The following is a 72,089-nucleotide window of genomic DNA, read 5'->3' as shown; positions in this document are numbered from 1 at the left end:
TTATTGTATACCCAATAACTCAGTTTGCAACAATGGAATATTAAAGCCTCTAACTCTAATAGCTTCTGGAGATTCCAGTCCAACCCTGGGTAGCCACATGGCTCTGACCCCTAGTGTGTGTGTGTGTGTGTGTGTGTGTGTGTGTGTGTGTGTGTATATATATGTATATATATATATATATATATATATATATATATATATAAAATGAGAATTACACAACATAACAACATAAATGGAGTCTTGTTTTTATAATTTCTCTATAGTATTTTTTAATTGTTATGATTAGATCATTGATATATTAATATCTACCAAATATGTTGTTATTTTCTATAGTGTGTCTTTCATCTTTTCTTAAATTTTTGTCTTTCCTCTTGGGGTTTTGTTTTTGGGACTGGGGTCTCTGATAACTTCATGATTGTGGCATGTGTGGTGGCTAGGAAGTTTCTGTGCAAACACAGAGAATGCTTGTCTTCTAGGAATTTTCTGTGTAAAGACACAGAATGCCTGACTGCTGGGAAACATCTTGCAAAGACACAGGATGCCTGGCTGCTGTAGTAATGTCCTTCATGAGGAGGCTCTGTGTTAAGAGTCTTATCAGTCTCAACCTTGATCTTAGTCACACATCTCCTGGAAAAAAGGAGCCCTCTTGTTAGAAAACCACAGTGTTTCCTGAACCTAAACCTGTGCACATAACAGTAACTTTAAACAAAGGGCTTTCTTGAGAGCAACACAAAGCTCCTAACATTGCACATTGCAACTTAATTTGTAACTGAGGAATAAGCTGCATAATGTTGCTAAGTCTGTAACCTGCCTAATGATACAATAAACAATAGGTATTCATAATGTCAATGACCTAAGTAACTTATTGATATAAATAAAAGTGGCAGCATAGCCATTCTGCCATTCTGCCATCTTTCCTGCCTCTGAATCTTTTCTCTGTGTCTCTTTTTATTTTCCTTACACTTCCATATTTTTTCTCCTTTTTGAAAATTTATCAGAGCATTTTATGATTTACTTTTTATCTTCCCCATCTATTCATGAGGCTGAGGTAGGACAGTGCAAATTTGAAGCCAGTCTGGACCACTTAGAAATATTCTGTCCCAAAATAAAATAAAACAGGCTGGAGATATTCACTTCCCAGAGTACCCTTGGGCTCAATCTCCAGGAACACACACACACACACACACACACACACACACACACACACAAATACACACACACAGAGAGAGCAACAAAGAGACTAATAATATATAGAGTAGTAAATGTAAATATTATTTTTGTTTAAATTATAGTCCATTTCAGTTTACTTCAAAAGGATTTTAAAAATGGAACTGAAGAGTAATAGGAAAATGGTAGAATTTGCCAATAGTCTCTATATTGTATTATTTGAAGTAATTGCTAATGATCAAAAAATGGTTTTCACTATGATATTATTTGAATATTATTATGTTGGACATGAAATAACTGGTACAATTAACTTTTTTGAAAAGAAAATGTTATGTTAATGCTTTTGGAGATTCCAGTCCAACACTGGGTGGCCACATGACTCTAACCCCTACTAAGGGTCCAGGATAAAAGTGGTGGGGAGCATGTGGCAGAATAAACATTAAAAGACAAAAAAATGTGACTAGGGTCCCCAAATCTCCTTCAAAGGTATCTATTTCCATGAACTAATAACCTACAATTAGGCTTCACCTTTTAAAAATCCACATCACCTCTTAATAACACCATCCTGAAGACCGAATCTGGTGATGTGTTACATATATTTGGGGGACACTTAAGAAATATTCAATACCCAGATCATAGCAGTTTGAGTTCTGCACAAAATTTAAGACTAAATGAGACTCATCTATCCAACATGAAGTAACACATAATTGGATACAAATTTAGCCTTGATTTCATTGTACAATATATAGCTACTAATTTATATTAATATAACTAATGGTTTCACCATACATTTATAGTGTTAAATATTTCAACCTAAGATTTCAAGTGCCATGTAGATAAAGCTACTAGAGACCATTTTTATCCTGAGGTAAGCTGGAATTTCAAATAATATATTAACATTAGAATATTTCAAACTGTAAGTATTAAAATGTCATATAATGAATTTTGTGGTTAAATATAATTTGATATATTTTAATCTATTCAATTGCAATAATTCTTGTACTTTGTTTCAACTCGTTAAAAAGTGAATTTTTCACAATGGTCTCTTAAGGAATTACCTATCAACACAATTAGAAATTAATATAGATTATTAATGGCTACATCAAAAGGACTATAAATTTATGTGGAACTTCACTGTTTTTAATCAGTGATATTTCATTTACCATTGTTTCACTCATCCCTTCTTACATTAAATATAGAGTGATATAAGAAGTTCATGTGAATTAGGACTGGTTCAAGAAGAATTTTATTTTTTTAAAATTTTTATTTCTGGTCTTTTTTTTTTTTCCTTTCAAGAAGAATTTTAACTATATGTGATTGATAAAGTAACAAATAGTAAAGGCATAGAAAGAAATCCTTACTGCATTATACCACAGAAGTTTTACAGGCCAGTCGAATCTTACTCTTTCAAACAAATATTAGACCATGTTTTTACTATTTCTATGCAAAGGATGCTACATATGTGTGTATGTATGTGTGTGTGTAGTCCAGAATATGCCAATGAGGAAAACATAGAAGTTGCTTCACAACAATCTCTTCAAATTCTTAATGTTGCTCTTAATTGCTTCCTGTTAATACTATGATTTGGATTATTTAGGAATGTTCTTATTAACCACATTTATTTTAATATTCGAATGAAAAGAAATTATATTCTCCTATTAAATTTTAATATATATTTTGATATATTATGCTTTTATTAGGGAATTTCATAAATATAAGTCATTCATCAGAAATAACAGAATAAAATGTTTTAAATTAAAACTATGTATTAATGCAGTAACAACGGAAGTTCATCATATTTCCTATGTATTTCAAAACCCTTCCCATTGATGATCTTATCAAAAGGATTTCAAATTTGAAGAGCTTTCTGTAAATAGTTGATCTTTTAGTAATATTTTGTTGGAAAAGTAATGGTGAAGTTTTGTTTTTTTTTTGTAGTAAATACCTTCTGTTATCTCAGACTTCTGGAGGTATATATTAAGACATCACCATAGTAACTATCAGGGAATTTATTAAATAGAAGCTAAGTTTTAAGTTTGCCCATGAATTTATAAATTCACCTTCCATCTTATTTATAGAGGCTTAAGCAGATTAGCTTTTAAAGGATAAAGGCCAAATCTCATGTTAGCTGTATTCTCTTTGAATATCAACCTGAACCATGGAAATATGTGAAACTAGTCTTTACTTTAAATTACTGAACTAAATGACAGTTTTCTGTCATTGAAAAATGGAATAAAATTGATACTTCCCTGTCTTTTCCAAATACACACAAATTCTCTCATCACCATGCCCACAACATCATGATTCTGTAGTGAGAGAAAAAGCTCATCAGCATATCCTAACACAAACATTTTACATAACTGGCATGTAATACCAAAGTCATCTGGAAGACTCATATGTAAACAAGATTCATGTGGAATGAATGAAAAGGGAGTGGCATCTAAGACATTTTATAATTAGATATATTTTATAGACACAGTTTTACTTTTTCAGAGATGTGTGTAAAATATTTATTTCTACCATGTAAATTGGGGAATAATTTTATAATTTATATATATATGTATGTATATAAATATACATATACACATATACATACAGGTACATATATAGTTTATGTGTATACATATACATATATGTATACACACATAGTGACACCTTCAGTCCCTACCTATAATTTAGTAATAATAATAGATGCTGAGCACAGTGACACACAACTACAATTCCAGTTACTAGCAAGGCTGAGGCAGGAGTATCACAAGCTGGGGGCCAGGCTCCACAACTTAACAAGATCCTCCACTAATTAGTGAGAATTTGTTTCAAAAATAGAAGAAAAAAGACTGAGGATATAGCTAAGTGGTATGGCATGCCTTATTCCAATACCCAATACCAAAAATGAATAATATCTTATATATTAATATGTAAGATATTATGATATTGCTAAATTACTATACTACTTCATTTGAATATAATTACAATCAGAGAACTTTATTTTTGATTCTCATGCTACAATTTTAAAAGTTCATGTTTAATTTTAATTACATGTGCATAAATAATTGAAAAAAAAGTAGTTGAATCTAAAGTCTCTAACCTAATAGTAATGCCTTTGTTATGCCATACTGCCTTAATTTTTTTTGCACTACATTTTCCCATCCTCTCTGGATGAAAACCAAGATTAAAATATTCCAGATATAAAATAGAATCTCAAGTTTGTTTTATTTTAGCATTATTTTTTCTTATTTGATCTAATTTGTCAGAAAAACAATTCTATGAAGGAATATTAAAAATGAAATGACTGGTGTAATTTACATTAATGACATATTTAAGTTATATTTTCAGTGAGAAAGTAATCATATTTTTCTTTCCAAATAAATGATTCTATTTTAATAGACAGTTTGGCTATAGTGTTGCATTTATTTAAAAAATGAAAAAATCAATAAATTAAGTCTGAATCAGTGTTTGCCTGAAAAGAACTTTAATTCTGTGGTTGTCATTTGCTTGAGTACTTCAGAGTCCCATTTACTCTAATCTCTTCATATTTTAAAATGAGTAACTATGCAGGAAAATAGAAAACTACAACTGCTGACAAATCAACAATTAATATATTCATGATATGAACCCAGAGCTATAATGACTTTAAGCTGTTAGTATGTTCATAAAGCAACTAATGCAATTGAACTTCACAAATATTCTTGTCTTTAAATAATCAAGCTAATTATTTAAAAAATACAAGTGGGGTTCTACTTACAGAAAACTACATAAGTGGACAATATTATATTTAATTTTGTTTTTCCCAAGGAGATTTTGACAGATTGTTAATGTCTTATGAACATATTACATAGAATAAAAATATAATTTCAGATTGCAGAAAGTGGAAATAGGGACAGAAATCTTATTAACCTTGGATAAATACTAAAGGTGAATAGGAGGTTTATTTCAGCAAGCTGTGCTAAATAGAGAAACAAACGTGGGTAAGAAATCCCAGCCATCTTTCCTTAATATTGTGCCTTTAATTAGCTATGGGAATTTAATAACTCATTGAATATCTTTGCATTACACTCCTAGCACCTGGGAAATAAAAGAGTCATATTGAATGTATGGTTCTCCACAGGGACAACTTTGCTTCCCTAGGGGACATTTGAAAGTGACTAAAGACATTTTTTGGTATCACAACTGTGGGAAGGAGGTTGTGGTTGGTGACACTAATATTTAGTAGCAAAATGTTACTAAATGTGATAGAAGACCTTTAATGCACAGAACCACCTCACACATTTTGGAATTATCAGGTAAAAAGGCAATGGTTTAAAAAATGAGAGGCCCTGGAGTGGGCAGATTTCATGGTTAGCAGATCTGTCATTTTCAGCTGGGTTCTTTAGAGAAAACTGCAAAACATAAGATACAATAAAGGGCTGTTTATCTCTCTATTGATAAGTTTTTTCAAACAAAAATTTAAAGACTTATTAACTTTGAGTTCAGTGTTACCAGAATTGTCTATAAAAGAGCTTCAAATGAATAGCTTCCTTTATGAAATTACTATGTGAAAACTAATTTTCCATTTTTCAGTACAAAGCATTGTCTATTTCTCAATATTTATGACATTTATCTATCTAGTCTTACTATAATAAACATAACTTGCTTTGCTATGGAATTATAATATGGCCATTATAAACAGTACACACACACACACACACACACACACACACAAACACACACACATCTAACAAATATTTGTAGGGATATATGAACGCATCATTAGTCCTTTTAGTAATAACATGTTACATATTTTATTTCACTCTTTTATTTCTTTCTTCTCCACAAACACAAGGATTTGTACTCTTCAGTTTTATTCAAATTATGTTTGAATAGTTTTATTCAAATTATATTTGTGTGTTTTTAGACCTCCTGCTGAATATTTTTACTAGGTGGAAGTATGGATGACTGCTATTTAAATTAATAAAACTCTAAATTTTAAATAGTGTTAAGACCAATGGGGAAAACATCTAGTTTTGTAATACATGTTCAGAATAAAGCATTATTTTTATAAATGAAGAATGCCGTGAGTACATGAAATGGCTCACATGAGAAAATAAATGTACAAACACTCACATAAATTATTACATTTGGTATTGTCAGTATTTATCAAAGCCCTGAGTGATCATTACTAATTTATTTATCTCCAACAAAGCACAATTTTTTATTTAAATGAATGAACAAGAGAAATAACCACCCTGGATCATTTTCAAGGGTGACTGACTAAAGGAGTTTAGGACTTGCTTTAATAATCTTTGATTCCAAATCCATATTTTATAAAAGACAAATTGAGAATTTATACAATAAGAAAATAATCAGCTATGCATATTAAAATATTTACAAATAGGCAAAATTATAGTTCATAAAAAGAATGTGAAGTGGTATAAAGTAGTGGTAAATATAGAAAAAAATAAATAATATAATGCAGTTCATTATTATTATTATTTTAATGAAGGTTGTTAATGTACTCTTCAAAAAAGAAACATTATAGTATTGTTTCTGGTAATGAGAAGGCAAATTTAAACATCTTTTCAGAATATTAAATTTTTCTGGCATATGAAACTGCATTCACATGATCATATATCACAATGATTAATATTACCTACAAAAACTTTATTAAAAGGAGATTTGAATGACACTAAACTACATGAAGTCCTACTTTAACTAGTGTTCTAGGAGCTAAAATATAAACTTATTTTTATTTGGTGCTTAATTTTCAGGGAAATGGTAAAAAATTTAATACCCCATCCTATTAATAACTAATCAATGTGAACATTCCTCTTTCTAAAATACTCTTCCAGAAGGAAAAAAAAAATGTTTAACCAAAATGCAGCACAAAGTTTTGAATCCATTATTTGGTGATTTTGCAAACTATGTTGGGAAGTCCCTTGGTGAGTCTTCTGGGAGGTATCATTGGGGCACTCAGAAGAGAGGATGTTTGGCCTTAAGTTTTCCATACTACTGTAATCAAGATTGTATCTCTTGTAACTATGCATACTAAATTTTTCAAGAATATTTAAACTAATCAGAGGTATTTGTAGCACAAAGCAAGGACAGAAGTGGTAGAAATTGGAGAATTATCATGCTAAGTGAAGTAAGCCAATACCCCCAAAAAACAAAGGCCAAATGTTCTCTCTGATGGGTGGATACTGATCCATAATGGGAGGTCATGGGAGAAATGGAGAAACTTTGATGGGGCAGAGGGGAAGAAAGAGTAGGGAGGGGTGATTGGGGTAGGAAAGATGGTGGAATGAGATGGACATCATTATCCTGAATAATTGTGTGATGTTATATCATATATAACCCTAGAAATGTAAAGTTGTGCTGCAGTTGTGTACAATGAATCAAAATGCATTCTGCAGTCATATATAGCTAATTAAAATAAATTTTAAAAAAAGAATACCAGAGTTTTGCAGCTCTACAGAGAATTTCACTTAATTTAAAATACAAAGTGATGTGATGGTAATGTAGTTCAGTGGCTTGATTAAAACACACACAAAACCAGAATTGGATCTCCAGCACCACAAGAAGTAAAACAAAACACAATCACAAAAATAAATTGATAGTAAAAGAAGCATTTTAGTATATGTTTTAGTTAAAATTCTTACCAAATAAACTAAAATTTTAAATATATTCATCATTTTTTGTTGTTGTTAACAAAACCACACACAAAAAAGAAATTGACCAGTTGAGAATTTTGTTTATTTATTTATTTATTGTACTGGGGATTGAGCCCAGACACACTTTACCACTGAACCACATCCCCAGTCCTTTTTATTATTCTGAGACAGTGTCTCACTAAGTTCATGAGGCTGGTCTTAAAGATGAAATCCTCCTGCCTCAGCCTCCTAGTTGCTGGAATTACAGGCATATACCACTGTCCCTGGCCCTCTTGGTAAATAAAAACAAGAATTAAAAGCTAAAATTGAAATGTAAGTCATTAAATTATATGAATAATTTCAGAATCAAAAGGAGCATTTGAAATACTAATGAAGTGTTTCTTTCTTAAGCAACATGGCCAAGGTGGAATTAAGAGAACACTTTAATGTAGAACATACCTGAATCTATTTATTTGACATGTTTTCCACTAGATGTACAGCTTGTTTGTCAGTGTGGTACAGTTAAGTAACAAAATACAAGGATAGTTAAGACAGTTGAAGAACTGATACTCAAAGAAACCTGTTTATTCTCTTCACTGGATAGCCATTGAATTTAGAAAGTTAAGGGTATGTAATATTGACAGGAAAACATTTGTTATAAAGGGAACATAGAAGTAAAACCAAAGTAAGCCAAATGATATACAGAACAGTGTTGTGCACATTCCCCGTCAAATTCTATTATGGTCATTCCCCAAATGAAAGGCATTATAATTTCTAATATATGCAAGTTTAAGTAAAATATTATCTTTTTTCTTTTTAAAAAGCCTTGGCAATTTTAATACAAACTTTTTTTTTCTTTTCTGGGATATTAAACTTCTGTGAAAATTCACATTCTATGTTATTTAATTTTAAAAACATTTTCTTCTTTTATTTTCAAAGTATATGAGACAAAGATTATTAAATACTAGTGTTCAAATATAAAATAACTTGAAGTTGGATTAAGTATTTTATACTGTAGACTTCTAATGAGAGAATGTTTCTGAGAGCAATGTTGGATAAGACCCAACACTGCTATCTGTTGACTTATGGCACAATTCTGGCTACCACAGGCCTCACTGTTGCCATCAATTCTCTTAGAATGATCTTTGGGCTGACTTCATCCTTTAGTGGGTATTCCTGAAGAATTTTAGTACTCTTGTGGTGGTTTTTAAGGACATAATAAGTCCGTTTCTAGCAAGGCACAGTGGCACACGCCTGTAATCTCAGTGACTGGAGAAACTAAGCAGTAAAGTTTTATATTTGAGGCCAGTCTCAACAATTTAGGAAAACTCTCAGGCCAATGTAATGAGAATTTGTATCAAAATTAAAAAGTCTAGGGATGTAGCTTGGTGGTAGAACACTCCTGGGTTCAGTTCCCAGTATAATAAATAAACAAATAGTGATCTTTTTATTAAGACAGCCCTCTTGGAATTAAGTGGAAAAAAAGAAAGAAAGAAAAAAAAAAGACAATCTTCATTAACTTTCATTAGAACAAGGCACCAAGATGATTGCCTGTAATTCCAGTGACTCAGGAGGCTGAGGCAGGAGTATCGCAAGTTTGGGGCCATTTTTATACAACTTACAATTGTTTCAAAATAAAAAATAGAAAGTGCTGAGAATGTAGCTCAGTGGTAGAATGATCCTGGTTCCCATTCCCAGTCCAGGAAAAAAAAAATAGCATTCATCCACAGGTAAAATTGATCATAATATTTTTAACTCACACAAACAATTGTATTTTTTTAAAATTACCCTGTTTAGTGCAAGCTTGTGTCAGAGCTAAAGACCTCATTAAAGTTGCAGTTTTGTAAATGAAAAGATGAGGATAAAATTTCAAGGTTTGAAAACACTCAGCTTGCATTTTCAAAGTTGAAGATGGCAGAGTGATGACTTAATAATTATCTTTGGTTTGAAGCATAAATCATTCAGGGATTGGTGCCCAGCTGTTTGTTTACTTCCCCCTCGAGAAAAGGCTGAAAAAATGGTGTTAAAATCACTATTAAAAAGATGTTTGGAGAAACAATTTTGTGACAATGATTAAATTCTGAAATCTCTGATCCAGAAGGGAATTAAAGGTATGAAATTAGATAATGAAATTTCCTGCTGTGCATCACATGCCATCTACCGAATAAATTCACTTGCCACTGTTTTTTTTTTTTTTTTTTTTTTTTTTTTGCGGGGGGCGGGGAGTTGCTTTCTTTTCCTTTATGCCATAAACCTCTACCTACTTCATTTAATATTTTCTCTGAATTTTGTTGTTTTTGTTCTACAAGTCATGATTCTTACTGTGCCAAATGCAAAAAAAAATCAAGGAGTCTAAAACGAAGAAAGAGATGTCACTTCATTCTTGGAGGTAGGTCCAGATTAGGGCCTGTTGCACGGTTGGGGGAGCATCTGTTGAGTCTCTCAAGGAAGGTGGCTTGTAGAAGCAGTTTTGTGCTTCCAGGGTTTGAACAAATTGGCGTGAGTTACACACCTGTCTGTTTCCTTCATTGATTTCTTTTAAGCTATTTTGAATTATCCTTCCTGTTCACATTGGGGCTTGACATTCAAAATATAATATTACTAGACATAGGGTTTTATTTTAAAAAATACCAACTAACAGGAAAACAATGATATTCCACTTCTCAAAGAAAGATCATTTCTATATTTCTGTCAAAGAGCCACTCCAATAAAATGGAAAGTTATAGTGGCAAAATTTTATAAAAACAAATGAAACTAGATATATAAGAGTTACATACCTTCAGGATTCCACAACCCTTAATATCTGATAAATTGAAGAGGAATCTTAAATAACTTGATGGCAAGAAAATGATGTTTCAATTTTAAATCTCCTAAATTAACTTTTTTCAAATGTGTGGATGATAGTCGTCATTCTATACAAGTATCTGCTTTCATATCTTCATATCCTGATGAGTTATTTTCCATTTTTCATATCTTCATATCCTGATAAGTTATTGTCCCCTTTATCACAACACTTGAATTTCTTGTAACCTCCTAATAGCCAAATGGAAAACCTCTCCTCCTCCTCTTTTTTAATATCCTTTGATTTCCCTGCTAAATTTGCTTACACTTACTACTCTTGCATGGAAATAACTTTTCTCTGATACCCAGTATGTAAGTAGGGTTTCCTAGGAATATGCTCTATTTTCAAATAAAACTTGAGCACACCCAGCCTTCTCCCACCCTGTATTCTGGCTAGAGGATACTGCTTCTTTTCCTTCTTGTTATTCTCTTAATATCCTTTCCCCACAGGAAGATGGCGGTGAATGGAGTACATCACCCCCGTGTACTGCGTCAGTGTGAGGGTGAATGACGAGTTAGAACGGCCAAAAGCTATCTTGTTAGGAATTTCCAGCAAAATTGGGGTGCACCAAAACCTAGAGGAAGGATTTCCATCGCCCGAGGATCAGTTACTGGGGCTCAACCATGAGCGATTTGTCCGCACAGAGAGTCAAGCTGCTTTTTCAGCGACTTGCCCTGCTGCTAGAGACTGCGGCGCGCACCTGAAACGGCGAGCTAGCAACGCAAAGATACGGCACTGCTGACTCTGCAGGCTCCTGCTGGCTGTGCCCTCACTGTGCTCAGTGCTAATTCTGGGTTTGAGATGGGGAAAGGAAGTCGTCCAGTTCGGTTCTCCACACCGGTCAGACCACCGAGGAAGCCAGCGGCCACCATCTTGGAGAGCTGACGTCACAATCGCCAGTTTTCGACTGATCATAGCTCATTCAGCTATAGAACAGGTCTGTGACATTTAGTCCATCTCCCATACAGCGGGGAAATCACATAAAATCTCTCCCCGCCTTCCCCGGGGGCATATTAACAGAGTGAGAGTGAGTAGAGGCGTGGGGGAAAGGCAAAGGCACCTGACCCCCAACTCCTCCCTCCCACCAGAGGCAAAAATAAAAACTGTTTTGCCAGCTCTAGGAGGAGGGGCTAGCGGAGGGAGTCAAAACAATAAAGTGCCGGTTCCCAAAAGCCGCGGCTCGTCCAGGAAACTGCAGGCACAGAATGTAGTTTGAACTGCCAAGAGGTATCACATGGGGATAGACCTGGATGACAGGAGAAGCCAGGGGACTAGAAACCAGGAATTAACCTCAGCTAACAGGTTTTGAGAGACACCAGTGGGGGGAGGAGGGAGCAGCCTCACACAGACTGTTTCCTACAAGCGGAGGGCAAAATCTTGGCCCGGAAGGCACAGCACCACCTACTGGAAGCGAAGAAAATAGAAAACTAACAGTGTCCCCTTTTTCTTTTAATTTTTAATTTTTTTAATTTTATTTTTTTTCTTTTCTACAGTTATATTATTTTTTAAATGTAATTTCTATTTTACTGCATTTTATTATTTTTTTTATTATCATATCCTTTTCTTTTCTATTCTTTTCTCTTTCTTTCCTCTCTCCCTCTCTCTTTCTTGGTTTGCTTCCTTACCTTTTCCCCATCTTTCCTCTTAAGCATGACCACCCAGATTACGTACAACTTACTAAATGCAAATAGATGAATACTACGAATCTGTCTATAGTCCGCCTAAGCCCTTAACTACCCCCAAGTACTCCTGTCTATTCTCTTATTAATATCCGCCTGCATTTGAGCAACCCCCCAAAGAAGCTAACATATACTAACCTCCATACCATCAAAGCACCCGACCTCAACATAAAATCCTAAGTTCAAACCTCAATTCTATACATGCCATCAAATTCTGTAGGCCTCTAATGAAACTAATGAATTTACCTTAAATCACAATTAAATCCAACATCTCTAAACATTGTCTCCCAACACAAAGGAGAGATATTGGAACTATAAAAACCAAAACAAATTTAAAGAAGAAAACAGAAACATAGCAGTCAAACAGAGTTGGAAAGCAACATGAGCACCATGAAAAAACAAGGGAAAAAAGGATTGCAAACAATGCAGGACAACTTAAATTCACAGGAGAACCTAGAGGCTTCAGAAAAATGGTCAGAGAAAGAACTCAAGGCATACCTAACTCAGATGAAACAGAATCTTAGAGAAGACTTTAGACAGCAAGTCCAAACAATGAAAGTATACTTTGAAAATGAATTAAATAGGCAAATTCAAATGGCAAAGAATGAGCCATATCAGGAGAGAGAGATTTAAAAAAAAAAATCAGACAGTAATCCTAGAAATGTAGTAAACTATAAATCAAATTAAAAACTCAAACGAGAATATTACAAATAGACTAGATCAAATAGAAGTCAGAACATCAGATAATGAACACAAAGTGTATCAACTTGAAAAGAATATAGTCAACACAGAAAGGATGCTAAAAAATCACCAGCAATCTATCCAAGAGATATGGGATGTTATAAAAAAAACAAACTTGAGTCATCGGGATAGAAGAAGGCCTAGAGGTTCAAACCAAAGGAATGAACAACCTATTGAATGAAATAATCCTAGAAAACTTCCCAGATATGAAAGATGGAATTGATTGCCAAATCCTGGAAGCCTACAGGACCCCAAACATACAAAACCGTAATAGATCAACTCCAAGATACATAATTATAAAGATATCCAACATACAGAACAAGGAGAGAATATTAAAAGCTACGAGAGAAAGAAGGCAGATTATATTCAGGGGTAAACCAATTAGATTAACGGCTGATTTTTCATCACAGAAGTTAAAAGCAAGAAGATCCTGGAACAACGTATTTCAAACACTGAAAAATAATGGATTCCAACCAAGAATACTGTATCCAGCAAATTTAAGCTTCATATTTGACAATGAAATTAAAATATTTCACGATAAACAAAAATTAAAAGAATTCACAGCCAGAAAACCAGCAGTGCAAGGCATTCTGAGCAAAACACTACAAGAAGAGGAATTGAAAAACAGCACCCAAAACTAACATTGGGAGGTAACTCAGTAAAGGGAAGAACAAAAAATATAACCAAAAAGGAAAAACGAGCCAAACTAAAATAAATAAATAAATAAACATGACTGGAAGTACAAACCATATTTCAAAAGTAACCTTAAATGTTAATGGATTAAATTCACCAATCAAGAGACATAGGCTAGTAACCTGGATTAAAAAAACAGATCCAACAATATGCTGCCTTCAGGAGACTCATATAATAGGAAAAGACATACACAGGTTGAAAGTGAAAGGCTGGGAAAAATCATACGATTCACATGGTCCTCGGAAGCAAGCAGGGGTGGCCATACTCATATCGAATAAAATCAACTTCAAACCTAAGTTAATCAAAAGGGATAAAGAAGGCCACTACATACTGTTAAAAGGAACCATCCACCAACTAGACATAACAATTATCAATATGTATGCACCAAACAATGGTGCTGCAATTTTCATAAAACAAACTCTCCTGAAGTTCAAGAGTCAAATAGACCACAACACAATAATTATCAGTGACTTCAACACACCACTCTCTCCATTGGACGGATCCACCAGACAAAAGCTGAATAAAGAAACTATAGAACTCAATAACACAATTAGTAACCTAGACTTAACCGACATATATAGAATATATCAACCATCATCAAGTGGATACACGTTCTTCTCAGCAGCACATGGATCCTTCTCAAAGATAGACCATATATTATGCCATAGGGCAACTCTTAGTAAATATAAAGGTGTGGAGATAATACCATGCATCTTATCTGATCATAATGGAATGAAACTGGAAATCAATGATAAAAGAAGGAAGAAAAAATCCTGCATCACCTGGAAAATAAACAATATGTTACTGAATGATTAATGGGTTACAGAAGACATAAAGGAAGAAATCAAAAATTTCTTAGAGATAAATGGAAATACAGACACAATATATCGGAATCTATGGGACAGAATGAAAGCAGTTTTAAGAGGGAAACACATTTCCTGGAGTTCATTCCTCAAAAAAAGAAAAAAACAACAAATAAATGAACTCACACTTCATCTCAAAACCCTAGAAAAGGAAGAGCAAAACAACAGCAAATGTAGTAGAAGGCAAGAAATAATTAAAATCAGAGCGGAAATCAACGAAATTGAAACAAACAAAAAAAAACATTGAAAAAATTGATAAAACTAAAAGTTGGTTCTTTGAAAAAATAAATAAGATTGACAGACCCTTAGCCATGCTAATGAAGAGAAGAAGAGAGAGAACTCAAATTACCAACATATGGGATTAAAAAGGCAATATCACAATGGACACTACAGAAATACAGAAGATAATTGAAACCCTATATTCCAATAAAACACAAGATAGTGAAAATATTAATAAATTTCTTAAGTCATATGATTTGCCCAGATTGAGTCAGGAAGATACACACAATTTAAACAGACCAATAACAAAGGAGTAAATAGAAGAAGCCATCAAAAGACTACCAACCAAGAAAAGCCCTGGGTTGGATGGACATACAGCGGAATTTTACAAAACCTTCAAAGAAGTATTAATACCAATACTTTTCAAGTTATTTCAAGAAATAGAAAAAGAAGGAGATCTTCCAAATTCATTCTATGAGGCCAACATCACCCTGATCCCAAAACCGGACAAAGACACTTTAAAGAAAGAAAACTCCAGACCAATATCTCTAATGAACATAGATGCAAAAATCCTCAATAAAATCCTGGCGAATCAAATACAAAATCATATCAAAAAAATAGTGCACCATGATCAAGTAGGATTCGTCCCTGGGATGCAAGGCTGGTTCAATATACGGAAATCAATAAGTGTTATTCACCACATCAATAGACTTAAAGATAAGAACCACATGATCATCTCCATAGATACAGAAAAAGCATTCGACAAAGTACAACACCCCTTTATGTTCAAAATACTAGAAACACTAGGGATAACAGGATCTTACCTCAACATCGTAAAACCTATCTATGCTAAGCCTCAGGCTAGGATTATTCTGAATGGAGAAAAACTGAAGGCATTCCCTCTAGAATCTGGAACAAGACAGGGATGCCCTGTATTACCACTTCTATTCAATATAGTTCTCAAAACACTGGCCAGAGCAATTAGACAGATGAAAGAAATTAAAGGCATAAAAATAGGAAAAGAAGAACTTAAATTATCACTATTTGCAGGTGACATGATTCTATACCTAGCAGACCCAAAAGGGTCTGCAAAGAAACTACTAGAGTTAATAAATGAATTCAGGAAAGTGGTAGGATTTAAAATCAACACACATAAATCAAAGGCATTCCTGTATATCAGCAACAAATCTTCTGAAATGGAAATGAGGACAACCACCCCATTCACAATATCCTCAAAAAAAAAAAAATTAATAAAATACTTGGGAATCAACCTAACAAAAGAGGTGAAAGATTTATACAATGAAAACTACAGAACCCTAAAGAGAGAAATAGAAGAAGACCTTAGAAGATGGAAAAATATACCCTATTCATGGAGAGGAAGAACTAACATCATCAAAATGGCAATATTACCCAAAGTTCTCTATAGGTTCAATGCATTGCCAATCAAAATCCCAAGGGCATTTCTTGTAGAAATAGATAAAGCAATTATGAAATTCATATGAAAAAACAAAAGACCCAGAATAGCAAAAGCAATTCTAAGCAGGAAGTGTGAGTCAGGCAGTATAGCGATACCAGAATTCGAACTATACTACAGAGCAATAGTAATAAAAACAGCATGGTACTGGTACCAAAACAGGCGGGTAGACCAATGGTACAGAATAGAGGACACAGAGACCAATCCACAAAATTACAACTATCTTATATATGATAAAGGGGCTAAAAGCATGCAATGGAGGAAGGATAGCATCTTCAACAAATGGTTCTTGGAAAACTGGAAACCCATATGCAACAAAATGAAACTGAATCCCTTTCTCTCGCCATGCACAAAAGTTAACTCAAAATGGATCAAAGAGCTTGATATAAAATCAGAGACTCTGCGCCTGATAGAAGAAAAAGTTGGCTCCGATCTACACATTGTTGGGTCGGGCTCCAAATTCCTTAATAGGACACCCATAGCACAAGAGTTAATAACTAGAATCAACAAATGGGACTTACTCAAACTAAAAAGTTTTTTCTCAGCAAGAGAAACAATAAGAGAGGTAAATAGGGAGCCTACATCCTGGGAACAAATTTTTACCCCTCACACTTCAGATAGAGCCCTAATATCCAGAGTATACAAAGAACTCAAAAAATTAAACAATAAGAAAACAAATAACCCAATCAACAAATGGGCTAAAGACCTGAACAGACATTTCTCAGAGGAGGACCTACAATCAATCAACAAGTTCATGAGAAAAAGCTCACCATCTCTAGCAGTCAGAGAAATGCAAATCAAAACCACCCTAAGATACCATCTCACTTCAGTAAGATTGGCAGCCATTTTGAAGTCAAACAACAACAAGTGCTGGCGAGGATGTGGGGAAAAGGGTACTCTTGTACATTGTTGGTGAAACTGCAAATTGGTGCGGCCAATTTGGAAAGTAGTATGGAGATTCCTGGGAAAGCTGGGAATGGAACCACCATTTGACCCAGCTATTGCCCTTCTCAGACTATTCCCTAAAGAACTTAAAAGAGCATACTACAGGGATACTGCCACATTGATGTTCATAGGAGCACAATTCACAATAGCTAGACTGTGGAACCAACCCAGATGCCCTTCAATAGATGAATGGATAAAAAATAATGTGACATTTATAAACACTGGAGTATTATGCAACACTAAAAAATGACAAAATCATGGAATTTGCAGGGAAATGGATGGCATTAGAGCAGATTATGCTAAGTGAAGCTAGCCAATCCCTAAAAAACAAATGCCAAATGTCTTCTTTGATATAAAGAGAGCAACTAATAACAGAGCAGGGAGGAAGAGCAGGAGGAAAAGACTAACATTAAACAGAGACATGAAGTGGGAGGGAATGGGAGAGAAAAGGGAAATTGCATGGAAATGGAAGGAGACCCTCATTGTTATACAAAATTACATATAAGAGGTTGTGAGGGAAATGGGGGAAAAAACAAGGAGAGAAATAAATTGTAGTAGATGGGGTAGAGAGAGAAGATGGGAGGGGAGGGGAGGGGGGATAGTAGAGGATAGGAAAAGTAGCAGACCACAATAGTCACTAATATGGCATCATGTAAAAATGTGGATGTGTAACCGATGTGATTCTGCAATCTGTAATTGGGGTAAAAATGGGAGTCCATAACCCACTTGAATCTAATCTTTGAAATATGATATGTCAAGAGCTTTGTAATGTTTTGAACAACCAATAAAAAAAATATCCTTTCCCTATGCTCTATCTCAGCCTATTTCCTGTCTTCAGTTCTTCTTTCCTTCTTTACCTCCAGTTGAATCTCATTTATATTTCAGTTTCCACATTAAATATGTTATTTTTCTTGGGTTACTTTTTTTACACACACTACTTTTGGGGGGTAAATAGCTGATTCTTTATTTAAATTCTGCTTGTATTCTTACTTAGTAATTGATGTTTTTACAATATCTGTATGCATGCATGTATGTATACATGTGTGTGTGTATATATGTGTGTGTGTGTGTGTTATACGTTTATGTATGGTATAAGAATGAATATTTATGCATGTATTATAGTAAGCTATGCAGAATCTACTTCTGCCACACAATGACTATTTCCTAAAGGACAGGAAATATGTCTTAACATCTTATAAAAAGTTTATATCTACTGCAGGCATATTTTTTAATTAGTACTTAAATCAGAAAAATTATATAACGTGGAAAAGCTTAATAGAAGTAACCTATTTTAGTCTGTAATATGTAAGTAGTTCTGCTTGCTTCCAACAAAAAGTCACAAACTTTGGTGTTCAGATTAGAAACAGGAGGTGAGAACTTCAGCGAGGAGTGACTCTGACTCTGGATTTATTTCATCACTGCAAATGGCTCACTGTATGTATGTTTGTGTGTCTGCCTGTCTCTGCCTCTATCCCTATCTTTTTTCTCTCTTGATCCCTCTCTGTTTCTTTCTCTTTCTCATACCGAGTGCTAGTAATCATTTTCTTATAGATAAGGATATTCTAACCATGTCTACTATGGTATACTAATTTTGAGTCTTAGACTCTATTAACAATAAAGCCATAATACTTGCCTAAAAGTTCTTCAGGGTAAGATTAAACAGTTTATGGGGCTTCATTTCCCTCCCAGTTGTCATGAAATTTCCCCTCTCAGAGGTTTGCTCATTACCAAGGAACCAAGGAGTTTTTCTATTTACGTGCCCTGTACTATTCTGTCTCCCTGTGTTCTCTAGCTGAATGCCTGAGTGCTTGTTCATCATTGCTGTGCTTTAAAAAAAAAAAAAAAAAAAATGCCATTTGAGCTGAACACATGAGAAAACAAAGTTCTAATTCCTGACTGGGGAATGAAAATCCATTCACCCAGTAAGTAAAAGCAAACACCATGACATATTCTGAGCAGAATTATGAATTATCCCCATGCCTAGCAGCATGGAGGGCTTTTCTTATGTGGTGATTTCCTTCTTCGTCTTGATCACTGAGGCAGCACTTATGTATCAAGAGTAATTTGAATATGAGTTCCACTCCCACAACTGCCTTCTGTTATTTGTGCATCTGACTGTTTCTTCCAAACCAACTGCCATCTATTCCTTGAGCTGAAGCTAGCAATGTTCTTGCCTGTGTTTTTATATGTCAAAACAATGGAAAAACTTTTTTTTTTTTTAACTCCTAAGCAAACCAGTTAACCTGTAATCTGTGGTTTTACTCTGGTGCCATCTGATCAAGAGTTTAAATGTTGTCAATAGTGTTTTTATCATCACCAATAATATTTTAAGTTAACATCTGTAATGATTTGGGGGAATTATACAAATTATAAAATAACAAACATGTCCTTTCTCAACATAATTACTAAAATATAAAGTGAAAATGTTAAGCTCAACAACAATTGTTTTACTCTGAAAATTTTTGCTCTTTTTTTTTTTCTCCCCAGTCATCTGGTTGATTTTATTCTATTGTTCACTTGTCTTAATGTAGACATGCAAATCAAGAATTTGACTGATTTATGAAAAATGTGCAAAATTCATCTGAATGTCCAATATACAAAATACATGGATTTATTATCAAGTCAAAGATCTAGATTCTTTTCAGAAATTTACTACCATCTGTAATGCCTAAGGAACTAAGATAAATGGTATATGTTTTATAATTTAATAAAGCTTTACAGATGTGTAATATTAATATTTCTAATATTTTAAAAGCAAGAAAAACATTTTTAAGATAATTTTTTATCATTTTCCACCATATAAATTTGCTAATGTATTAGAAATAGCAAATTTTTGTTGCATGATAATTGCCTATTTTTAAACTTCAGTTTGATAATTATTATTTTGGGTTACTTATGGTATCAATTATTTCTAAATCATCAGAAAAATGTAAAATCATATGGTTGAACACAAATTACTTTGTAATGTGAAATTATAATTTTGTTGGAAATTTTATAGTGTATCTCTAAGAAAAAAAATATAGCATCATATTACAGATCTTGTGTGTAATAAGTATTTTGTCTATTCTCCCACATTTCCACTTTAATGTCAAGAAAAACATTCTGACCAAAGGGCCATAGGCAAACAAGATGAGTGTCAATTCTAGGCAAAGTATAGCAGAGACAGCATGAAATCTAGCAATTTCTTGTACTAGGATAGTGAGCAAGGAAGTAAAATGTTGCAGATGGAAGAACCTCTATCAACCTGAAGCAGAATCCCCTCCTGCCAGAAACAGATATAAACATGTCAGCCAGGAGGGCTGTATTGTATTTTTACCCAAGTAAACTTTGCCCACCTTGATTTATTTACAAATCATGGAGCAATCTTTTTTCTCCCCTCATTCTTGTCAGGTGTTGTCCTTATTTATACAGCTACGAATCATGAAATGCTTTTTTTTCTCCCTTCAGTCCTGTCAAGCATATTTTCTAAATCTATTCTGAACCTGTCATTTTCTCTTAACCTATGCCATGGTCACCATAGTCTAAACCGTCATAATTTCTCACCTGTTTTCTGCGATAGTTAATTATCTCAATCCACATACCTATTTTCAAACATATACTATAGCCATAGTTTAACCTAAAGAATGAAAATCTGATGTTTGTCTGCTGTTTAAAATATTCACTATTTGACTATTTTAATTAAAATAATACAAAGTCATGAACATGGAAGATTCTTCATGAACTTGCCTTTGCCTTTCTCTCCAGTTTTATCTTCCTTAAACCTCCTGACTTCTTACTTTAGTCAACAACTATTTATTGATATTATTATTCCTTGAATATAGCCAGACCCTTCTTCAATCAAGAGATGTTATCTTCCAAATTGATTTTTCCTGGTGGATGTTCAACACTCTGATACCCAGAGTGCTCTCAATGTTATACAATATAGAATAAAATAAATACCCATAATATTTTTTTTAATGTAAATACTTATTTCTAATCTTCCTTTTCAGATGGCAACAAGAGAAACAAAATGTGGCTTGGTACCAATGTAACTTGTTTCCATTGAATTGAACAAGAGTGATAGCAAGTATTGAAGTCACTCTTTATGCATATGTCAAAATCCCTTTCCTGGTGTCATTCTTTGCTATTTCACAGTTTTCAACCTTTCCCTCCCTAGATTTCTCCACTAAAGTGAAATAACATGACCCATGGAGTCCTGCTCCTAATTATAATGTATTCATCTCACTGTGTGTTTTCTCACTCTTATGCATTACATAAAGTGGGGGATCATGTTGAGAGTGCCACTGGAATTAGAGTGAGTCCAAGACAGTTTGATCAAGGTCTTTACCTGAGCTTCAGGTTTATTATGCATTCCTGAGTACTCCAACTCCTATAGTTAAAAGAATGTAAATCATTCCTTATTCTAGACACTCTTTGGTCCTCTCTCATTCCCCTTTCTTTTCTTTTGTTTCTTTCATTTTTTTTTAAATTTTTGTCTTTCTTTCTCCAACTCTTATTTTTGTTTTATATTCTTGCCTCTTTAGTTTAAATCACTGGAGTGCTTTTCTGGAACTCTGGATAAAGAAAAAAAGGGCCTCCTGAATTTACTAGTTTAGCTTCTTTGATCATATCATCCCACACATGAGATGTATGTAAAATTCTCTTTTTCTGGAGTAAACTTTATCCTGAAACTCTTTCAACCTAGTTTTGTACTACTCATTCTTCTGTTCTAACCTGAAGTGTCCCTTTGTGTTGAAAAATTCTGAATGCTGTCTAGGTTAGGTCCAGCAATTACATGCTCTCTCCTACTTCATATTATTATAAATTTGAATTCTTAAGACTACTGAAAATGCAATTATGTGTATATTTTTTGAGAAATTCCTGTATCCACTAGTAAACCAACAGGTACATAAAGGCCAGAATTATGTTTTCTCATTGGTGAAATACCTCCAGTTATAAGCAAAACCAGTGCTCTGATGAGCACATGATAGGTACATAAAACACATGATAAATCACTGCATTACTTCATATTTAAATATTTTTAAAATGACAAATCCATAATAACACCCAGAATAATTTCATCAATTTTTAATCATCATAACATTAGCTAATTTTGCTCATTATATATCATAATATGTGAAAAATGTTTTTTATAGTAATGTGGTTTACATATTCTCCTCATTTTGCTCATTATAGAAAGTATATTTAGAAATTATAGCTTTCACTTTTCAGAATTAATTGAAACATTTTCTAAACTTTTCACATTTTCCTAAGTTAATAAAAGTGTTAAAATTTATTGTGGTAACATTCAAGGATTCAGGTGAAAGATACTCAATTTAATTGATTAATATGGGTTTTAGTTAAGTTGTAAGTTCAGATTATAGCATAGTACAACATAATTTTATGTATTTATAATTATTAACAAATTATCCAGTGAATAATGTGAGAAATATGCAAATTTACTATAATCTAATGATTTTGAGTTTTACATCAAATAACTTTACATCAAATAACTCTTAGGAAAGTAGACATTTTAATACCAAGCTTTAAAGTTTCTTGTTTTTTAAATTTGTTTTTGTAATTGTAGATAGACAGCATGCTTTTATTTTACTTGTGTATTTTTTTATGTGCTGCTGAGGATCAAACCCAGTGCCTCCCACATCCAAGGCAAGCACTCTGCCACTGAGCTACAGCCCCAGCCCCTAAAATTTCTTGTTTAGTGCATATTATTTATTGTAAATAAAAGATTAAAGTAATAGTAACAATCACAACACTTTTATCAGGAGGCAAAGAAAAAATGATTGACATGCTATTTCATGTAATTCTCACGATCATCTAAAGAGGTAAAATGCTACCATCCTCATTTAGATGAGGGAACTATAGTTGTAATCAGGAATCCAGTTCTCAAAAAGTGGTTTGACTAAAATACCTGAGGTCTTTCCATGATGCACTAGCAATTCATTGCATTAAACACAATGAAAAATTGAAACATGTATGTGTGTATACACACACACACACACACACACACACACATATATATATATATATATATATATATACATATGTATATAATTATTCTTGAGATTTTTCTATGGAGTTGAAACTCCTTCCCAGTTGTCATTAAACAGTTTTTCCATGATTATAGTTAAAATTTGTGAATGTAACATTAGTTTTACCCTCTGTGACTCATAGGTAGCACCCTTGTCTACTACAAAAAAACAACATTATGTTCAACAGCATTAAAACTGAGTCTTAATTCTGCCTCCTGTTGCGATTAACTCCAGAAAATAGTTAACATTGCAGATATTACATAAATATATTACAATGAAACAGTACCCCAATGTGTGCTAGAAGAGATCATGAGTTATTTTAACAGTCCAGGGAATCCTTTGTTTCTGATCTTGATTTTTAATACACAATCACTAAATTTGTACCTTTTAAAGAAATCCACATGTAAAATGGTTCAAGATCAACGTCATCTTTGCTTTCATGCACCATTTTTAAATAGCAAACTACTATTTTCTTCACCTATTAAAGTACTATAGGATATTTGTTAAACACAAATAGAAAAATGATCCATATTCTTCAGAAACAAAAATATTTCTTATGAATTTTTCTCTGAAATGTATTACTATTTGAATCTGATACTAAGTTCAAATCCAGCTCCTTAAGAATATGATTTTCAATGCTGCTATATATTAAAATCACGTAAGTGCTAATGAATACACAAAGGCTGAAGCCTCACCTCAAATACTTAAATTGTAATCAAATGAAGCTATGGGTTATTCTAGTTTGAAAAATTATCCATGTGCTTCTAATTTGCATGCTCTTTTCACAATAACTAACATGATTTGAATAATCACATTTTTTTGAGTTTTCCCCAAAAGGATATGATTTAAGTCATTCATTTTCAAACTTAGCAGATATCAAAATCACCTCATGGGCTTGTAAAAGCACAAATTTCTGACCCCCACGAATCTAGTTTCTGGTTTGGAAGGTTGATATGGGAACCTGAGAACTTGCATTTCTAACATATTCCTGGGAGATGCTGATGCTGCTTTTCCCCACAATGTGTTCTGAGGATATGTTTTAGGACATATAATACTCTGGATAGACTAAATTCAGCTCAGGGAGACACATAGGCCAGTCTCACCTTATGAACATAGTCTGAAAAAGGATCTTTCCGTAGATGGAAAATTAAGTGCTCTATTAAAGGAAGAAGGGAATAGATGGCAGAAAGCAAGACTAATATCTGCTAAAATTGCATCTGGAAAATCTGATTCTGTTTCCTCTCACTAAGCACAATGTTAGAATTCATGCTTGAGAGCTTTATCCTTCTGAGAAGAACATGCCCAAGTTTTCTGTCTTAAAAATTCAAACTTTGTGCCATAATATACTTCTGAATTATGCTATTAAAATTCCATTTATCTGTTGGCTACGATATGGAGCAATAGGAACTTTCTTTCATTCATTGATGGCAAGGCAAAATGGCATTGCTATTTGGGAAGGCAGTTTAGCAGGTTCTTATAAAACTAAACATACTTTTACCATATGATCCAGCAAATGTGATCCTTGTTATTTGACCAAAGTAGTAGAAAATTTATGTTCACAAAAAACCCTACTATTTATACATGTAATCATAATTGCCAAAACAGAAGCCAACAAGATTCATTCAATAGGTGATTCTAGAAATATACTGTGTTTCATTCACAAAATGAAATATTATTCATTAATGAAAAATGAGCAGCCAAGACATAAAAAAGATGTAGAGGAACTTTAATTCCGTATGATTGACTTAAATATGCTGACTTACAAAGGCTACATACTGTAAGGTTTCAACCACATGACATTCTGAAAATTGGAAACTGTATAGAAACAGTAAGAAATCAGCAGTTTGTGTCAAGAAAAATTTCCTATAGAAATTCCATATATTTACCAATACATCCTTCCTTAATTCTACATACAGATATCAGATAGAGCTATGTTCACCTTTATTATGTATATTTTATTAATGAGAAATTCATTTTAAAACACTCCTAAATTCAAACTAACCTTTTAAGACTAGTCACTCAGAAAATAGTAATAAAGTAATTTCAACTATACAGCATTGTTTCATTGTTCCATATTATTACCTTTTGCTTCTTTTTCAAGGAGAAAAGATGAAAATTTATTTAAAATGATAAAAAAAGAGAAACTGATAAATACCATAAAAGGATACAATTCAAAAAGAGCATGATATTTGCAATTAATTACCTGTCCTATATCTGTAATATATTTCTGTACATTTTTATCTCAAATACCAAAAATTATATAATGTTACATTCTAATGAAAATATGGAAAAAATATTGATCTTTCCTCAATTCTGAGTAATAAAAATTTTTATTTTTTATTAATGGTAATCTAGAAATCTTTTCTTCCTCTTTACAATTTAGTGATAATTTTATGAAAACTAATTATTAGAGTTGTTTTACAATTTAAGATAACTTCCATGAAACTTCTTACATATATGACCTGTAAGGTTTGGAAGAATTTTGTGGTCACTGATGTTGGGTTCTGTGCAATTCTAACCTTGCTTTATCTCCAGTACTGATAAACTTCAAATGTTATGCAGATTGTGACACCTCTACATATCGTGACCTCACTTCTAACCTCGCACTGTTGTATCCTAAGTTCAGGTTAGTTTTGTAGAGTGGGTACACTCATTGCTGGAAGCTACATTATGTGGCATATTAGTAAATACATATAACATAATTTGATCAGTTTCACTCCCCAATAACAATGGAATCACCATTAATTGTTCATCAAAAGATGTATGGATATAGAAAATGTGATATATATATATATATCACACACATACATACACAATGGAGTTATATTTGGCCATAAAAAAGAATGAAGATCCAACTGGAAAGCATCAGGTTAAACAAAATAAGCCAGACACATATTTAGGCACAGGGGTGTATGCCTGTAATCTCAATGACTGGGCAGGCTGAGTCAGAAAGACTGCAAAGTTGAGGTCAGCATCAGCAACTTAGTGATATCCTCAGCAACTTAGCAAGACCATCTCTCAAGATGAAATATTTAAAAAACTGGGTGTGCACTCAATGGCAAAGTACCCCTGTATACAAGCCTAAGTATCAAACAAACAAAAAAATCTAGACTCATACAAGAGTCGCATGTTTTCTCTTATATTTGGAAACCCTGATTATGTGTTAGCCATCTCTTTGACAAGTGTTCTGTCTCATATTATGAGTATTTTTATGATTATATTAAAATAACATTTTACATAAAAAACAATTAATACTTAAAATATACCAGGTAGTGTTCCATGAACTTTTATGAATTTGACTCTTTATAGCAAGATTGTTGTTCTCGTTTTACAAATGAGGAATTTGTTCATAGAGAAAATAAAATGTTTCAGTCAACTTTTTCACTGCTATAATTAAAAGACCTAACCAGGGCAATTATAGAAGAGGAAAAGTTAATTTAGGGGTTTACAGTTTATAATTCTCAATCCATAGACAGCAGGCCCCATTCCTTGGTGCTTGAGGTGAGGCAGAACATCATGGCAGGAAAGTGTGATGGAGGGAAGTGGCTCACATGCTGACCAGAGAGCAGAGAGAGACTGCACTTGCAAAATACAAAATATAAACCCCAAAGGTATGCATCTAATTACCCATCTCCTCCAACCACATCTTACCTGCCTTCAGTTTCCACTCAGTTAATCCAATCATGGGACTAACTTGTTGATTGGGTTAATGATCTCACAACCCAATCATTTCTTGCATTGTCTCACACATGAGCTTTAAAGGAACGCTAATATCTAAACCAAGACATCAAATAACTTGACTGTAATGACCTAACTATTAAACAACATACCCCTGGTATAAAACCAGCACATTATACACCTTGACTAATAATAATTGAGAGCTAATAGTCACAGAGGACTTATAACAGCTCCTGACAAGGGTTAGATTATTGCTAAGTACTATCATTATGTTCACCATTATTACTTTTGGTATTTATCATGGGATTTTCCACGTGCTAAGCATTGTGCTAAAAACTTTTCATGCTGTACGGTCAAATGTACTTTATCTTCACACCAGTTTATTCTCACAAAGCCCTTAAGATGGGATACTTGTTTGAGTTACACAACCAAAAAGCAGAGGAACCTGAAGTTGATCCTATACTTAGCATCATGGGTTGTTTCTTATTTTGCATCATGCTCAGAATGTAGTAAAGATTTTCTTGAACCATGATTCCTTATTATATATTAAATAAAATTTTATATGTTGATGTCTTAAATTTGATTGTATCACTTGACTTATAGGAATTTGCCTTTTCTTTGTGAAATTATTTAATCTCTCTTTATTTGAAGTTCTGAAAACAAATATATATATACCTGTATCATAGCAGTTTGTCTATTTAGAAAATAAGAAAGAAAAAATATTAATCTAAAATTGAAATACAATTTTATTTTCACAAAATGCAGAAAGAATATACGTGCAGTAGACAGTTTCTAAAGTGGCCTGCAATTGTTGCTGCCTCTTGGTATTCCCAACATGGAGTATTTTCCTCCTGTTGAATATGGGTGGATAAAGACACCTGCTTTTAATAGATGGGATGCATAAGAAGTAATGGGATATTTATTTTGAGAACAGGATATAAGAAGATTGTGGCTTCATTCATAGGGGCTCAGTCTTGCCTTCTCTTTCTATAACCTCTCTCAAAACCACATTGAAAGCAGTTCTGTGAGGAGGGAGAAACTGACATATCTTCTCAAAAGTCAGGGAAACCTGAGGGCTCAATACAACTACTTTTGTGGGTTTGGAAGAGGATCTTTCAAAGCCTGCATAGTCAGCACTGTTAGGGTAGATAATCTCATAGTTAAACCTTGTTGCCTAGAGCCAACAGATTGACTCCAACTTCATGAGAGACCTTGAGCCAGAGGAATGTAATTCAACTATGGCCAGAAGCTGTATAATAAAAAGATTTTAATGTAATTAATCATTGATATGCTCTGCTATGTGATATAAGTAAAACTTATATGGGGAACCACAGCATAAACTTCATTAGATAGATATGTATGCAGCTAGAACTGAAGAATGGTAAAGGTCTGTTTCACTGACTTTTGGGCAAGAGTTGATTTTATGTAATATTCCATACACATAGATAATAAAATGTGTTGAACAACATACATCCTCCAAAAATGAAAGAGAGGAGTAGACATTATAAATTTTAGGTTTTGATGTTCAGTGCTGCTTTTCTCACAAGGCCATTTCCTGATAGTGTATTCCAAGATTAAGTAACAAGAAGATAGTTAACATGCTGCTTGATAATTTTCCCAAGAAGTGTTAAATATATCAGCTGGTTTATAATAAGAATACAGAATGCACAACATTTTCTTCCTTTTTATTTACCAATCTAGAAATATGTATTAAAGTAATCTTGCCATTAAATTAATATGAATGAAAGTGCATTGTTAACTAACCAGTAACTATGTAGTAGGCTGATAAGATTTTAGTTTCAGTGGTTCAAATAGGACACAGTCACTAATTAGAAAAATTATAGTTTTTCTAGAAAATCATTAGAGAGAGAGAGAGAATCATGAGAACAGAAGCAACTTAAATTTGGTGCAGATTCACAAAGACCTAGAAGTTCAAAATGCAATAACATATATAAAAATTATTTTAGAGGGCTAGGGTTGTGGCTCAGCAGTGCAGTGCTTGTCTAGCAAGTGCAAGGCGCTGTGTTTGATTCTCAGCACCACATAAAAATAAATAAATAAAATAAAAATATTAAAAAACACGTTAAAGATCACTGTAACCCTAACTGGTATTTTGTATACTAAGATATAAGTTGACATAACATATTCGAAAGTGATTCTTGCTCAAATAAGTTTGATAAAAACAGTGAGACAGGTTAGATAATTGCAGAGCTCCTTTTTGTTTTGAGCAACTAATACATGCAGCTAATATCAAAGATGAAGAAAATAAAAAGCATTTTCTACCTTCATGTGAACATTGAGAATTTTTTGTAAAAGGTTAAATAGTTACATTTTTTTCCAGAGTAATGTTCTATGGAACAAAATGCTTTGAAGACTCTCAAGTGTCATAATTGAAGGATCTCACAGAGAGTTCCAAGAGGGATGGGGAATCTTTAGCTATTCCTAGTGCATCTCAGCACTAAGCATGCATCTGACTGAGCTGGTTTTTACTAGCAAATTACTGACTCATAGATAGATGGACTTCAAAAAATGTAAGTCAGAAAAATTATGAGCATGCATACATTGCTGTCAAGTGTAATCTTGCTTCAAAGAATGATTGTTTTCACTAAAAGCTATTTTAACTTTGTAGTTAATAGTAAAGAGTGAATTTGTATGAATTAATTAAAATCTATATACACTTTGGCACTTTTAATATTTCAAAAAATTTCCATATGAAGAACAAACCAATAGTTTTAAATGCCAAGAAAATAAGTAAAATGCCATGTAAATTGCTCTATTTTGAATCAAAGAGAGGAGTCTTTGAAACTCAGAGAAAATCTAAGTGACTACATTTAAATGCCAAAGTGCTATAGTAAATTTTAAGGAACAATCTGGTCAAAAATTATGTACATTTTATTCATGTTTGACTAGAATTAAATTTGATCTTCATTATATATTACATAATTATTTCAATGTCAAAGGTGATATGAAAGGTCTTCCACCTTATGGTTAGGATGTAGAAAAACGGAAAGATCAGCACTCCTAGTGTAAAAAGAAAATTAAAAACTTAATAATCTGGACAACCAAAACTTTAATTGAACCCACCAGAGTGCTGAGGTCATAGGTCCAGCAGCACAGCAAAATCAGATGAATATAGGTGCCTATAAAAAGAGATGTGACACAGTCTCCGATTTCCTCTCGTGGGTGGAACATAAGAGAAAAACAAGGACAGCACACAAAGTGTCAAGGCACTTCAGCCAACATTTTTAATGGATTGCTAAAGGTTGAGTGTGAGCTAGCATAAAAATTTAAAAAATCCCTGGGAACTCAGTCAGAAGGAGAGTTTGCTGTCACTTGCAGGTTCATTTCTATGGACCTAGAAAATATGCTCATCAGGCAAGAACATTGATAACACAATAAGGCCTCTTTCCCTCAGTTCCTAAGCCTCAAAAATCAGTGACTTCTTATGTCCATTGATCCTAACATAATCCTAACTCCTTACCTCCACCTCACTCCTTCTTCTGTCTTTTTCTTTTCTTTTTTCTTTAATATATACCAGGGATTGAACTCAGGGGCACTCAACCACTGAGCCACATCCCCAGCCCTATTTTGTATTTTATTTAGAGACAGGGTCTCACTGAGTTGAGCTGAGTTGAGACAGCATCTCACTCAGCTCCTCACCATTGCTGAAGCTGGCTTTGAACTCGAGATCCTCCCATTTCAGCTTCTAGCAGCTCTGGGTGTGTGCCACTTTGGCCCTTCTTCTTCAATCTTAGTGGCAACTGGGGCTTCTCATATTCTTTCTACCTACATTTCAATCCTTAGAAATCTGGGAGCTGAGATATTAAAAAACATGTTAAAGATCACTGTAACCCAAACTTGGAGGAGCTGACACCAACATTATCTAAGAACTTCTTTAGAGCACTGAAGGCTAGTGTTTATACGCTTTTGTTCCAAGTGCAAGCTACTGAAATAATCATAAAGCTTGGCAAACCAAGTGTCTATGGTCCTACTGAGAAGTGTGAAACACTTTTGCTCTAACCATTCCTTTTTCATTTTCATTTTTAAAATTTTCTCTGTAGTGCAGAAGGTTGAGCCCATGGTTTCACTCATGCTAGACAAAGATTCTGCTACTGAGCTGCATCCCCAGCCCAATACCTTTTTTGGTCAGAGCATCATGGTCTTAGATTTCTCCTATACAGGAGACCCACCAAAACACCTATTCTTTCTTGGTATTTAAAAAATTACTTCTAGTCTCTTCTAAAGAACACTGACATTCTATCTCAAGTGAGTTTAGAATTACAAAATGGGGGGATAGAAAATAATTTTAGGTTAATTCTGGAAATTAAAGTTCAATGTTGTAAACATTACTTTTAACTATCCATCATTCCCTGAATTAGAGCCAATCAGAATATATGAACCAATGTAATTTTTGCATTGATCTGATGCTTACATACAACAGACAGATCAAAATCACTCATCAACACATAATTTATCTATACCTTATTACTCAAGTAAGCAGTGCTGGGAGCCATCAGCCAAGTAGGTATGACAATTTCCTTGCCAGCGTACCCCCATGTTTCTTTAGTGGAAGGACTCATGGAAATAGGACATTTTGCAGGACATTGCATGTAAGGTGACCTTGCTCAAGGACCAGGGCGGATCCGTGTTTAGGGTGTTCCTGGTTTAGCATAATAGGAGATTAGGGTGTTCCCCCTTTAGAATAGGGCGTATCCTGCTGCTGAGTTCCTCTTGAGTTCTTAGGGTCAGACAGTATATTTGGGAGACAGAAGCCCAGGAGTGGTGGATTTGGGCAGAGAACGTGGATTTCCCCAGAACGTGTTTGTAGACGGCCGGTGTGAGCTCGGGAATAAAGAATTGCTGTTTGAATCTACAAGCTGTGTGGAGACTCGTGATTTGTGCCTAGCCAGAGACTGCGGCAAAGCAGTAGACTTTGTTTCAGAGACTCTTTTTTATGTTTAAATTTCATTTACTTATTTCCATCATCTTTTTCTTATGTCTAATACTTCAAACATAGAAATGAACATCTGCCCTACCACCAGTGTAATTCGTGTAGAGGTATTCATTTGTTTTTGTATATACACCTAGGAATTGAGTTGCTGGGTCATATGGTGAATTTAACTATTTTAATAAAATAATATTTTCCCCTCAATTATTTGTTTTGTTTTGTTTTGTTTTGTTGTGCTGGGAATTGAATCCAAGGTTTGTGCACGCAAGGGAAGTACTCTGCGAGATGAACTATTATCCCCAGCCCTTTTCCCAAAAATTTTAACCTATCTTTATAAAGTTTTTGCTGATACATAAAAATGTGTATATAATGAATAGAAAGTTGCAAGCTGATAAGAGGAAGAAGCCCTTGAGTTCTATTGTTCTATAGCTCAAAAAGGCGACTACAGTAACAGTACATTGTAGGAGAGAAAGATGGTGGGCCAGAGGGAGGCAGCATTCTGTGTAGCTCTGTGATCCAGATCTCATCTAGTTGGAATATTGCATCTCTGAGAGTGTTAGAGGACACCTATGCAGCTAATTTCCACAGAAATCACCAGCACTGCGACCCCCACGCAGGGCTCCAAGCCTCGGTGTTTTTTGAGTAGGACTCTGGACTCCTGTCTTCCAAAACCCAAAGCCTGTAGTTCTAGCCCACACAGGGCTCATGAGCACCTTAGCAGAATCACCTATCAGCACCTCTGCAGAACTCTCGGACTTCACTCTGCTGCCATGCAGGTCACTTGGCTGCTACCTACCCGCAGCACAATGCCATCGCCCAGCTCCCCCCACCTCACCAGACACTCAGCACTGGAAGCAGACTGCCTCTATCTTGGATAAGCTTTCTTGCCATCTTTTGTGGGAGAAGCTCCCAGATCTGATCTCCATCAGGCCAGGTACCAGGTTTCCAACTCCCCCTCTCCCCAATAGTGATAAGACAACACAGTAACTATCCAATACAAAAACTGCTCTCAGTTGGACAGGTGTGCAGTGTGACCAGGGCGCCACCCACCTGGTGTGAGCTTAGATGTAAGAGGTCCCGCAATTGGGAACTGCTAAGGGAGAGGGAGACGGGGCTAAAGTTTGGAGCCTAACAGAGAGACCAGGAACTGGGAAATCTCCAGGCAAGATAAGGAAATAGTACTGGGCGCTCAAGTCATATGAGCTGTCCCCAAAACAGACCCTGTGAGTTGCAGTCTCCCTGCAGGGATTGGCGGGTGGCACTCCCGGATTCCAGGAGCTCTACCCCAGGACCAGTCTTCCTATCCTGGCTACCTTATCATCCTGAGGTCAGAGACACCAGCTTATAACAGACAACTCCTCCTATTGGATGAGAAGAGAAACAGGAAACAAATGGATCTGTAAAACTAGGAAAAACCCTGGTTTCTCCTTTGAATATTTTTTTTCTCTTTCTCTTCTACCCCTCTATCCTCCTGCCCTCACATCCCCAACATATGTGAAATCAATAACTTTGTATAAAATAGGATTTTGAGGACTGACTCATTTGAATAATATAATATAGAGGTGTTGTATATGCTCTTTTTTTTCTTTTCTTTTTTTTCTTTCGTATTTCTTTCCCCCTTCAAATGTTTACTATTTTAATATACTGTATTTTTCTAAATACATATGTGTGTTTGTTTTATGTAATCTACTGTCTTCCAGCATACTTGACTACCCTAAAATACTTCTTGTCTATTCTCTTGTTACTAACACTCTCCATTAGATTTCTTTCACACATCCTAAGATTTATTACCCTATACAATCTCATCCTACCTCCTCAGCATCTAGTCCTGTGCCCCATCCCCATTTCATTGTCCAACATCAGAAACTGTAAACCTTTTCACAAAACAACTGATTATATTTTAGATAATAATTGAATCCAACATTTCTGCACATTGACTAAACTTTAAATGTCTTAATAACAACAAATTGTTTATAGGTGGTATATTGTTGATATTGGGATCTGTTAACATTATTCTTCCCCACAAAGGAGAGATCTTGGAACCATACAAGAGCACTACAAACCTATGGGGTAAAAACAACAACACCCCAGACCCACGGAGCTGGAAAAGAAGACAAACAAGCAACATGAAAAGACAAGGGAAGAAAATATCACAAACAAATCAAATAACCACATCTTTAGAAACATTGTCAGCCACAGCAGAAGAAATTAGAGAGATGGAGTTCAACATGTACACGGTTAAAATGTTCTGTGAACTCAAGGAAGACATAAAAGTGCAAATATAGGCACTGAAAGATTACTTTGACAAGGAGCTACATAAACAAATACAGAAAGCAAAACATCACCTCAACAGGGATAGAGGTTCAAAAAAAAATTAAAAGCTCAAATGAAAGCCTCGCCAACAGAGTAGACCACTTGGAAGATAGGATATCAGACAATGAAGATAAAATATATAATTTTGAAAAGAACAAAGACCACACAATGATAATTGTAAAAAACCATGAGCAGAACATTCAAGAAATATGAGATAACATAAAAAGACCAAATTTAAAAATTATTGGGATAGAGAAAGGCATAGAGGTTCAAACTAAAGGAATGGACAATCTGTTCAATGAAATAATATCAGAAAACTTTCCAAACATAAAGAATGAATTGGAAATTCAGATTCAAGAAGCCCACAGGACAGCAAATTTACAAAATCACAACAGATCCACACCAAGGCAAATTATAATGAAAATGTCTAACATACAGTACAAGGAGAGAATTTTAAAAGCTACGAGAGAAAGGAATCAGATTACATGTAAGGGAAAAACAATTACGATAACGGCAGATTTTTTAACACAGACCCTGTAAGCTAGAAGATCCTAGAACAACATATATCAAGCTCTGAAAGAAAATGGGTGTGAATCAAGAATCTTGTATTCAGCAAAATTAAGCTTTATATTTGAAGATGAAATAAAAATCTTCCATGATAAACAAAAGTTAAAAGAACTGACACTACAAAACATCCTTGGCAAAATATTACATGAAGAAGAAACAAGAAACAACAGTGAAAATCAGTAGAGGTAGGTAGTACCCTAAAGGAAAAACTAATCAAAGAAGAAAATCAAGTCAAGTTAAATAACAAAAATAAACAAATATGGCTGGGGATACAAACCATATCTCAATAATAACCCTGAATGTTAACTGCTTAAAATCACCAATCAAAAGACATAGACTAGCAGATTGGAATTTTTTTTTTTTTTTAAAGACCCAGCAATATGCTGCCTCCAGGAGACTCATCTAATAGGAAAAGACATACACAGACTTAAGGTAAAAGGTTGGGAAAAATCATACTACTCACAACAACTATGGAAGCAAGCAGGGGTTTCCATCCCCATATCAAATAAAATAGACTTCAAGCCAAAGTTAATCAAAAGTGATAAAGATAAACATTATATACTGCTCAAGGGAACTATACACCAACAAGACATAACAATCATAAATACATATTCCTCAAATAATGGAGCATCTATGTTCATCAAACAAATTCTTCTCAAGTTCAAGAGTCAAATTGACCACAACACAATAATCTTGGGTGATATTAACATACCTCTTTCATCAATGGATAGATCTTCAAAACAAAAGTAGAATAAAGAAACTATAGAACTCAATAATACAATCAATAACTTAGACTGATCTGACGTATATAGAATATTTCAATCTGCATCAAGCAGATACAGTTTCTTCTCAGCAGCACATGCATCTTTCTCTGAAACAGACCATATAATATGCCACAAAGCAACTCTTAGCAAACACACACACAAAAAAATAGAGATACTACCATGCATTTTATCAGACCATAATGGAATGAAATTGGAAATCAATGATAAAATAAAAAAATAAAATTACTCCAACACCTGGAGACTCAACAATATGTTACTGAATGAACAATGGGTTTCAGAAGACATCAAGGAGGAGATTAAAAAATTCTTAGTGATAAATGAGAACATAGATACAACATATCAAAATCTCCAGGACACTATGAAAGCAGTACTAAAAGGAAAGCTCATTGCATGGAGTTCATTCCTTAAAAGAAGAAAAGGTCAACAAATAAAGGACCTCACACTACATCTCAAAGCCCTAGAAAAAGAAGAACAAATCAACAACAAAAGCAATAGAAGGAAATAAATAATTAAAATTAGACTTGAAATCAATGTAACTGAAACAAAAGAAACAATTGAAAAATTTACAAAACAAAAAGTTGGTTCTTGAAACAAATAAATAAAATTACAGACCCTTAGCTATGCTAATGAAGAGGAGAGAGAAAACTCAAATTACTAGTATACGTTATGAAAAAGGTAATATCACAATAGACACTACAGAAATACAGAGGATTATTAGAAACTATTTTGAAAACATATACTTCAATAAAATAGAAGACATTGAAGGCATCAACAAATTTACTAAGTCATACGATGTGCCCACATTGAACCAGGAAGATATACACAATTTAAACAGACTGAAATAGCAAATTCCATCAGAAGCCTAGCATCAAAGAAAAGCCCAGGACCAGGTAGATATACGGCTGAGTTCTACAAGACCCTTAAAGAAGAACCAAAACCAATACTATTAAATTTATTTCAGGAACTAGAAAAATAGGCAATACTTCCAAACTCATTCTATGAGGCCAATATCACAATGATTCCAAAACCCTGCAAAGACATATCAAAGAATGAAAACTTTAGACCAATATCTCTAATGAACATAGATGCAAAAATTATCAATAAAATTTCGGCAAATCAAATACAAAAACATATCAAAAAGATCATGCACCATGATCATTTGGGATTCATTCCAGGGATACAAGGTTAATTTAACATATGGAAATCAATAAATGTAATTTATCACATCAATTGACTCAAAGATAATAATCATATGATTATCTCAATAGATGCAGAAAAAGCATTTAACAAAATACAGCATGACTTCATGTTCAAAACTCTAGAAAACTAAGGAAAAACAGGAACATATCTCAACATCATAAAGGCTATCTACACTAAGCCTCAGGCCAACATCATTCTAAATGGAGCAAAATTGAAGGCATTCCCTCTAAAAATTGGAAAAAAGACAGGCATGCCCTCTTTCACCACTTCTATTTAACATAGTTCTTGAAACACTGGCTATAATAATCAGACATACAAAATAAATTAAAGTGAGCCTCTGAACACCCTCCCCCTACACAATGGGTATAAAGTTCTAAAAATTTCTGCACTCTGGGTTAAGAGGAATGAATTGATTTAGGAGGAAGCCTTTTTTGTGACTGGCTACAGCCAATAAACCCCTTCCTGTTAATTCCTTGGTTTCCAACCTCTTCTGTCCAACATCAAAAGGAGTACTTCCTTCCTTTATTTGCTATATTTGAGTTTGTGCACACATATTTCTCTCTTTATTCATCCAAATGAATGCATGGGTGTTATGTTTTCCATGTTGCTATCTCAGCTATCAGGTCCAGCATGCTACATTACTTCACTGAACTACAGATGCCTCTGTTCCTTGCTCAATTACTGTAGATTTAGTGACTCAAAGACTTCCTTTTTACAATAGGCTTAAAACATTGGCCCATACTACTAATTAGAAACTCATAAAATTATAAATATTATGTTTCTATTTAATTTGGAAGGTTTCATGGTTTAGCATTGAAAATAGCTAAATTCCTGTGAGGATTCTGGCTGTGGAAATGTATAGGACAGCATTCCTCTCGTAAGCAACCTCCTGGGGGTAACAGGCACCCTTTTTTCCACACTTGGAATATTCTGCTGTTTCCCCCAGGAACTAGTAAGATATCTAATACATGTGCAATGCCTAGCTACTGTAGCACTGCCCTGCTGAGCCTAAACTATCCACATAAGAGTAACTTTAAACAATGGACTTTTTTGAGAGCTACACAAAGCTCCTAACATTGCACATTGCAAGTATAGTATGTAACTGAGAAATAAGCTGCATAATGTGGCTGACTCTGTAATCTTCCTAATGACACCATGGACAACAAGATACTACTGATGCCAGTGACCTAATGTGACCTAAATAAAGATACAAATAAAGATGACAGCTTGGACAAAGGGCTTTCCTGTTTTTCTATCATTCTGCCATTCTGACACTTTGCCTTTGCACCTTGCTTCTGTCTCCATTTGATTTTCTTTACAAATTCTTTTTTAAGCAAAAAAAAAATCCTATATATTTAGCATCTCCATGTTAAAATGTTGAATCTTTCAGATACCCTAGTCTTTCTTCTGTTTGTTACCCTAAGATACTACCTATTCGTGTGGGTGAAGGAAGACATAAAAAAAAATCTATTAAGTTGGCATGATGGTGCAGGACAAAAAATAAACAACGAGATCTTTGAGTGCTATATCCTCAGCTTCCTGTAGTTCACTAAGTGATAACCTGAGACTAGTGCTATTGCTATCTGCAGGCGATAGCTGTGGGTTCTTTATCATATACACATGGCTCAGTTTAGAAAGACCATAGGAGTTATTAGGGGCTTTACTGGCTTTGCTTCAGCTCCCACTGTGAGGTTTGGCTATGGCTTCATTTTCCTTCAGCTTGTGTCTTAGTTGGTTGTTCTCAACCCTTTGTGCAAGAAATTTCATGCACCCTACATTGTGTTGTTAGCTTTTTTTGCTCTGGGTCCAGAAGAAAAGCTGCAACTTAAAGCCTTTCTCCCTGAAATATTGCACTCCAGGTTAATATGGCCAGTCACCTGATGGTTCTAGTAGAGCTGTAAGAGAATCCTTATCCCAGATTCCTAAACTCTAGGTAAGAGTTTTTGGCTCATTTTTATTTCCCCATTGTGTCTAACATACCTCATGGTTATAGATAGCTCTTATCTTCCTATATTGTCCTAAACTAAATGCTAATTCTTCAGTATTATCTGTGGTTTCATTGTGGAATTTATCTTTGCCATACCATAACACTTCTTCTCAAGGTGAACACCATACAGTAAATAGCACTGGGCTTTTTCTCATAAATATAAATGACAGCAGCATATTAGCCTTCCAAGTATGTAAAAGTCAACTTCATATATTGAATGTATGCTTCTAATATCAAAATTAAAGAATATATTTTATTAGTGTTTAAGAAGTACATTACTTGGATGAAATTTGTTCCTAAAATATGACTTTGAAAAAGATAAAGATGTATAAAACACATAATTAGATATTAATAAAAATAATAATGATAATTCTATCAATAGCATCATCTGCCCTCATTGACTATCTCAGGAAATTCCTGTTTTCTTTTTTGCTAAATCACCAGAATATTTGTTTTGCAAAGAAAATAATATCAAAGATACTGGAATTTAAATATTTGGTGTCCATGTGGTTCTGGAGTTATGAATGTGGCATTTCTTTTCAGAACTTCTTTATTTAGAAATAATAGAATAAAATATATCTGAACATCAGTTGCTAGACATGAGTGTTGAAATGAAGTAATTCAGAATCTATGAATTCACACATGAAGTTAAAATTGGGCAGCGTACATAACTGCACTTATAAAGTTTGATTGCAAATTTAATGATATTTTCTTTTAAAGCATGGTCTGAATACAAGAAGATTTAACATTTAGTTCAGTTCACAATTTTAATTTCATAGTGGCTTTCTTGTATCTTGCCTTCTGGTTTGGCAAAAATGATAACAGTAATATCAAACACCATAAAAATCTCTACAAAGACAGCAAATGACATCAGCAATATGAATCAATGTATAAAACCTTCCAATCAGTCTGCACACATAGTTGTCTGAATACCCATAACTACAGCAAATCAAGATTATTTTCTGACAGAGACTACTACTAGCACCAGTACTAGTACTATTAAGAGAACAGTTAGTTCTCTGCCTCTTATTGCAATTTTTGCTAATATCTCAAATAATAAAAAATGGGCTGAGAAAATGCATTTGATGGATGATAATTCTATACAAGAGACATTATTAACCCTTTCCTTTCACTGTCAGCCTATAAAATACTTGAGATTTAAGAAGGAATAATGACTTGAAATGGATTTCTCCATGAAATAAAAAATAGAAATTGTTGTAAATCTTTCTTGAAACACAGATTTGTAAAACTGCAGCTGGTTTCAAGAAGTTAACATGTGGTTCAATGTCAAGAATGAGACATTTTTACTCGCTTGACCAATTAATAATAACATGTCAAATGAGAACAAAAGTGTGGGATATAGTGGCAGTTTTTAACCTTCCAATGTATAAATATCCAAACATTAAATTAATTTCAAAAAATTTAACATGAACACCTACATAAATGCTTAATTTTGCTTCCACAGTAGTTAAATATTCTTGATATGAAGACATAGGAATAGCTCTGTTGTTACAGACTATGTAACAAAATATAACAAAAACAACTAAATGTCCAAATTTCATGGTCTGTGTGGGTGCATAATTTTGGTATCAAATTGAATGTATATTTTTAAAGTATACAATTACATCTTCCTTGGGGAAAATTCAGTAATTTAAAAAAAAATTACATTTTTTTCTGTTACTCCTGAAATGTGAACTTAAGTAGAAAGTTACTGTTTCAAAATGATTTATACAAAAATATTTTCACTAATAAAACATAAAACTGCTACTAAAGTTTTGAAAAGTTTTGTTCATTAATGCAATCTGTAATTTATTATGTGTTTTTATTGTTTTAAATCTGTGTGCTATAGTAGAAACATAATACATATATTTAAAAAACATGTTAAGTCATGCTGAAATTGTGCTATAACTGAAACATGTTTCACTTGTGACATTTCTTTGTTTACTGAATTTGAAAATTTGTCTTTATATACAGAATTATTAGTGAGCTAAATAATTTATAATTCCACAAATATTTTCTCCCCATGCACAATATGCCAGATGCTATATAAAAAATATTTGTGAATTTTTTCAACAAATATTTTTTGAGCTTCTACATTGTGCGACACAGTTCTAGAAGTGAAGAATTTATAAATAAACACAAATTTTCTGAAAATTTAGCCCCTGTTATATTTATGTTCATGGAATTGTCTACATAGCCTAAGAAAGGTAAAATATCTGTCATGAAATTTACAATCTACAGGTAAGCATACAGTAAACTAGTCAACGTATAGGCATCATATTCAGTGCAGATTGGATAAAAGAAGATGTGATATACAGTAAGGGTGTACTTCATTGATGGGAAGAAACAGGAAACCGTCTTTGAAGCAATAACTCTGTGCTATGACACATTTCTCAGTTTGCCAAGAACAATCCTATTTTACACTTGAATTTTGTCTTTATAACCTTCACTCTATTCAGATAATCCAAAGAATGATTAAGGTAGAGTAGGAGAATTCTTACAATCTATAAAGCAATTTAGGCTGGGAATGACTTTGACTCAATGATGATAACTTGGATCAAAAGTTGTGAATGGATTAGATATATATGTGTTTTAGAACTCTATTGTTTTAATCCTTGATTTGTTGCCTATTCATTTAAAGATTTTAAGTAAAATTTGATATTTAGAAATTCTTAAAACTAAACATTTCAATACTTTCTGTTTCAGGTTCTAAAGGCACTTAGAAAGGAATGAAGTATGTATGAATGAATGCATAAATTTAGAGCTACGGAAATCTCACTACAATCATCTATGAGAAGATGGACCACAAAGGAAGGAGAGATCATTTCTAGCCATGGAGGACAACAAAAGGTCACACAGTAGTGGACTCTGGATCTCAGATTTGAGAAAAGTGATGGTCATTTGCACACTAGGATAATATCTCTTGAGGTTTGATTCCTGAACACTGATGAATGAATGAAATTTCCCTTCATAAATTGCTTTCAACATCTTCTGTGAAACTTAATGTGCATTTAAAAAAATCTTACAAATAAAACATTGAAAATTTAGTCTATATTTTTTTTTCTTCAAAAATGTTTGTGAATACAACCTGAATACAAATTAAATAAAATTACAAAGTTAGGTTGTGGGGGTTGTGTACGTGCATGTGCAGTTTTGGTTAACATTTAATGTAAAACTATCCATGTATATTTTATTGCAAGCAGCAATTTAAAAAAAACTATCATACAAAATCTTACTTATAAACTTTATATTTGGTCAGCTTTTAATTATGTCCTTAAATGACAGTTTTTGTTCTGGTGGTTACATATGATTTAATTTCAAACTGCTTTTTAAGACCCAGAGAGGAGGAAAAAAATGATAATACTAACACACTAAGTCCTTAAAGTCTCTTCTTTAACAAATATGAACAAAATTCTGGTCTTCTCTTAAATAGATTTGTTAGACCTGTTTTAGATTTTGGTTAATAGTGAACCAATGTGACTGTTTTACATTGATTTTAGAATATAGGAGGGAGTCATTAATGGTAATTATTGATTGTGTTCCTTAGCTTAGTAAGAAAACTGGAAGGATCTCAATCAACCTATGGTCAAACTTCATTTAAAATTACCAGAAATCTAATGATAAGCTGTTTTATAGTCTTGCTATATAGTCATTCCAGCATGAACATAAAGGACAGAAAACATGAAAATGAAAATCCATTCAATAAATTATGTTTTTTTAATTGTATGGCAACACATTAGAATTTTTAAAAACTGAAAGTAAAAACATGATATACAAAGGTTAATATAATTTCTTCAATTAAAAACAGTGTATGTATATTGTATGTCTATTTACCATGAAAGAAAACCAAACAAATCTGAATGTTAGCTGATTATAATACTAAAATATTTAAGGGAAATATACTGATTCCTGTGATGTATTTAAAATGGCATCCAGAAATAAAATAGATTGGTGTATGGGTTGGGTGAATGATATATGGACTGATTTGTGCCACAACAATATAAAAAGATGTCAATAGAAAAATCCACATGGTGGATCAACATTATTCATTGTAAAAGAATTTTATCTTTGATAAGTTTGAATTTTTCATAATAAAATATTTTAAAAACGTAAGTAATGATCTTTAATTGTTATTATTATTATTATAGGGATTGAACTCAAATTAAAAGAAACACATGAATAAAAAAATGAAAGAAAAATGTAAAGAAAATTTAAAAATAAAATGTCAAATAAGCAAAACATGTTTTACCTTAGCTTTGATTGAAATTTTATTAATATTTTTCAAAAAAGTAATTGACACAGAAGTACTTATTCATATTTTTATAAGTATCAGAATGAAAATACAAAACATGAACAAATATTGAGCCAAAAAATTGTTGAAATTAGTTTGGCATATTTAATATAATTGAACTTTATAATCCTACTGAAAGCAATTGATGTAGGCTGCTTTATTTTGGGGTAAAGGCATAAGGTGGTGGCCGTGTCTTCTGGACTGGGATGAACTATGTTCCTTGTGGAAGTAGGCAAGCCAAGCCTGAGCCATATCCAGTATGGTGGTAGCTGTTGGACTAACCGTTGCTGCTGCAGGATTTACAGGCCATTATGTTTTACAAGCCATGAAGTATATGGAAACTCAAGTAAAACAAGTTTTTCAAAGTCTAACAAAATCTGCCATCAGTGGTGGCTATTACAGAGTTCTACAGCCAATAAAGGAAAAATAAGAGATACTCATCAATGAATTATGCTTTTAAATCAACCAGATATAGAAGGATCTCTTTTTATAGCAGCCAAAATCAATGAAGCTGAAGATTTACTAGGAAGGTCAAATTAAAAAATGAAGTAAATGTATAATGAATTTTAAGCTCATATTAGTTTATGTACATGATTACCAATTTTTTAATAATAAAAGTCCACAACAATCCAATTTTTTGAAAAAAGATTGAGCAGAAGCCAAAACCCAAGCCTTGATATAATTTTTAATTTGAGGAATTTTTAAATCAGATGATAGTGTTTAATGTTCAATAGTTAAAGACAGATGCACATAATTTGAGTAGAAACATTGCTAATTACTCATCTAGCAAATAAGTTGGTGTCTATATGTGTTCTTAAGGCAAAGTAAATGATATGAAGCAGCCAATCTAATGAGTGACTAAAATATATGATAAGTATTATGAAATCAGCACAAACTCTTGAGAAAGGAATTTTAACTATCTTTGAGGAAAAGCTGTTCAAGATACTACTTTCCCAGCTACTTGAATTTTTATTTTTAAAAGTGAATTTAGCCATAATTTTGACCTAAGAAATTTCCTAGGTATGTATATTATCACTAACAAATTCATATTTCAGACATTAAAAACTAAAAAAAAAATTGAAAGAAAAAAAAGCAAAAGATGTCAAATTCATTTGGTATATACTACAGAGGCATAGTAACAAAGACAGGATGGTATTGGCACCAAAACCAATGTGAAGACCGAAGTACAGAACGGAAGACACAGAGACAAACCCACATAAATATAGTTATGACAAAGGCACACAAAACATACATTTGAGAAAAGAAAAGACAGCATCTTCCACAAATCATACTGAGAAAACTGAAAATCCATGCATAGCAAAATGCAATTAAACGACTCTCTCTCACCCTGCATGAAACTCAACTCAAAGTGGATCAAAGACTTAGGCACTAGAACACACACCAAACCAGGACCAAATCTTCACCATATCATCTTAATAACTGACTTCCTCAACAAAGTCCCTAAAAGCACAAGAAGTGAAATCAAGAATCAATAAATGGGATGAAATCAAACTGAAAAGCTTCTTCACAGCAAAGGAAACAGCCAATAATGTGGAAATAGAGCCTACAAAATGGTAGAAAAATTTTACCACATGCAACTCAGATAGAGCATTAATCTCCAAGATATATAAAGAATTCAAAAACTTAACATAAAAAAATGGGCTAAGGATCTGCACTGACACTTCACAGAAAAAGAAATACATCAACAAATATATGAAAAAAAGGTTCAACATGTCTAGCAGTTAGAGAAATGCAAATCAAAATTACTCACTACAGTTAGAATGACAATTATCAAGAATATAAGCAACAATGAATGTTGGTGAGGATGTGGGAAAAAGGGTTCACTCATACATTGCTGGTGGGACTGCAAATTGGTACAACTACTATGCAAAGCAGTATGTAGACTCCTCAGAAAACTTGGAATGGAACCACCATCTGACTCAGCTATATCCCAATTCTCAGTTTATACCCAAAGGACTGAAAATCAGCATACTATAGTGATGTAGCCACATCAATGTTTATAGCAGCTTAATTCACAATAGTTAAACTATGGATCCAACCTAGGTACCATTCAGCAGATGAACAGGTAAAGAAAATGTGGTGTGTATACACATTGTAATATTACTCAGACTCAAAAAAAATGAAATTATGGCATTTGCATGTAAATCGATGGAGTTGAAGAATATCACACTAAGCAAAATAAGCCAGTCCCAAAGAACCAAAGATTAAATGTCTTCTCTGATAAGTGGATGCTAATTCACAATGGTGGGGGAGGAGTGGGGAAGATTAGAGGTACTTTGAATTAGAGAGAGGGGAGTGAACGGAGGGGAGGGGGTATGAGGGTTAGAAGATTAGTAGAATAAATCATACATGATTACCCTATGTGCATACATGATTATACAACTGATATAATTCTACATCTTTTACAACTAGAAAAATGAATTTACATGTCATTTATGGATGATATGTCAAAAACGCATTCTCCAATCATGTATAACTAATTAGAACAAATAAAATATAAATAACAAAAAGCAAATAAAATATAAAAAACAAAAAGCAAAGATGCAGATTTATATATTTGGACATAGATATTTTTGAGTGAAAAATTAAGAAAAATTAAATGTATGTAAACATATGTACATATATATAAAGAAAGAAATGTAGAAAAATTTAAAAGAAAATAAAACTCTATATGTGTGAAATGTTTGTAAGATAAGCACCTTATTTTTCAACCTATATTTTTTTACATTTCACTATTTTGAAAAATAAAAATAAAGATTTATAAATCAAAAACTAATGTTATGTCTTAGATATGGTGCCCCCCAAAAGTTCGTGTGTGAGAAAATAGCAAGAAGGTTTGAAGGCAAATTGATTGGATTATAGTCTGAGCCTAATCACTGAATTAATCCCTGATGATATTAATTGAGTTGTAGCTGGAGGCAGGCTGGAGGAAGTAGTTCATTGGAATTGAGGCTGTGAGGTATATATTTTGTATATGGACAGTGGAGTCTCTCTCTGTTTTCTGATCACCATGTGATCTGTTTCCATCTGCCACACTTTTCTGCTCTATTGTTCCTGCCTCACCTCAAGCATGGAGAAATGGAGCTAAACTTCTATGGACTAAGATCTCTGAAACTATGAACCCTCAAATAAATGTTTCCTCTTTTAAAATTGTTTCAAACAGGTCTTTTAATCCCAGCAGTGAAAAAGCTGACTAAAATAACCAATGAAATATTTCACATCAAATATAAGTAATATTTTAATATATTAAGTTCTCATAATTCAAAAAGAAATTAGTGACATCAACTATGGTTAAAAATGTTAATTTTTATAGTGAAGTGATGGACTCTATGAGAAATCAAGGACAGGAAATAATATGCACTTTCTATGTATTTAAAAACTTGATTCAAGATAAGTATTTTTTAAATCATTGTACCACTTCAGAAGATATATTAAATTTCTATAGACATAAGTTTAGAAATGATCATAACAATAAAAATAATTCAGTTATTACATACTTCATGCTGTACAAAAATTTTCTTAAAACTTAATTCTAATTGTTCAAAAAAAAGCATACTGTTTTATGTGAATAGAACATCATTTCTTTAAAATCAAACTCAGATAAATTTGAATATTGTTTTGTAAAGGAGACAATAAGTAGCATTTAGATAGCATCACCATCTATAAGATGAAAGAAAAAAATAATTTTTCTTTAAAAGAAACGCCATTCTGAAGCAATTATATCAATTTTGGACATTGGGCAGCAGAATTAATTCACTTTGATACACTACTTAAAATGTGGGAAAAGGATCTTTCCTTTTTTCTTTTTCTTTTCTTGGTGATCAACATACTCCCTGACTCAATAAGTTCTGAAAGACATAATATATTCAAAGTTGTTGGAATGAACAGTATTTTAAGTTAAAGTATTAACACACAACTTTAATCAGCTTAAAAAGACTATCCTTCAGCATTTAACCATTATGAATTAGAACCGTATTAAAGCTAGATATCTAACCACAGTCACCTATTGTTTTCTCATGCTTCAGTTGAATCAGATGCCAGACTCTAAACTTTTATTTTTGTAATTTTCATTTTATTATTTAGTTTAAGTGATTGAATAAATAATAATGGGATATAGTGTTTCACGAAAAAATAACTGGAATTTGTATTTTTCAAAATAGGAGTAAGTAGGAAAGATTAACTTAGGATGTTTGAATCATAATAAAAATTTATTTCAGCAAATGTAACTTTGATTTTAATTTTTAATGTACTTATGATGATTTAATTGCTTGTGGAAATTTCTAAGTTAACATTTTGAGATAAGTACATTATTTCACCCACTTGAAGTTTAAGTATTAGCTATCAAGGCTATTCAAATTTGCTTCAAGAATAATATTTTTGAGATTTCACCCTAGATCAAATATTTAGTTTCTGAAAACAGGTGGTATGTGGAAAATTCTTAAGGTGAAGCAGTTGCTATTCATTCTTTTATTTTCAATTCATTTTTTTAATAAAGTCAGGACTGACAGAAACTACAGTAACTTCTTTGTAAACTTACTGTTTCTCAACTTTTTCACCCTTTGTGTTCTTGACAACTCCTTTGCAAATTCTATTGTAACAGATCCAATACAACTGCAAAAACTCCTGCTGCAAATTTCTGGACTCTTCTCTATTTACTATTGTCTTTATTAACACAGCATTTTCTATTATGGAAGCACTCCATGATATTGTGTTCCTTTTCATTACCTTTTGAAAATTAAATAATTTGATATTTTTAAAGATGTGGTGAATTAAAGTCATCTTAGATTTATTTTGTATGGCATTAAATATGCATTGTTCTCTAAAGATAATTATTCTATTTGGAATATAATAAAACAAATTTTGTGCCTTTAATGTTTATAATTACAAAGCAATGATAGAATAAAAATTAGCGGTTTTGAAAAACAAATAGATGCTTTATGCAGAATTTTTCCTTCCAGAATTTATATCCACTAAAAGCCAAATGCCACTTTTCAGTTTAGTAAGTAATGTAGTTATGGGAAAATAATATTTTATCTTATAAATTAATCTCTAAGAGGAAAGCAAACCAACTCTTTTGGAATGGGAAAAAGCAACAAAAACTAAACACCTTAAAATTATGCTTTTATCTTCATTATTTTATATTATGTATTTATCTAACTAAATAAAAAAGTATATATCTATCTCACTATTCCTTAAAAAAAAATTATTATTCTGGTTGAGTGCTCGCTTAGCTCCAGTGAAGCACTGGGTTCAATCCTCAGCACCACATAAAATAAAATAAAGATATTGTATTCACCTAAAACTAAAAAATAAATATTTAAAACAAAATCATGAAGTTTATTTTTAAAATCTTGTTCAAAAAATCTTGTTTGTATTAAAGAAATATATTTGGTAATTTTTAAAACAAATCTAACAAAGAGAACCAAAAAAATAATAGTAACATTTAATAATTTTATGCATTTAATTTTAAAAGTGTATGAGTCTGTTCATGCTTCTTAATATGCTACTTAAGTTTCCTTTTCTTGGTGAAAAAGATGATTACAATTTCATGTCATTTTAACAGGAGATTCTCATTTAGTCTAACATCATTTTGATTATACTGAATATCACCTATCATTTCATCTATCCCATTATCTCACACACTTGGTAAGGTTTGAATTGCCACTCAGCAGCATAATATCATATTTTAAGTTCACTCTTTACCTGATATTTAATACGACAATTCAAGTTCTTATTTCTTTGCAGTCAAAACTAGTGTCAAAGATTGCTTTAAGAAATCAATTTCTTTGAGGATATTCTAAATACCTTTGCTCTTTAAATAAAATATATAATCTAGATGCATAATGCATGTCATAAACAAGTTATATAAAATGAAATTAAATTGCTCTACTAGCAAAAATATGTAAGCCATACATTATGTATATATGCTTATCATTTTTCAGTACATTTCATTTCAATTTTTGAACTATCATTCACAAATTTACGTACAAAAGTAGGTCCAGTTTTTGATAAAAAAATTGATAACTCTTGTAAATGCGAATGTTTCATTATATATAGATATTCACCATAAAATTAATATTAATTTGCTAATAATATTAATAGTGTCAATTTTTATCAGTTTGGCTTTTGTGGAATTCTAACTGTTGTTGTCAATGTTACCTTAGTAAATTCTCATGGAAATTCTGTAAATTTTCTTGTGATTAAATTTCATTTATCCCCAAAACATTAAGAAGTGGTTAATTTAGGCAAAGAAAATGATTATAGATCAAATATTTTATGTTTTCAATACAATGGAGTTCAATGAATGAGGATTTTAACTTGGAATTTGTACAATGGTTTCCTTAGCATGGATATTTCATAGTAAAACTTGCGGGAGTGTGTGGAAACAACATAACCTTTATACCAGGTGGGTAGGGTTTACTCATTTGCAGTTGGTTTGCTTCTTCTTTTTGCTTTTCCTTTCTTTGTTTTGTTTTAAAGGATAGATTGAGGTATAATAAAGGTTATTTTGACAGGAAAAGAAGGAAGCACATCTAATTTAAGGATTTAAAATGCAATAACAAGAGATACAATAGCCAGAAGATGAAAGCATACAGTAAGCAGGCCTCACTTCTTACCACTCTCATTTTTACTATCTCATTAAACTGGTGTTTTGATAAATACTAAAAACATTCTAATCCCTGGATCTTGGAGATTTATTTGAAAATGCCTTAGTTTAGCATACAGGTTGCTTCCTTTTTCTGTCTTACTGACTCTGCTTCCCCAGAGTTTGGAATATAGTAAGTGTTCAAAAGTCATCTGCTGAAAGAACAAACAACTTTTTTACAAAATCACAAACCTAAAATGTAATCAGAGGCCCAAACCAGATCTGTTTCAAAGACACTTTAAGAACAGTTTGCCAGGGTTGCCTATAATGTCTCTTTCTCTTTTATTAAGATAGTTTCTTTATGGTTAGACATAACATCAGGATTAATTCTGACATAATTGAAAATGCATGGAATATAATTTGTTCTAATTCAGTTCCCAGTTTTGTTTTTTTTTCCCCTTTCACTTCCCTACTGCCCCTCTGCCATTCCCTTCCTTCTACTCTGCCGCAGTCTGGCTGGGCACAAAATCACCAGTCACTCAAGCAGGAACAAACTTTATTTCTGAAGTCCACCAGCACACTCCACACAGACTCCTGGGAAAAATGCCAAATGCGCCGCCATGCTGCTCCTCCAAGGACACACTACTCCAACAGGAAAATCACTCCTCTGGAAATCCCTCCTAGGGCACTTCGCCAATTCAATGGGAACTCTCCCCAGGGAGTCCTGCTAGAGCTCCAAAGTAGCAGGCTGAGGCGGACAGCAGGGGTCTAATATACAATTGAATGCAGATCTTAACATAATCATATCATCTCAATGGCTTGCTGGCATCACCTTTCAACCAAAAATGCCATGCATCATTCCTACTTGGCTATGGCTCTCAGCACTACTCTACACTACTGACTTTTCTGCTATTTACTTTTAGTTAGTTTATTTACTTATCCATTCATTCATTCATTCATTCATTCATTTTTTAGTTAGAGTCTTATGGCTATACATGATGGTGAGACTCATGGTGGTGTATCTATATATGTATATAGGAAAGTTAGGTCAGATTCATTCCTCTGTTCTTCCTGAATCATGTCCTCTCTTCCCCTCAGTCATCTTCTTCTAGTTCACTGTTCTTTCTTCTATTTTGATGGAATCCTCCCCCCCTTTTCCGATTCTCTCTCTCTCTCACTTTGTCTCTCTCTCTTTTTCCCCCTTAGTTAGAACTAGATCCCACATACCAGTAAGAACATCCAAACTTTGGTTTTCTGAGTCTGCTTATTTCACTTAGCATGAGAGTCTCCAATTCCATTCACTCACCAGAAAATGTGATAATTTCATTCTTCCTTGTGGCTCCATGTGTATATATACACCACATTTTATTTATGCATTCATCTATTGAAGGGCACTTTGGGTTGGTTCCACAGCTTGGCTTTGTGAATTGTGCTGCTTAAACATTGACGTGGCTTTATCACTGTAGAATGCTGATTTTTAGATCTTTTGTAAATATACTGAGGAGTGGGATATTTGGATCATATGGTAGTTCTGTTCCTGGATTTCTGAAGAATCTCCATACTGCTTTCCAGAGTGGTTACACTAATTTGCAGTCCCACCAACCATGTATAAAAGTACCTTTTTCCCCACATCCTCACCAAAATATAGTAATGTTTTTGTTCTTGATAATTGCCAATGATACTAGAGTGAGATGGAATATCAATAGTTTTGATTTGCATTTCCCTGATTGCTAGATGTTGAACGTTTTTCATATTTGTAGGCCAACTACATTTCTTCTTTTGAGGATCACATGTTTAGATTTTTGCCCATTTATTAACTGATTTTTTTTTAATTGATGTTGAGTTATTTTTTTAGTTTTGAAATATTCTGGATATTAATGCCCTCTCTGAGGAATAGGTGGCAAAGTTCTTCTCACATTCTGAAACTATAATAAGACTGTATTTCATCTAGTTTTGGGAGAGTAATCACAGGGAGCAAGGAGAGTAAGACAGGGAAGGATGACAAACTAAATTAGCATAATCTCACACCTACATCTCTAAAACTATTTTTCCCACCTTATTCATCTTTAGCAATAAAAAAGATTTATCACATTTAGTTAATTTTATCTATGCCATGATAAGTAAATGAACTCTCTTATATAAAGTAGATACTCAGTTGTTTGTTGATGCTATCTAAAACAAATTAAATTCTTCACATTTGGTTTCTAAAATTAATTTTATAATTATTTACAATGTGTTTAATCTGTGCCAGGGACTACAAAACAAACAAACAAACAACAATACTTAGGTTCATCATGGGTTAAAGAGACACCATTTCAATTTCCAAGAAACTCAAAGTCTATCAAACTTCTTAACACAACAAAATCTTTGTATTTAGTTTTGCATGATTTTATTTTTCCAGACTCATACTTGCAGAGGGATCATTTGCCTACCTTCATTTTATATCCCTACTTAACAATGTAATCTCAATTGGTGATGATAGTGAAAAGAATATATAGTGTTTCCATTCCATATAAAACATGTATATTTTATATACACATATAAATAAGTCAAATATATTTTTATGTTTACATTTTCCTATTATGATTCTTTCAAAACTTTCTAGTGTTATAATTACCAGACCACTTTTCTCTGACAAGAGTTCCATTTTTCATTGTAAACTGCCTAAACAATGTACTAGGGAATATAAGAGAAGATCATGTATATGAATTATATCTTTTCATTTATATTTTCATATCTGCCATATTACTGATAACATTCCAAATCTTGCTAACTGTATTTTATTTAAAACTTCTGTAACATTTCTAGTTTTATTAAGGGATTAATTTTCATGAAATGATTATGATGCTTACAAATTCAACTTCCTTATAATAAAAGTCAATTCCAATTCTGCTATTTACTCACAAGCATACTAATTAGTTTTTAAAATATCATGCTTATAACCATCAAAATATCTTTCTATGTAATTTATTCTTTTTCCTAGCAAAAATCTCATTAGCAGTCATAGGACTCAATAATGTTAATATTCCCTAGATGAATGATACAAAAGATTCATTATCTTTAAACCACACTGGAATCACTGAACTGAATCATTTTGTATGATTACAATTATCTTTCAAGCAATATAAATTTGACTAAATGCTTAAGAGGTCTGTTGACCCAAAGGGCACTGTTAGTCTCTTGCTTGATAATTTAATATATTAATGCCCAAGAAATAATGCCTACATTTTACTGCAAAGTTTCTTTGCTCTATTTTGAATCAAATAGTCATTTGGGTATGATTAAATTATTGAAAAACTTTTAAGATTTTCTTCTTGAATACTCTTTCTGTATATATACATATCTTCCTATTGTGATGAAGAATTGACATGATTCAACTTTCATCAATCCATTTTCTATAAAATTGCAATTTGAAACATGAAGTGGCATGGTGCCAACCACTTTCAGTAAAACACTAGCACATATTTCAAAAAGACTATTTGGGAAGTTGTGGTTAATTTAAGTATATCTTGACAAGTTGAGTTTAATGTGTACATAAGAAATTCTAATTTTCTCATGAATCTTAATTTTCTTTTTTTTAAGTCAATTATTCTTCTTACATGGAAATACTTTAAAGCCCTAAGTCAGAATAAGCTATGAAAGAATGCTTTAAAAGATTCTGAATTAGAACTCTTTTACTGGAAAAAATGTGCAATGAAAATTAAATATTTATTCATAAATTTCAAAATCCTTAAATTCCCCTTCAATTTGCACAAGGTCACGATAGAACACAATCCAAAATTTATCACAAGTTAACTATACTTTCACATAACTATTTCTCAAAATAGGCTATACACAGAAATTTCGCAAAGGGTTTTTAAAACTATAAGTGCATGTGCTTCAATCCAAGACAATAGTGTGGCCAGGTCATCAGGATTGTAAAAAACTCCTCAAATTGTTCTACATACTATGGAAACAAGGTTGGAAAACTTTGCTCAGGAGGAATAGCAACAGAAGACTAAAGTGTAAAGTGCAAATTAGACAGTTCCTTTGAGCTTTTAATATTTCTCAAAATTTATTTAGTGATACATAAAACCTATTAGCATATATGAAATATTTGATAATGGCTCTGAGGGAGCTTATTGTCTTAACATTATCAAGAAACTAAAAAAGGGACATTCATATTAGTATAAAATATAACAAAGATTAAAGATTTAAACAGATAACAAGATAATTGAATAAAACTTTGCCTGGATTGGCATACTTTTTTAAAAATATAAACTGTGCATGTATGTATGTATGTTTACATGAAATTATAATATGTATGCACGTAATATATGAAATATAATCTTGGATTGTTAGTATCTTAATAAAAATATAATTCAGAGCTCGTGTAATCTGACAAAATTAACTTCCTTTACATGATTAAAATTGTTGCATTGTCCATCCAGAATTTTCTGTGTGTATCTCTGTGTGTGTATGTGTGTGTGTGTATTTTGTTGTTGTTGTTGTTTTGCAGTGCTGGGATTAAGCTCAGCCATACACACTGAACTTACTATTTACTCTTTGAAAGCTATAAACTAAATTTTATTTATTAACTATCAAATGAAATATTAATACTTGCTTTGACCGAAGCTCTGTGTGAATGCAAGGATCTTTTTAAATTGACTTATTTGTTGTTTTTTGATGTACATTATAGTAGTGTGTATTTTGACATATTATACATACATGGGGTGCACTCCATTACAATTTTGATCTAATTCTTTTGGTTGAATATGATGTGGAGTTACACTTGTAGCAGGTTTTTAATCAAGTATTGATTTTTCCCCTCCAAATGTTGATTAAATAATTGAAGAAAGCATTACATTGGTTCTCACATAACATAAAGTGTGTTTTTGTAATTTTATTTCCTATTTGATAAACCTAATTTTGATCTTTGTCATTCAGATGAATTATTGTTATTAAGCAAAAATGTCTTTAAACTGTGAAATAAAACAGCTTAAATTTTAAATTGATAACTTCTGCATACTTTTCAGAGAAAGCAAAGAAAACAATTTACTCACTAAAGATAACATCAAATCATGGGCAATCCTTGCCCTATAGAATATATAATGGATTATTGTTTAACTTTCTGTCATCTTTAGGTTTATGTTATTTTATAGGAAATAACTGTACTTTCACAATGAAATCTAAAACCCAATCTAACTGTACATTATTAACTATTTTTGGAAAGGTAGATCTCAAAGAAGATATATACTGAATAGGTCAATTGTAATATAAAAGTTGTATTTGCTATTCAAATTTCATCAAAACATACAGAACTATCAGATAATTCCATTGTAATTAAATAATCTTCTTAATTAAAAACATCCATTTCACTTATTTGGTGAAAATGGCAATATTTTTCTAGATATTTTCAGAAAAAGTTGCCACCTGGCAGCATCTATGCTTGTAAAACAATTCAGAATAACTTGTACTTATAAAGTGGTACATAAATGAGTTGTATTCCAATGCATGATGCCGCACAAGAAGGTACAGTAAACCATGTTACCCAAGGATGATCTTTAATTGCCTCAGAAAAATGTTCATGTATGAAAAATGCATAAAATCAACCGGGGTTACTTAGAATTGAGCCACATGAGGCTTACTCTACATAGCATGAAAGTTTAGCAAATAAATGACAGTATTTTGCTTTTGATTTTTCATTATTTTTAAGTCCTCTAGTAGCAAATGTTAAATGAAACAGTTATCAACATGAATTTACATGGTAGCCTTTTAATAAAATTTGTAAATATTTAAATTATATTTATAATATTCTGCATTAATTTTTAAATATTATCAATATAAACTTTATACATAAATACAGACATGTGTACACACAAAAGGCAACAGATATAGGCACACACATACAGGCTTATCCTGCAAACAGGATTCTCATTGTTCATTATTTATTCCAAAGCCATCTGTTACCTCTGTATGTTTGCTGTGCAGAATCATAAACAGAACTATTTAGGCAATGTACATAATAGGAGAAAATATTTGCAAATTATTTAAATGACAAGGGGTTAAGATTGAGAATGTATAAGGGATTTTAAACACTCAATGAATGAAACAAATAGATTAATTTTTTAAATGGACAATAGGGTTGGGGTGAATAAGTAGAAAAGTGCGTGTTTATGAAATCCTAAATTTTATCTGTACTGGGAAAATAAAAAAGAAAGATAGAAAGGAAGGAAAGAAGAAAGGAAAGAAGGGAGCAAAGAAGGGAGGGAGGAGGGAGGGAGGGAAAAGAAAGAAAAAGTGAACAAAAACGATAGGCAATGTTCTTTAATAGATATCTCTCAAAGAAAGACATACAAATATCCCACAGGTATATGAGAAAATGTTCAATATTACTAATCATCAGGGAAATACAAATGAAAATCATAATGAGATATTGATATCACCTTCTCAATAGGAATGTATATTATCAAAAGTATAAAAAATAACAAGGAATGACAGGACATAGAAAAAAACAGATCCTTGTACTCTGTTTGTGGGAATGTAAATTAGTACAGCCATTATGGAAAATAGTGTAGAGTTTCCTCACAAATTTAAGAGTAAAACTATCATATGAACCAACTACTGGACATCTATCCAAAGAAAATGTAATCACTATGTTCATTGCTGTACTCTTCACAATAACCAAGATAAGGAAACAACTTATATGTCTTTCAACTGATTAACGTATAAATAAATATGGTAACTATACCCATGAAGGAATATGGTTTCTTCATAAAAGCAATGAAATCGTGACATTTGGGAAAATATGGATGGAGCTGAAAATCATTATATTAAGTGAAGCAAGCTAAACACAGAAAGACATGTATTTCATGATCTTATTCACATGTCCAATCAAAGTTGGCCTCATAGAAATTGGGAGTAGTATGGTTGTTACCAGAATGGTGATAGTAGAGATGGAGGAGGAAGAGGGAAAATTTATCAATGCATAATAAGTTACAGTTACATGAAGCAAAAAGGTCTTATGTACTACTGTACCATATAATGACTATAAAAACATACTGTGCTTTTCAAAAAGCTATAAAAATTTTTTGAAAGTTTTTACCATAACATAATGGTAAATGTTTGAAGAAGTAAGTATGCTTATTCTGATTTAAATCTTACACAGTGTATAAATGTGTTGTGCATTATTTATTAGAACCTAACATGTACAATTTTATGGTTTATGTATCAGTTAAAAATAAGTTTTAAAAAATGTTGATCTCTTATATGTTGAATTGAGAATGGTGGTTAGCAGAATCCAGGGAGAATATTGATCAGAGTGGGGTTGAAGACATTTGATCAATTCATGCTAAGGAACAATTAAATAGGGGCAAGATGTTCTTGTGTATTACTCTACACTAGGGTGACTATGGATAACAATCACTGTACATTTTAAAAAGCTAGAGTAAATGATGGACTTTGGAAGTTTTCATAAAGAAGCATAAGTGTTTGAGAATACAAGTATGGTTAACTAGATTTAAACAGTGTATAATGTCTACATGGATCAAAACATACCGAAGGTGAAATTAATTTTTTTATTGTTTAAAAAATTTGAAAGTAACTATTTAGGGAATTGGGCTGGTTTTATTGATTTATTCAATTATTTTGAAGTAAACATTGGAAGTTACTTTGTTTTTAATATTAATTTGTTTTAATGTTTATTTTATATATGTGTTATCATTGATCAAAAACTTGTTTGACACAAAATTGAGGTTATTTTCTAGTTTTCAGCAGCCCTGACAAGTAACTGACAAAGGATGTTGAATGAGTTTTGGACAATTTAAATGAATATCTTTACTGAGGAAAATAACATCTTTCAGTTTTTAAAATATTCAAAACTGGGCTAAGATTTCATCATAAATTATATAGAAGATAGATAGATAATAGGTAGACAGACATAGATATTCTGTAAATTATCTAGACTACAGATAGATAGGTAGATATATAGATGTAGATATTCTATAACAAAGTAAAATGGTGCTTGCTCTGCTACATTACTGTATTTTAGTTAAGACTGATAATTTAAAATTATGTTTATTTTAGATCAGATATATTTTTTTAATATATTATAACATATTTTCCCATAAGTCATCTCTAAAATCACTTCTCAGATATGGTTGCTTAGAGAAAAATGTCCCAAAATAATATGAACAGAAATTAATTGGACATGAATTCCTTGACTTAAATTTGCTTCAAGGTTTTAAAAACACAAAACTGTGATAAAGCAGTAGTATCATTTAAAGATTCACATTTACTCTGTTTTCAGTTTTGAAGAGTTAATTTTATGTAACTTTCTCTTAGTATACTGGAAGGTTAATATCTAATTTTAAAAGCCAAATTTTACTCTGGGTATTTTACTTGTGTTTCTAATGTAACACGTTCTTCTAGTACTAATTGTCATATGAAATGTTCTTGTTTTGTGAGTTTCTTTAGTTAAGTTATTCTTGTGTTTGGGCTTCTTTAATTTTGTTTTACTTAACTCCCAGTTATTTTTTTTTCACTCTCCAGAAATTTACTCTTGCAAATAATTGGAGCACTATTTAAGACAATTGATATGTTAATAAGCTTTATTTGCTTCAAATAATGAACTTACAAGTTAGACCAATTTTAGAACTAATTTTACTAAGAATGACCTTCATTTTCTAATAAAAGTTAGGGAAAATAAATGTGTTTATCTTAATTCAGTATTTTAAATTTACTTGGTGACTGACCACTGTAATTTAATAATACATACAGGATACTAAAAATTTTATTTTTCCCTTGTTCTATTTAAAATAATTACATATTTTATATGCACATACCTACTGAAACAAAAATAAATATCATATGCAGCTTCAATAAATGACTTCTAATATTAGCATATGGATTTTAATGAAAACAAAACTTTTACATATGCTTTGACTTTCAACTCAGGTGATTTTTAATAATTTTAATGTGCATGGTTCTGCAGATGTTCACTGTTATGGTTTAGATATAAGTTATCTAACAAAAGCTAATGTGTGTGACAATGTGAAAAGCTTAGATGTGGAAGTATTGGGTTATGAGAGCCTTAGCCAAATCAGTGCAAGTTTTTGTCAGATTTTTTTGTTGTGTGACCGAAAAATATGACCAGAACTATTCTAAGCAGTAAAAGATTATCTTGGGGCTCACAGTTCAGAGGTTTCAGTTCATAGATAGCTAACTCCATTCTTCAAGGCAAAGAACATCGTGGCAGAAGAATGTGGTAGAGGGAATTTGCCCAGGGCATTGCACCAAGAAGCAGAAAGAGAGAGAGATACCACTCTGTCAGGCTCAAAATATAACACCTCAAAGGCATGCACCCAGGGATCTACCTCCTCCAGCCACATCTCACCTGCCTACAGTTACCACTTAGTTAATCCCTATTAAGGAATCAATTCACTGATTGGATTAAGACTATCTCCCAGTCATTTTACCCCTAAATCCTTTTGCATTAACTCACACATGAGCTTTTGGGGGACCCCTAATATGGAAAGTATAACAGTACATTAATCCTCAGGAATTAATTGGGTGGTAACAATAGGCAGGTAAGATATGGCTGAAGGAGTTGGGTCATTTGGGATGTTCCTTTGAGGTTTATTTTTGTTGGTGGTGAGAGGGAGTCTCTCTCTCTCTCTCTCTCTCTATCTCTCTCTCTCTCCCCCCCGTTCCTGGTGTGATGTTCTGAGCTGGCTACATCCTACCTCCATGAGGTCCTAACTCACCTCAAGCTCTGAGGAATAGTCAGCCATCTGTGGACTGAGGCTTCTGAAACTGTGAGGCCCAAATACACTTTTCCTCCTCTAAATGTTTCTTGTCAGGTATTGTGGTCACAGCAAAAGAAATGCTGACTTAAACACTCACTAAACATAAAAGTGTGAAAAACTTATATGGAACAGAAATGTTGACTTACAGAAAAGAAGACTGATCTCTGATCTATACTTGATATCAATTAAAGGTTGATAAAAATGCATAATGATAAATGAATTAAAATTATATGATATTAATAAGGTATAGTCTATATAAAATTATATCTATTATTTACATTTTCAATTTCAAATGGTTTATCCTTGTGCCTCTTTTACTGAAATCTTATATTAAAAATCATACAATACAGATAATTATAGCATTAAATGAAGAAATATCAATGAGCTAACCCACAGTTATTTAACGCTGCAGTGTAATGCTGTCACTTATGTCCTCTTATGGCAAATATTGTTGCAAATTACATAAGAAATATTTTTAAGTAAGCATCTCTTAAGTCTCTAAGCACAAGAGTGAAGTAGGCCTATAAATTTAAATGAGCAAGTTTTAAGGTTTATGTCTGCAATAAAAAGCTGTCTGAAGGGAGACAAGAATGAGTCAGTATCATCTATTATTTTCATCTGACTCTCAGGGCCTCTATATACCCCAAAGTTCTGCTGCCACCTGTTCATTAGTCTATTATTTTCCCCCTATGGATTGAATACAGGAGAACCCTTACAGGTAAGAGATTTGGATTTGTTTTTCACTCTTTTCTCCTCTACATCTTTATAAACCAGACTAAAAACAGCTGCCCTGTCTTGTTACCTTTAACTTAGGGGACCAATTGAAAATACCTTGAAATGCAGCCATCTCTTTCTAAATTTTCCAATGTACAGGTACAGAATTATTTTTCTTATTATATATGATTTTCCTTAGAAATATCTTCTGTTATTTATTTATTTATTTCATTTTAAATGGCAGAGTTTTATTCTAAATAATCAAAATGTTATCTTTTAAATATTAAATTTGTGTGTATAACAATCATGTCATTTCCAACACAGCAGATGGATATTTATAATTGCTAATTTGTAAGAATTTCCTCTGTGCTAGCAATATATTTTTTATTGTTACTTTTTAGTTATAAATAATGGTTGATCCATTTTGACATAATTATGCAAAGATGGATTATACCTTGTTCTAATTTAGACCTCAGTGACTCTCCTTCCCCTTCTCTCTCTCCATCCCTACTCCCTTCCCTGTATTGATCTTTCTGCAATTTTCCCATAGTTAACTTATTTTTTAAAATTAATTTCTTAGAGATGTACACAATGTTGAGGTTTAATGTGGTATGTTCATATATGTACATAGGAGGGTAATGTCAGATTCATTCTACATTTACCTTTTCCCATCCCCCTGCATTTCCTTCATTCCCCTTTCAGTTATTACTAAAAATAACAGTAGCAGCTGCATCCTATCAAATTTGTTTAAATACTTCATATAAATTATTTCATTGCAGTAAAGATTTTGTATAATTTAGCTCATTTAGAATCTAAGCAAAAGCTTTATGAGATTATGATGTTCTAATCCTATTTCTTTGGAAAAGTAAGAATAAATATTTAGGATGCCTGTCTTGGATTATAGTTTTGGAGAAGAGTGTACCTCAGAGTAGGCACTCATTGTAAAACTTTCAGATTTTCTCATGTTTTGAGTACATCAGGAGTGAAATATATTTTTAATGTATTCCCTTAATAGGGAGAATAATCCTCCTATTTTAATTTGCTAATTTAAGATGTTGGCCTGTCCAGCAGGAGAGCCTTGCTTCTGCTAACAGAATACAGAGGATGAAGGAGCCTAACTTGGGCACAGGAGCTGTTGATCTTTGATAGTGCACTCTGGAAAATCTCCAAAAGCTTGGATGTAGTTTTCTCAATCTACTCTTAGTACAGAAACTTGACAGTAAGCAAGGTACAGCTGAGGCAAAACTGAAAAAAAAAAAAAAAAAAAAAAAACACAAAAATATCTTTGTAGTTGTATTACTTTTTAAAGATCATTTACCTTAATTTTTAAAGACTTTCTATGAAAACATATGTCTATACTTGAAATCGGTTGCCCTAAAATCTCATGCAGGCAGTTCAGATGTCACTATGGCTAAAATAACTTCAGTAATCTTTCACAGTTTTAAATAATAAGTCAGTTTGTTTTTGTACAATAGGCCATAGGTATAACTTTTATGGATTCATACTTGTAGGTTTGTAATAATGTATCCTTGTACCTAGAAGAGAGACTGGAACAAAACAGGACTCCACTAAACAGTTTTTATAGAATAATGAAAGAAAGAATGTGGACTTTAGTGAAAAAATAGATGTCTAATTTAACCCTGGCTTTACCATTTCATCAGTTCAGGATCTTGAATCTGTACATTCGATTAATTTTTGACCATATGTGTAATTATTTTGAGAATTAAAAGTGATATTTTTAATTGTTATAGAAGATTTCTAATACAAAATAGACATTCAAAATATTGCTGCATTCTGCTTTTTTTGGAGTAGAAAAAAGTAGAGGAGAATTGGCATCTATACCATTTCTTATGCAAACTATAATTCACAGATGACTATCATCCATCTTTTTTCAACATAGCTGTTCATTGTTCTTAGAAGTAAATATGACAATTGTCTATTTAAAATTGCCCCTAGAGTTCTGCATTATAACAATCATTTGCAAATGTAATATTTGAAAGTAACCAAAACTATTTTCTTTACTGAATTTTGCTGAGTGTAGTTTGAAATGCACTCAGTTCCTTCCATTGCACATTTCTCAAAAGTGGCTTCCAGGTGGAAGCTTCCAGGTAACATTCATAATCAAAATCAGAATCACTTAAACTTTGAAGAGTCTGGTAGGAATTCCACATGTATCATCTCAATTATAAATCTTATGCCTCCTAAAGCCATGGTGCAAAGCATTTATAGTTAGGCTGTTGAAAACAGAGATTTTTAAGGACTGAGACCTCACAATGATTCTAGTCCTCTCATTTGTTTTTCAGCAAATCATATAATTAATATGTCATTTTGGAACATCTATCTCTGTCTCAGACCTTGCCATCCTTTTAGGAATTAAAACAGTGTCCCTGCCTAGAGTTTGATTGAACTTTAAGGCCAAGATCATAGTCTTTTGTTGCTGCTGTTGTTATTTCCTATATGCATTTAGTAATCTTACATCACTCAAAAGAATATACTTATTATACAGCCAGAGATATGAAAAATTGTGTTTATATATGTATTATGAATTGTAACACATTCCATTGTCATATATAAGAAATCAGAATAAAAAAAATTAAAAAGTTTAGAATGTTCAAAAGTCCAGATGATGTGTTGTGAAATTCAGATTTCTCTTAGGTAAGAGAAACATTCTGTAGAGGAAGAGATTTAAATGACATAATCCACTTAATCCATTCTGTGTATATTGATAAAGTCAGTGTTAAATAGAACTCCTGCTTTTTTTGCCACTGTGAATATAGAACATAGAAATCAATTGTTGGTGTAAACCCACTGCAGCAGGTGAACACATAGACTTGAATTAGGGCTAGAGTATAGAACAGAACAAGGGATGGAGTGAAGAGGCTATAGGATTAGTAAAAGTAAGGAGTGACTAATTTGGGAAATTTTAAAACCCTAGACCCAATGTTTAAATTAACAATAATGGTGGTATTATTGATAATAATGATCATATGCATAGATACACACATGGACAATGTAAGTGTTATAAGTGTTCTATGTGCTTTACTAACTTAGGGAGTAAGAGTTCCCAGGTGACTGATAACAGAGTTAAACATAAAATTAAAACAACAAAAAAAGAAATCTTGGGTGGGGATTGTAGCTCAGTGGTAGAGTGCTACCCTTTCATGTGTGAGTACCTGGGTTTGATCCTCAGAATCACATTAAAAAAAACAAATGAATAAATAAATAAAAATAAGGATATTGTGTTCATCTACAACTACAAGCAAACAAACAAAATAAATCTTTGTTGCTTAAAATACACTGATATTTCCAGGTTTTTAATTATCTTTTTCTTTCTTTTTTATCATGTTACAATATTGGTTACAAGAAATCAATGCTATCATAACAATAATAAGAAAACTCTTATTGGAGGCTATAAGGATGGCAATTTGATTATGCAATAATGAGACACTGGGTGATACTAGCATAATGTGATACCTTGGAAAACAAAAAAGAAAAATTCCAATGAACTTGTATCTTTAAGTTAAAAGTTAGACAACTAAAAGCAAGGGGAGTTTGTAACAATTACATTTATAATGGTATTCTAAGAAAGAAATGAGTTCAGAAAAGAATTGAAAATTTTTTAGCAGCAATATAATGGAAAAATTAGAAAATTTTAGCATGTGTATAGTGAAAGAAGAAAATTTTAAAACACAGAGATAAAAAAAGAAATTCTTTGACCAACTAAGTCAATCAAAACTGAGATTCAGAGTAAGCATAACATTTAGTAAGTAGCTATCATCATACTCACTGTTAAAACTACCCACTTGTTTAGTATAATATTTAGTTAATCCTTTCAGTTAAATATTTCATAGAAAAAGAAAGATGGCAATTCTGTTCTACAGAAACCTGGCATCCTCTGGCATCATCCAGGTATACCCAAATAAAATCTAAAGAGATAGTAATACTATTAAAAGAGCAGAGGTGTGATAAGTAGAACTTACTGAAATCTCTCTCTCTCTCTCTCTCTCTCTCTCTCACACACACACACACACACACACACACACAAATTTTCAAGGGTGCTGCTCCTCAAGAAATCCATTTTTCTGAACTAAAAGAGAAAGTGATTGTTTGAGATATGAAACTGCCCAACGTTCTGAAGAAGTCAAAAACCAAAAATATCTACACCATATCCAGAAAAGACATATGCTCCACTTCCCTCTTTAGATATAGTCAAGAAGGATAATGGAAGGTCCCAGAGGTCAAAGCTATGAACCAAATAGAACTGGGTATTGGGTGAAGTAGATTGTTAAAATGGAATGATCAGTTTCTAAGCAAAGAATATAAATCAACCCTGGTTTAAAAGCACCTATAAAGTATGGAGAGTTTGATTTCATTATTAATGTGGACCTGTGTATCCTTCATTATTAAATGCATGGCAAAAAAAGAGTGTAAGTGACATGTAGGTCAATAGGAATCATATCTAGACTTTATGTAGTGAATATCCAATTACCTAAATAATTAATAAGATACCAAAACTGATTGGAACTATGAATTCTGATGAATGCAGGGGAAGTAAATAGTTGTATTTCAGAGAATGTTTTTTCCTATTTATATTTTCTTGATTGAATATGTATCTGCTTTTTAATCCAAACTTGTTAGACTTCATATACCCCCCAACATAAAGTTCTTGACCTACATGCGTCTGGAAATTTTTCAGAAACTCAATACAGCATTATTTTAACAAAAAAGATTTCTAGGAAAAATCAGATTGCATAACAAACTAATCTGATGGAACTTTTAAATAATAAGTAGATATTTTGAAAGCAGGATGAGTAACAGGAAAGGAAATGTCATTCTCTGATGAAAAATATCAAAGTGTCGCACTCGCTTGAAATATTCTCTGTGACTTTGCAGTTATATTGAACATTTCACTATGTTGCTTTTTATATTAGTCACAGTGTTTGTCTAAAACAGTTAAACAAGTCTCAAAATGAAAAACAAAAATTCTATAAAAGGATGTAAAGTTATTGAAAAAAAAATCCATGAGAAAACTACTACTGAATACAAATCAACTGATTTTTTTTAAAGAGAGAGAGAGAGAATTTTAATATTTATTTTTTTAGTTTTCGGCAGACACAACATCTTTGTTTGTATGTGGCGCTGAGGATCAAACCCTGGCCGCACACACACAAGGCGAGCACGCTACCGCTTGAGCCACATCCCCAGCCCAAATAAACTGATTTTTTAACAACTGTATTAATTTTTGGTAACTAAAAGCAAAATTTTAGGGAATTTATATATCAACATGGTAGTTCAAAATATATTTCATTGCATCTTTAATAATTTGGTTGCAAACATTATAATTTTTATATTCATAATCAAGGAATAATCTATTAGTTAATACTTTCACACAGAACTCTCACATAGGAACAAATTACTATCACGAATGAGAGGTGCTGATAAAAGGAAGGAACAAATATTTAATGAAAAAGAAGAGCAGATGGAGCTGGGCATGGTAGCGCACACCTGTAATCCCAGAGGCTCTGGAGGCTGATACAGGAGAATCTTGAGTTCAAAGCCAGCCTGAGCAATGATGAGACACTAGGCAACTGAGTGAGATGCTGTCTCTAAATAAAAAAATAAAAGTAGACCTGGGGATGTGACTTAGTGGTTGAGAACCCCTGAGTAAAATCTCCGGTACCACCACCACACTCCAAAAAAAAAAAAGGAAAAAGGAAAGCAAATCGAACTTTTGTTTGTACATGTAGCACATATTGTTGTTTTCCAGTCCCCATTATGGATACAGGAATGTGTTTCCTGAATTCCCTGTGGACGGTGGAGCTAGGTGATGAGGTCTAGTCAGTGAGTTATGAGTGTGGAAATGTATATCATTTCTGGATTAGAGCACTTAATTTTACTCTGATATCCTCCAGTATCATCCTTCACTGTATTTCTGTGACTGGTAATGCCATAAATAGGGCTGTTCCATTAGCCTTGGTCCTAGAGTGCAGATGATAGATACTCTGGATGAAAGGCCCAAGTGGACCAGAATAGGCACATAATATGAATGAAGAAAGAAGCCCTTGTTACTTTCCTGCTTTGGGGAAGAAGGAGAGATGGGTTTTACTTGAATAGTATGTTCTGGACTCTACCATTTATCTACAACTTCCTTATGACTAAACTAGTACAAACATAATCGCCGCAGTCTGGCTGGGCACAAATCACGAGCCACTGAAGCAGGAACAAACTTTATTTCTGAACTCCACCAGCACACTCGACACATGCTCCCCGGGGAACTCTCCCTAACACCATGCCGCTCCTCCAGGAACCAACAACCAGAAATCCCTCCTCCCACAATTCCCCAACCAATGGGAACTCTCCAGGAATCCCCACGAGAACTCCAAAGTAGCAGACTGAGGCGGACAGTAAAGGTCTAATATACAACCAAATCAATCCAGCATCATCTTAATGGCTTGCCTCTCAACCAATACAATTGGCAAAATGCCAGGGGCCATTCCAACTCGGCTGTGGCTCTCAGCACATAATCATCTCTTGCCTGATTTAGTGTAATAGATTTCTAACTGATTATTTTAAAACTTTTATTCATATTCTTCATCCCCCAAAGTTCCTTTCCACAGGGAGAGAGTGAAATTTTATCAGTATCAATAAATCAGGAATTCTCAGTTGTGGTTGTTCCTATGGATAAATGAAACACACTGGAATTAAAATTAAGTAAAGTGTTCAAGAAACCATGAGATCAAAGTTTGTTAAGTCCATCATTGTGGAGTTCATAGGCATAAGAGAATGATGGTTGAAAAAGCAAATTATTATTAAGTGAGTGGCTAAAATCAATGACTATTTAGAGTGTGTCAGGCACTCTGTAAATTTCACAGAAAATGGACTCTTCCTACTTTACCTATTAGGAAACTTAGTGACAGAAAGTTTATCCTAAGAAACTTACTAGGCCATATAAGCACTATGTATTCAAGATGGAATTCAAACTTGTTCAGGGCCTTAGCACTCAACTAACTTCTATCTGCTTTGAAGAAAATGTTGAAATTCAGTGGATGCCAACAATAAAAAGGGCTCAATGAGCTGTTAGCCAACGATGCACAGATTATGAAATTGTATATTACAATACTAAACATAAACAATCATGCACTTTCTACTTACTTTGTCCTTATGTAATTGTCTGGATGCTTTATAGACTTTCTCTGTACATTTGTGAATAGGTGAGTATTCTTGATTTCCACTTGGAAATTTAATGCATTTAGATGTACAAATAATAGAATACAATTTTTAAAAATTATTATTTTTTCTGTACCATGAAAGAATTTCTTTATGTGAGTCACTATATTAGCATTTATATTGTATAATATTCTGAATTTTGTTTTATGCTGAACTTACATCAAATGCCATTTGCAGTTTCCTTGAAAGGTCAGTGTTGCTATTTGTGTCATATTGGAGAAGGAACATGAATTCAGAGCATAGTGTGAGAAATCTATTAGTTGTTCATTAATTACTTATTATGAGCTCAATGATTGTAAGAAAACACTGTATGTACAAGGTAAACTATATTTTTCTCAAGTGGAAGCACAGAATTGAAGAGCTAGAAGATATCTTATGAAATCTAGCTTATGTTTCATTTTCCATAGGTGAAAAATTGAGTCCAAAGCAAGTTAAATATTATTGCAAGGGTTTTAGATTATATTAGGGAATTGGGATGAATTCAGGAGCATAACCAAGGCCCCTGAATTTCATGTTCCATATGGCATTAATGAATGTACAGTTAATAAAATAAAACCTTCAGTGTTATACAGAAAATTCATTTGATAGAATTTTAATAGTAAATGAGAAACCAGAATGATCTGCTAGTTTAAAGGTAGCATATAATGTATTTCTTTCCCAACTACAATGTAGTCATGGCATTGTTGGGGTTTTGTTTTATCTGAACTATCCAGCTTAAGCTTCATTTTTCTGGTTCTTTATGTATCCGTTCTGTCCTCACTTAGATCATCTAGTAATTCACATCTGAGTTCACTTTTCTCTCCTGACTTGTCTCAGCAGGGTTAGGCTACAAAGGTAACATTTTACTTTCCTGCAGTGTATTATATTTCATTTTGCAATTGTATAAAAAGATAAAAAAAGAAAAAGCTCAATGTACTTGACAGAATGAATTTTGTGCCAAGCTGTAAGTACCACGTACTTGTGAATACCAGAGGATTTTCAAAACATTTTCATTTCACATTACTTCATTTCATTCTCCCACCTATGTATAGCAGTAGGCAAGGCAGGTTTTGTTATCGGTTTCATAGAGGAGAAAACTTGGCACTGGAAGGTTAAGTGATTTGCCCAAGGTTACATTGTATTAAGTGGTAGAGCTAAACAGGAACCCACATTTTCTATTATCCCCTACTACTTCCACTAGAGCTTACTGAGATCATTAATCTTACTTACTAGTAGCTGCTTGAAACATGCATTATAAAATAGCTACCCTCAAAGCCACACACCAGTCCTATTCCCAATCTTTACAATCCTATGCAGCAGAGGTCAGCAAACTATAGCCCACAGATAGAATAGGCACTTTTCCTATTTCTATTTTAAAAAAAAAGTTATTAAAATACCACCACCTCTGTTTGTTTAAATGTTGTCTATGGCTATTTTCCAGCTACAGTGCAGATTTGAATAGTTTGAACAAAGACCACATGACCCCAATTCTGTGATTTTTTCTACCTTGCCCATTTCTTTATGGGTTTGCTAATCCCTGCTATAGAAAACAAAAAGCTAAAGTACATTTCCAGACTCTCTTGCAGCTAATCCTTTAAAAAGTTGTTTGGAGTCAATATTTCACCTATGAAATGTGAACTATAAGCTAAATTTCATAAGATACCTTCTCTGGGTGACAGTTCTAGGAAGTAATTTTAGAAGGAATAGACCTGACTGGCTTGACTTTTCTTCATTTTCTTCCTTCCTTGAACTTTCTCCTTCCTGTTTTTTAGGCAATGTTTAGAATCATAGAAGTTACTTTAAATCCATGAAAAAAATAACATTTGGACAAACGATGATTGGTAAAAAGAAGAAGGAAACTGAGTGATTGATTACTTCACCAGCACAAGACTTTTTTTTAATCTATAAAGAGTCCCATATGTCTTACAGATGTTAATAGGGTTGCTGTTTCTCCTAAGAGAAACATTTCTAATGGATTCGACAACATTCATTGAGTCATAATCTTTGTCTTAGTTTCTTTGTTGACTGACTCCCTACAGAGGTTAGCATTTTATTCCTCTATCTTTACACAAACTCTCTGGGTGATCTTATATAGGCCCATGAATATACATTATTTATTTATGTATTTACTAATTGGTACTGGGAATTGAATTCAGAGCCTTGTTCCTGCTAAGCAGGCTCTCTACCACTGAGCTATATCCCTAACTTTTATATTGTGTATATGTGATGACAAATCTTAGATTGATCAGAAGCCCAGTCCTATATGAAATTTCGTACTCAGCACCTGTACAACAAAGTTCAACAGCACTTCAAACTTGACCTGTGCAATATCCAGTCTTACTGTGGATTTTCCCATTTTAGTTAGTAATGATATTTTGAATTTTTCCATTAATTAAGCCAATAATTGTGGAGTGATCTCTTTGTCACCTACATTATGCTTTATGAATTCTATCTGCATACCCTTCAGACTATGTCCAAAATCTTGATTTCTAAATACCTTTTTTGCTATCACCCTTCTCTAACTATTATCATGGTTTTGTTTTTGTTTTTTATTGTTGAAAACTATTAATTCTTGTCTGCTTCTATCCTCAACTCATTCGGTCTATTCTCCATACCTGAGCCAGTGATCTATGGAGCACTTTGCATTCAGTCCTGCCTCCCATCCCCAACCTACCTCCTTACTTTTCTGGCTTCATATTATGGCATGTCCTTTTTCATTCATAGTCCTCTGACTACATTAGCTTGCTTGTTTCTCCTAAGAACATTCTCTACATTCGTCTGTCTGGGTCCTTGCTCTGGGTAATCTTTTGTTCACATTGGTCTTCACCCAAATAGTCACATACATATCTTCATCTTCTCCTTCCAATTTCTATTTATATTTAATCTTCCTAGAAAGGTCCTTCTTGATTATTCTGTATAATATTGCAAAGTATTGTTATGGTTTGTATATGAGGTGTCTCTTGAAAGCTTATATGTGAGACACTGAAGAAGTATTCAGAGGTGAAATCATTAGATTATGAGCACTGTGATCTAATTAGTGCATTAATGTATTCAATGGATTAATAACTGTAGGCAGCTAGGTGTGCCCTTGGAGATTATATTATTCCTAACTATACTCAAGATGTCTTTCCTTCATGGCTGTCATGAAGTAGACATGACAGTATGTTTTCTTCATCCCACACCCTTCCACCATGATATTCTGCCTTACCTGGGGTCCAAAGCTATGGAGTCATCTGACCATAAACTGAACCTCTAAACCAGGAGCCAAAATAAATCTTTCATCTTCTAAGTTGTTCCTTTCAGGTCTTTGGTCACAACAATGGAAGACTGACTAATGCAGCTATCAAACACTTTTCTCCTCCATCAATACTTCTTTCATTCTCTTTCTTTGCTTTATTTTTATCACAGACTTTTTGGTTAAATGAACTATAACTTATATACAGTAAAATATACTCTTAAATATTTGGTTGATTTTTGTCCTCAGCACTTATTTATTCCATAATGCTATATAATTCATTTTTATCATTTGTGTATTTATTATATATGTCCTTTACTTAAACTTAAGATCCATGAGGGCAGAAATTTTGTTTTGTTCATAGGAAAATGTCAGACTTTTTAGTAAGTTCCTGGTGAAGAATTGAATATGCATTTTCTCATTCCATCCTCAACTGTTAATGAGATTAATAGCTATTATCATCACATCAGTGATAAAATAATAAATCTAGGTTTACTAAACTTGCTATTAAGCTGGGCACGGTGGCACACACCTGTAATTCCAGTGGTAATTCCAGAGGGAGCTGAGTCAGGAGGATTGCAAGTTCAAAGCCAGCCTCAGCAACCATGGCACTAAATAACTCATTAAGACTCTGTCTCTAAATAAAATACAAAGAGCAAGGCTGGGGTGCGGTTCAGTGGTCAAGTGACCCTGAGTTCAATCCCCTGTATGAAACAAAAATAAAACAAAACAAAAAACCTTGCTGTTAGTCACACAACTTATGAGTAATGCTAAAAGAATTCAACTTACTAATGGTGAAGTCAGAAGAATTTCTTAATTTGATGCACTACTGTCCTGTCTTCCCTGTAGAACAATGTTGAGATGGAAGAAATATTAATGTGTTCAAAATGAATATTGGTAGGATACTAAAGTAAGTAAATATCAGATGATAAAAGAAAAATATTCTTTTAGTTATCAAATTCAACGAAAATTTGAATAAGTTCATGACATAATGTACAGAATAAAAATTTATAAATATATATGCTTAATAATTATATGAGAAAATTCTTCATTTAAAATTGGTTGTGAGTAGAATAATTAGTAGACAAAATAAGAACCACAATGAGCTATGCTTTAGATAGAATTTTCTAGCTTGGAAAAACAAAGAAAATTATTAAGGAAAGTACTATTCTCTAATTTGATATCTACTTACTTCAGTGTCTGAAAAGTATTCAGTTTTTTTCTTGAGGGTTATTTTCAAAACTGAATCCAATGGTGGGATTTGTTTGTGATTGTTTCTCTGTGTATTTCCTTTCTGCATCTGAGAATATCATTTTTCTATTTTCTTTCTTTCATTAATGTGCTTGTCTGGTCACCTTTAGATTTAGCATTATCTCTTGGGCTATTTTTAAAATTTTTTTCACTATGCATTTGTTGAGCTATAGATTCAATACAGTATTCCACCTTACAGATCCATTTTTATTTATTATGATTGGAATTAATTAGGATACTTAAC

General features: G+C 32.8%; 1 pseudogene; it reads left to right on the top strand.

Moving 5' to 3' along the window:
• The first annotated feature begins 32,609 nt into the window (after nt 1–32,609).
• LOC143401937 (mitochondrial import inner membrane translocase subunit TIM14-like) lies at nt 32,610–43,587 on the top strand (annotated as a pseudogene).
• The last annotated feature ends 28,502 nt before the right edge of the window (nt 43,588–72,089 follow it).

This window comes from Callospermophilus lateralis, chromosome 6, assembly GCF_048772815.1.
Source record: "Callospermophilus lateralis isolate mCalLat2 chromosome 6, mCalLat2.hap1, whole genome shotgun sequence".
NCBI classification, from domain to species: domain Eukaryota; kingdom Metazoa; phylum Chordata; class Mammalia; order Rodentia; family Sciuridae; genus Callospermophilus; species Callospermophilus lateralis.
This window is presented reverse-complemented; position numbering and strand designations above follow the sequence as displayed.